The following is a 66,984-nucleotide window of genomic DNA, read 5'->3' as shown; positions in this document are numbered from 1 at the left end:
CCTCACCCGTCTGAGTTACCTCCGACCAACCTTTTGTCAACGCCTTCACCCCTACCTAAGGATTGAAGATTAATTTGAGAACCAACCTATCTGTCACTATTTGTTTTTAACCAGTTTGCTAAACAGTTAATTATGAAATTGTTGGTTAAATTCAATATTACACAAATTGCTAAAAGTCAACTAAATTAAAATCTATATGCATCAAGTTTGTTGGTTGAGTTTGTAGTCTATATGTTCGAAGTTGGGCAATTTGATGATTTTGGTTAGAGACCAAGTGACTATTGTTGGATAAATTGTGGAAGCATGGGTAGAGACGAAGGATTGGTTTGAACCATTTCGCCATCATCGGCTATTCGTTTGTAGAAATATTTTTCAAGTCGGACCGCTCCTGCCACTTCAGTAGTTCCGTTTCACACCTCACTTCAAGCATCGAGGACGATGCTAAATCTTAAAGCTTGGGGAGATTAAAAAGGTATTTTCGTTTCATGCATTGCATTTAAAGTTGTATATAATTTGCATTAGTACCATATTTGTTTAAAAAAATGAAAAATGTTTTAAAAATGTTCCTTGAATATAGTTTTTTGCTTTAAAGTGGGAGATGATGATATTTATCGAAAATTGGTTTTTCAAATTACTAATAATATGAGATAAATAAAAGAAAACACACTTAACTTGGGATGTGTCGGTAGGCTCAGCCTTGAAAATAAAAGGGCAATTTGATTAAATGGGTCGGAAATCTCTTGTGGGTAAAACGTTTTGTCCGTGGAAGATAAGTAATGAAAGGTCAGGCCATACTCAAGCCTCAATTCTTGGTATGAAAAGTGAAAATATTATAAAGTTTTAAAATTTGAATACGTTATCATATGATGCTTGGGTAGGTTTAACGTTAGAGTATGCCGTGTAGCCTGTGATATAAATCTTAAACTGTTTAGCTTTAGTGTTTTACACATCATTGGCGTATGGTTCTATAACTTTAAATCTTGTATTGATGGGATGCCCCGGGTCCGGAGACTATGGGTCTGTATGCCGACTATTCATCTGGGTATTCACAATTCCTAAGTGGGGTTGTGAATATTTAAAATAAAGCTAAAAAAGAGCAAACTCGCAGTTTTCTGCCACATAAGTCTTTAAACATGATCACAAAAAGTACAAAGTAAAAATACATTACAGACTTGATCATCCACGCTGTTAGCCATGCGGGGTCCCCTTGCTCGCGTCTCATTACCATTAAGAAACGGACCACAAGGGACACGCCACATGTAATCCCTACAGATGAAATTTTGCATACTCACCTATGGTAATGGTTCGGTGTATTGCTTGATAACGGGGGTATGTCATGTTGTGGGGAACACTAGCTATTAATTAATTGAACCTTAATCGTATCTAATGGCTGCTTGGTAGACTTTGATGCTTAAGCTTAGGTGGATAAACAATACCCTTGATCGTCTTAACTATTCATTAAAAAATAGAGCAGCAAAAGTTTTAAATTTGCTAATTTTGAGGTTTAAGTCAAGTTGGGGTGGTCTGGTCCGGTGAAAGCTGAAAATAAGCGGGTCTTAATTGTGTAAACCACTGAGTAATGTTAATGTCGGATCATATTTGTCCAGGTAGAGATTAAAACATGGGTTTAAGTGGACAACAATATCGGTGATCGCGGTTTTTGCGTTTTTCTAAGCTTTAAAAATTAACCTATATGTTTTTAAGACTGAATTTTTCGATTCTGATCCAACCGCATCAGACTTTTTCAGGGACACATAATATTAAGAATCGTATAACATGTGTCGGTACTTCCTGGGCTCAAATGAATGAAAAATGACATGCTAGTTATGATCTCATTACAAATCTTTCTGGTACATAAAAGGGTTTAAAAAATAAATAAATAAATATTTGCATATGTTTGTCCGAAAGAAAAATAAAAGAAAAAAATCCCCAGCATTTTTTAATTCCAGATTTATATTCTTGACTTCCTTGAGGGCAAGGAAAGGTTTCAGCTTGGGGAGATTTGTTAGTTGCATTTTCGGCACGTTTTATAACACTTTAAACACTCAATTTTCGCCATATATAATGCATTTATTATACATATATCACATTATTTTGTGAAACATTTGTTTTGTGAAGTGGAATCTACTTTGGATCGTTTTTGTCATTATGTAGGTGGGGAGGGATTGCGAGAGGCGATTATGGGATTGGAGAGATGATTAATCATCAAAGGAACGACCTTGAGCGTTGCGGTTATGCTGAACATGATTTAACGAGATGCTATTGATTGACAAGTCTAAGCCTCAAGCCATTATTTTTATCTATAAGGTGTCCAAGTTAATTTGACTAAAGGCTAAAAAAAAGAATGAAATAATACTAGAAATAAACTTTTGTTCTGCCAATTCTCTCGTGAATATTGTTAAGAAAAATGGGCCATCACATCAAAAGTTCAAACTAATGGATAAGGATGGAAAGAAGATAAATAGAGAAAAAGCAATTAGAGATGAGGAGGATCTCTTTGGACGGCAGAGAGCACAGAGGGCGAAGAGAAGAAGATTACTATTTTTTGGTTTTGTGAGTTTATGTTTTCTATCAGATTTTGGTTGATTGGTTTAGCAACTATGTCCGGCTAAATCAATTTTAGTTTCAACACTATGGTATTTTAATTTTAATTCGAAACTCATGTGAAACAGTTGTGTGATTTGTTTTAATTGGTTTGTTTGTGTGATTCTTGATCTTTAACCCGGTTCCATTCCGGTATGTATTAGATTGTTAATAAACCTGATCAACTTATTAATTTTTCTAATAAAGTTCATTAAGATTTAAAATCCTAATCAGATTTTAAGTTTTGATAAAAGGAACAAATAATGTTTTGAGTTTGTCTATGAACCCAAAATTATTATAGAGTCATATGATCTAGTTAAACCCTCCGAATGGCGTGAGTGTTTGATTATAATCGATACTTCTATCACGCAACCCGCACACCAAGATCCGAACGGCGTGAGATTGGAGTAGCGGGTTGGCTCTAATCACCGAACAACGTGTGGTTAGACATTAGATAGAGTGGATGTCCGAACGGCGTGACGTCTAGTATTGATACAAACCATTTAACTAAAAATCATTGCACCATAATTGTTAATGATCATAAGCTAGAACTAAATCAAGTAATTGCCTTAGTGTTGGAATTAGTTTTTATATATTTGAATTCACTTTTCTTTTCTAAATTTGTTCTCGTTAATTTCAAGTTTAAATCAAAACCCCCCTTTTAAAACAATCGTGTCTGGACCTGAAATATTTTTGGTATACTTTAGTTAATCTGTATCCTTGAGGACACGAACCTTACTTTCGCTTATACTATTTTTAGTGTGTTAAGTTGGTTTATTTTATTTGCTGGATTCGACACCCATCAACTGTGTCTTTGATCTCGGCATCGTGTCTTTTCGTTAAATTTTGAACGGGAATGACGGGGTAAACCTTTCGCATGTGTAAGTTGCGTTTTTGGCAAAGTAGTCGGCTACCAAACGGTCGTGCGTACCTTTACGGTCTCGATTCAACCGAGCTTTTCTTGTGAGACGAGGCGATGTTTGGTCGTCACCAAATAAAATATGTTCGATCGTAAACTCCATTGCATGTAGAAAAAATATGTTTCGTCGCATGAAGATGAAGAAGAATCATTCATTTTGATTTTTTGATTGAAATTATATGGTTTTGGTTAAAATATGTAGGAATGGTTTGAGAATGGTTGAAATGGTTTGAGAATGGTTTAAATGGATTTTAAAATATAATAAAAAAAATATATATATTTTTTTAAATTTGGACCGTTGCCAACATCTAAGAGAGGGCCCACACATGACCGATTTTTGGGCGGGGCGGTGGTCCGGGGAGACCCCTCGCGTGAGGGGAGCCACCTAGGCAGCCACGTTAGACCAGTGAGGTTAATCATTAACCCATACCCCTTAGCCTAAGGATCAAGTTATTCTACGAAGTGAAACGAAAATAAGAAGGATGAAAATGATTTATATCGCCACAAAAAACCTTTATTTTTTTAAAAAAAATTAATAAAAAAATCATAACTAGAAATTTAATAAAAAATGAAAAAAGTAAAACACAAAATGTTTCCAACGTCTTTCTCGTTCTTAAAAAAAGACACAATGGTGAGTGAAAAAAATCAATGTGTTTTGTGTTTATTTTCATCATTGATCGTCTTTTTTTCTTGACATTGTGTTTTTTTCTTGATATTGTGTAATATTACTCAACATTGTGTTATATTTTGTTCAGTATTGTGTTATATTTTGCGATCTATTGTGTCTTTTTTAGTTATAATTGTGTCTTTTGTTCATTTTCGTCACTGTGTCTTTGATCTCGGCATCGTGTCTTTTCGTCAAATGTCTTTGAACGGGAATGATGGGGTAAACCTTTAGTTTTTAAAATTTTTTCGTTTCTTTATTTATATTTTGAGTTATGATTTGTTATTATTATTTTTGAATTTATTTTTAAGGGGTTTTTTGTGTGGTAAAAAATCATTCTCACAATTCTCAGTTTTGTCTTATTTTGTATTTTAACTCTACCCTTCTAGCTAATACATACATCTATGTAACTATAAAATAAAATAACTTAGAATTCATTCATAGCATAAACTTTTTACTCAAACTATTCTTTTACTTTTAATGAAAAAATATTTTCTTTAATCCGTTTCATATATAAACAAAGGCGTGTTATCATTCATTGTCTGCTACATAACTCATTATCCTCACTCTCCTTCACGAATTCAAGGTTTAATCAATTTGTTCTTCACGGGTTGACTTTCAAAAGTCAAAGGGGTCTTTCAATCTTATTTTCATCTACTTTATTATCCAATTCTCGGGTAAGTTTTGGTTTTTATTGTTAGTTATCAACCCTTGAACGAAACCCCTCATCTAATTTCAATAGATTTGAGCGATTTTATGTTCAATTGAATCAGATTCAATTTAGGGCTTATATTATGAACTAGTTTGGGGCTTTTTAATTACACCATGAATTGACCCGAATTAGCTTATTAATTTTGAATGATTTATGTATGTAATTATGTTTTGTACATGTTGGACCTGAATCCGATCTCATATTGACATTCGGACTGACTACGAACCGAACAATTGCTTTAGTTTAAGTTTTGATTTTTTTATTGTTACGTTAAATCTCAGATTTTGTTAGTAATTCTTGTTCGGTTTAGTTTAATTTTGACTTTGGATTATTAATTTAAATTTTAGGGTATTCTCAAGTTCGGGTTGGTCGACTCGCTTAAGTCAATCTTCTTTAATTATTTATTTTTCTCTCGCTCTTTGACATTCTAAGGTGAGTAACCACACCCCATTATATTTTTATTGTTTTGGGGACATGTATATTACAAACCTCATTATTGTTATTATTTATCATCCACGTCCACAATTCTAATACATGTGTTTACATGTAGTGCTCAATTCATTGTTACATGTAATGTGGTTAACTGTTTATTGTTTTTTATTGTTGGTGACCTCATCCTTAGTAAGTTAGTAAGATCTTACGCCCGTCTTAGTAGCTTGACTTAGTGTCAAGATACACAGACTTTATTTGTTATTGTTGCAATTAATTGTTGTGAATACGCATTCGCATGAGAATTAGATTATTATTATTATTATTATTATTATTATTATTATTATATCAAGCTGTGATTTAGCTCACCAACCTTGTGTTGATCAAATATCTATTTTATACATGTTGCAGGTACTTTTATAATATAAGCGAAGACAAATGAGTAGAAATGGACTTTAGGATAATGAAGAAATAAACAATTTATTTTGATGTTTTGTTTGGATAAATAAATTTGTTTTGAATTTGTGATGTACTTTGATTATTTGAATTCAAATAATTGGATATTGTCACGTTAATATTAATAGTATCTTGCGAGCTATTATGCAATCAATTGTGTCCCGACATTTCTGTCGTAGGCTGGGGTGTGACATAATTGGCCAGGAAACTTCATAGCCCAACCAACTTTGACATGCACCACCATAGACTAGCCACGATATTTGTAGCTCGCTTGGAAAGTTGCCTTGATATTTGGCTTGCTTGAGTTAGGAGGGTGCCTCACAAAGTCTGCAATGCACCTTAAATTAAAGATTGGCAGACAAGGTACTATCTTAGCCTTATTATTCACTTTTGGTTATTTCTGTGCCCATCTAGGGCACATTTATACGTGCCCGCTTATTTTGTTTGTAATACCGGAAATACTTCCTTGGCGCTAGTGGAGCCGCCCAAGGAAGCTATGTTGCTTAATATAAGTAGTGGCGCCTAAAATAGTTAGGTTTCAGACGTTTACCTGTTTTGTTTATTTATTTAATTTATTGATCAACTTTTACCTAATTTTAACTATACATACATATTTTAATTAAAATTTCATGTAGCTCGTATTATAAACATGATTAAAGTGATTATACATAACATGATTACTTTAAAGAAGCAATTTCAAATTCCTAAACATAATTAATACTTTGAAAAACACATCAAAGCTCACATAACTCCTTGAATCATGAGTATTGGTAATGACAAAACGTTATTTGCTATATAAGAACATGAATGCCATAGACAATTTCACTATTTAAACAGATAAAGATTAAAAACACATATAGAAATATCATTATGTATTGATGTTTGTTGGAGACTAGTGCAAAATAAAATATTAGATACGGAAGACACTAAAATATTATTAGAGGTTTTTAGTATCATAGATCAATCGTTGCTCATGGTTAATTTGTAGTTCAAGATCAACTACTCATGCAAAGTGGTGACATGTCTTATTTTACGAACTCTCAGCCTATAACACTTGTAAATTGTTAGCAATAAGAGGTTGTTGGTGGGGTTCAATATGCTACACTATAGTTTTGAGCGACGTCTTTATATTCCAATCGTATCAAACGCTACGCTATCCGTATGTAGATAGGTTGAAAATGAGTACTATGTACATTTTGGATGCACACCTTACGTTACTTACGTAAAGTAGTGTTAATTCATAATTTCGTGCCATGAGTCTTATTAAAAGTATCGCCTTACCTCCGCTAGTGACTCACTGCTACTACTTGCATGATGTGACTATATGTTTCACTTCAAGTTATGATATAACGTTATAACACACGAGAAATGGTTGTAATCTATTTCCCCGTGTATTTGGCTATACTTTTTAACAACTTAATTTAAACACATTAAACTGTGTAACTTTATAAAAAATCAAACTATATCAATCTTTTATCAATTTACAATAAACAATAAATAATAAACGCTGTATTTTTTAAATCTTTTACCACCTAAATAAATTAATTAATAAAATAAAAGAAAGGCCTACACCAACACGTTTATTCCATCATAAACTAATAATCACCTAAATTGAAATAAATAAAATATGCAACGTAACTCACATGGAAAATTGAATAAATGTTATTTATGACACATGATATGAAATCTACTGATACTAAAAGCAAGAAACAAAGGTGGTATATTATTATAGCAAGCAACAAGCATATATGTCTTCTAGTTCCAAAGAAAAGACCATGGACCTGTTCCTGTTCCAATCCTGTAAATACAATATCAATAATTACATCATATCAACAGGTTTATTTTTACTAACATCTCTAAAATCATGAAATAATAATAACAATTATAATTCATCAAAGGGTACCTCCATATGCCTGCAATCGCCCGTAAGCCCATGAATATAGATAGAGCCACCCATATCCCCACAAAACCCGCAGCTTTGTATAGAGCAAATAATGTTCCAATGCTCCCAATTGCCACTATGATCTAAAAAACAAACTTGTATAAATAAAATTATATATATACACACTCATACATATATGTATATATACGTGAGGGGCTCGTTACAGAAAACTAAATCATTGTGAGAACAAAACTAGATATAATATAAACAAAAATAATGGTGTTTTGTAGCAAAAGTGTAACCATGGAGTATGCAGAATACGCAAAATCAGATGCCCCAAAGTTAACTCCATCGAATACAAATGCTATTGAATTGATTGGTTGTGTTCCAGCAACAAACTGATTGTAGGAAATATAGGAACAGTGAGAAGACATTACTTAAAGTTAACTTTTTAATAGTTTCAGGTTATAAAAAATGGACACAAACCGGGAGGCCTATGGTGATAATATGTTTAACATTTATATCTTTTGTAAAAACTCCAGATCCAAACTGCAACCCGAGCCCGATAAAAACACCAAGTCCCACACCCATCACACATCCCATCTGCAAATCACAATAATTCATATTAACAAACCGAAGATAGTGACGATATGAATTCATTTGAACGAAAAATGTTAAACCAACGCACGAGTAACACTCGTGATGCAGTTGATGTCGCTCTCTCGTAATTCTTTTCAGCAAATGATGTAGCAATTATTGCCTACAAATGATATTGTTTAGAATTTATAGTTTATTAAGAATATAATAACAAGGCATTGGCATTAATGCATTATTACCTGTCCAGCAACTGCCAGCCCATCAGCAAGAAGTGATGATGTCAGCCAGACCTGTAAGCACACTTGGAATGCAGCCATAGGCGTTGCACCCAGCCTTGTAGCCAAGGATGCAGCCAATGTTACACAACTAGTTGCTGCTAATACCTTAAACAGTAACAGCAAACCTGTAGAGATATTAAGGTTACTTGATAATTTAAAAGTTGATTACATTGATGGTGCGTTCGGTTTGAGCAAAGTAACAGGTTTGGGTACTAACTTTGAAAACTTGCTTGTTTCGGGTTAGTGTACGTTTTAATTTTGTAACAAGTTCAGGTATTAACATTAACTTCTGTTAACTATTCTGTTAAGTGTAGATAAAATGACCAAAATGCCGCAGTGATGGTGATGTCTTATTCAAGGGCATTTTGGTCATTTTATCAACACTTAACAAAAGTTAGTGCTAGCACCCAAACCTGCTACTTTACCCAAAACACGGGGACTATAGGCTTAATTAACTTAAAAAGATATATATAGTGTTGAAAATCGATTACCATTTTTAAGAAACCGACTGAACTGCAGAGCCTTGAGAGTTGGAGGTAGTAGGTCAACTTGTTGCATTAACTTGACTAGCAAGATAATTGATATTAAGTACCTGTGCAAATATATAAGATGTTTATGACTTTAGTTAAGTCACAAGTAACTCAATTCATAAGTTTGAACTTTGCAGTAGTGTATAATATGAAAAAATTACTGGGAAAGAACATGTGCAATGGCTGCACCACTAACTCCCAATTTGCATGCAAAGATAAGAATTGGATCCAAGATTATGTTTGCTACATCTCCTATAACTGCATTACAACAAGAAAATATGTTTGATACTTTGATCATTAAGAAGAAAATATGTTTGACCATATAACGTGACTTACCGGTCGCATATAAAGGAGTTTTAGTATCTTTGAAACCGCGAAAGACACCTTGCATCGCCAATGAAAGAAGAACAGCTGGAGCACCAAGTGCACGTAATGTTAAATATTTGTGTGCGGGTAATAGCATTTTAGAACCCTGTAATCATACCAAAAAAATGATGATTAATAATTAAGTTTGTTTTTTTGTCCCTATGATTTGTTATCTTAAGTTCTTAACCATTTCAGCCAAAGTTGGTGCCAGAGATGAAAACTATACTTAAATCATAACTATTATACTAAACACAAATTAATTAAGAACTACTCATTAAAATTTCAACCAAAAACACGTACAGATTTTATTCCCATCAAACTCAAAAGTGGTTCCGCTAGAAACACTAGCAATAATGTTTCAAGAAGACCAAGAACCGCACCAAACAGAAGTGCGGTTGATGCAGACGGGATGTTTCTCTTTTGTTTCTTTAACTTCAACTTATTTGAAGTACTTTCAGTTACAGTCATATGCTTGCATGGACTCGTATTGAAACCTGATTACACAAAAAAAATTAAAAAGTTAACACGATAAAGACACGTGTAAGATCATGAATACTGAAAACACACCCTCTTTTGGTGGCAACTCCTTTTGCTCATTTGTTATTATAACTGATCCGTTTTCTAAGTTTTCAAGTTTCACATCATCATTATCATCTTTCATAAACTCTTTGGTCTCGTCTTTATTCACAATGCTTTCATCTTTTGCTACTTTATTGTTCAGTCTTTCTATAGTTTCCTCTTCAGCAACAAAAGAAGTTGTGATACTAACAAGTGGGAATATCGCTACTTTTGAAACTTGGTTGAATATAGCAATAGAAACTCCAACAGCAGCAATTTCCACCGGGCCTATGCAATTGCAAATAATATATCAATTGAGAGATTACAATATGCAGAATGTTATATGTTTATAAAGGAAGTAACTTTGCATACATGTATAAGTTATAACATAAGTTTTTATTTTGTTTAGGTACCTATATGACCAATGAACACGGTGTCGATTAAAGAAGCAACAGGATCTGCAGCAAATGCCATGGCTGCGGGTACAGCAACACCAAGTATTTCCTTTCCAAGTGAATCCATTTTGAAGACGAGTCTACAAATATAATAAACAAGTTAACAAATTTGTGCCTCAAAGTATGAGATCTCATGACTAGAAGAATTATCTTTAAAATAACAAAATACGTACCTAATATCTTTGAAAAAAACAAAAACCGGATGTTTCCATTTTCGCTCCATGGGAGCGACACTACCATCCTCAGCCATAATAGCAACAAGGATTAACAGTGGAAGCTTCTAGAAGAACTAAAACCTGTAAAATGCATACATGAGTGTGTGTTAAGCATTTATTTTTACAATGCAGCTATAGATATTGTAGTAGAATGGATTAATAAATCATACAAACGGCTCTAAAACGGACAATCCACAAGAAGTTAAAGTGCTAAAGTTTCATGTAAACGCTTCAAAAAGAAAAAAACACAACAAATGTCAACATAGATCAACTCGCATATGGACTTACTAGAATTATAAGCCTTTATGGAATATTAAAAAGGAATCACAGCAATGACAAACCAGCCAAGAAGTAACAGCGGAAAGAGGGGACACTGCTTAATGACAAACTTTACATGAATTTAAAAAGTTGTAAAAGCACATAATACCTCCCCTAGTCAAAGTACCATTTAAGTTATATAGGTACAACCATAGTCTCCTGTTGACTGGCGGTACCAACGCGAAATTTCCCATGAAGGTTCCTTTATGATCTCCATACATGGCCACATTTCGGTTTTCATACGCTCTCGTGCACATATCATTATGTGAAACTCACATAACTATAATATGAAACTTTAATCATGTTTAACATAAGTTACAAATTCATTACTACCTTAGTTACACTGATAGTGAAAACAATGAAAAACATATGATCGAACAAATGTGAAATTCTAGTAATAAACCACCGCATAAGGATATTGTTTATGGTCACTAAAAAAATTAACATAATGACCAACCTTTATTCACTCCAATGACCATTTGTATTACCGTTGAGTGAATATCAGGGTGCATAGGTGTAATTTTAGAAAGGTGGGAAGCATACGACATGCCGTATGGGGTACTTGTGATAAATTAACTCTATTTTTATTTGTCACTAATACACTGATAACCAATGCTAATACCCTTAAAGGACACACCTTCAATGCAAACTGGATTCAAATTGAGTCATGTGCTTTGTTTGAAAAAGTATGAGACGCTCTGAGTCGTTTAGGTCCTAAAACCTGAGTCGCAAGATGTGTGTACGTGCATCGTGTACATGAGGCGTTACTCTATGTACAATTAATCAAACTTGGTTTATTTACAACCATAAGTCGCGTCTCTCTTATCTGTTTTACACACCAACCTCTCTCTCAAGAAAAAAAATTGAAAAACTTTCATAATATCTTCATCACTTTGGTTGTTTTTACATATCTTCATCACTTTGGTTGTTTTTACATATTAGTCTCCTACAAACCTTAATTTTCTAACCCAAAAACACACGAGGTAGACAAAACCAGACGCTTACTACTACACCGCCTGCTAAAAGATTAGTTAATGAGTAATGTTATATCCCACTAATAAACAATTTGCATAGTTTAAACATGAAATGGCTCACTTATAAAAAGTTAAAACGCAAACACGGTTAAGAAGATTTCTAGAAAGCTATAACAATATTATATATTTAGAGTTAGGAGTGCCTGACATTTGTCTTATATGGGTCTAAATTCACAACATATGCAATTAAAATACTCGTATAAAGACGTGTGATTAATTATGAAAACAGACTGATATGTCACAAGTTCTTAATTAAACTAATAGCCTTAATCAATACACCTCCCTCAGTCAACATTCCCCAAAATACTAACTAATTAACAACTTCTTACAATACAAAACAATGTTTCAATTCATGGATTATGCGAAACTGTCAGAAATGGATGGGCCTGCCTGAAAATCGGACCCTAGTACTCAAATCATAAACAAATGGTCACATGCATATAAATTCTTCCCCAGATAACCCCCGGTTCAAGTAACCCTCAACTTGAATTTAAATAATCAATCAATGTAACTTCAAATGAAAGTAACATAAACATAACATCGGACTCAAACAAAGTTTTTGTTAAACTAATCCTAGAATTCTGTTCATCTTTGAGATTGCCAAGTGTCGATCAATCGTGTAGTTAAAGTAACCATTGCACCTAGAACAACTTTTGTTGCAAAAAGTAATGGAGTAGTACCTTGGGTTTTGAATTCGCATCGACTGGAGTTATTAGTGCATGAATGTGCGATCTTCAGACACGCCACAACGTATTCTTGGTGTCCATCATGCAGCATTGTGATTATGAGAGGAATTGAAGGCGGTAAAGTATAGTGTGTGTGAAACGTTAAAGAAATGTATAAAAATGGTGTTTAAGTGATTTAAGTATGTTTAGCTTAAGATGGTATAAAATGATGTAATTAGCTTAATTTCATATGTTAACTTGTGTAATCATAACACTTCAATTGGGTAAAAGTATAACAAAGAAGTGATATACGTAAGTGTCACCCTCGTAGGCATGTTAAAGTGTATAAAAATGATGTATAAGTGATTTATGTATGTTTAGCTTAAGAAGGTATAAAATTATATAATTGGTTTAATTCCATTAACATACTTGTGTAACTAATAGTACTTAAATTGGGTGAAAGTATAACAAACAAGTGAAGTATGCACGTGTGGTGTCACTCATATGTTTTATAGCAAATTTTCCTATGATAAATTACACACACACACACACTAAATACTAAGTTTGTCTCACATAAAAACATTATTCATAACATAAGCCAGTTATATTTTCACACGTTACAAAGTGATACGAGTTTCAAGGTTGGCAGTTGAACCTTTTCTTCTTTATCTTCTCTGCAAGTGGCTTTCTTAGGGTTATGGATTATTAGATCGTGGCAAATGGCGAAGATACAACTACAAAAAATGGCGGGATGGGACATGTTTGATGGGTTTATAACAAAGTTACTTGATAAGTAAATTATTATGACATTATCTTAAAAGTTAGAGAATATGATGATTCAAGAAGAAGATTTTGAAACAATGATGATCCAACAACATAATAAGCAACTTTATTCCACAATAATAAGGTTAACGAGACACGGCGTGCTGGTGTTTTGAGAACCATGAAGCTGGCACGTGGAGATAGAACAGAGTATCAGGGTAACAAAACCAATCTACGTCAATAGATGGAACTGTCTACCGGATAGAAGATGTGGAAAAACCGAGACCTTGATCAATGGTACCATGAAATGTCGAAGAACATACTTCATTTCATGAAAATGAGATTCAGAAGGATCGCACATGAAAATAAAACACCTTTTTAGAAAACGTAGGATAGTACAAGAAAAGAAAACCTTTTTTGAAAAAATGTAGACAATATCGGAACATTTGAATGTCATGTGTTGTAGTGTGCCAACAAGGTTAGATAAGATAATAGGATCGAAAGAAAAGAGGTTAAAGTTCGGATTTGGTGAAGAGGCAAGTTTAACAGTGTTGCTCGAGTATGTTTCATCACCCACAAGAACGAGTCTTGGGAATAACCATGTAACTCCATCCATTTCATCCAACGGGTCACAAACCATGTGAGTCCATTCTATCCATCGTTGCGTAATAATCATTGGAAGAGAATTTAAGAATCATTGTTAATTGTCTTTCCTTACACTACAATTGCTGAAAGTTGACACAAACCCAATAGTTGTATCCAATGTTTTCATAACTAGACTGAACAACAAACCAAGCACCTTATTGGTTTTTTGTTAAGATCCTTGATTCAATGACCGATGACGTCATTTTAAATAAAAATATTCAAATTACTTAAAATTTGAATATTATATTCAAGAACCGGATGGCGTCATTATTAATTTGGTTGACTAGTCGGGCTGATCCGACCACCGAACGGGGTAATTGGTTCAACCACCTAACCAGTCCCATGCCTGAATCATTCATACACAATTAAGGAACACTTTGTTAAATCAACAGTGCTTCGATGGTCTATAAACGATGCAGCTACGAGAACACCTTTTGAAGTATTGGTTGTATTTATTTGAACTGGTAGTAACAACAATTTTGTAGTCTCTTATGCAAAACTAATGTTTTTGGTAAAATAAATGTACAATTGCAACAATGAATCAAATTCAATTCATACACATAATTCTTAATGGATTATTATATTTACCTTGAACGGTAGACCCCGATCAAATTAGAATTAAAATGGATTGATTGAACCGAACATTTAATGTGTTTAATGAGACCTAAAGGCAGCAGACCAAACTGGGCCCACTACTTTAATGTTTAATTCACACCGCTGTTCGTTTAGGGTGAGAGGGGTGTAATGCGGGTAGTGTTTGAGGGTAACGTACCCTTATCGGGTAACGAGTACCCAAAATAAGGGAGTTTTATGGGGATTTGCAAGTGGACCCTCAACCAGTTATGCATATCTTTATAATTAACTTTAATATCTCATTTCTATAGTCTTAATGTAAATTATCAATAAGTTTTAAAATCTACTCGTATGATGTAACATAATTTATCAAACACTGCTCATATGTTTTTTTGTCATGCCCTAGTGCGCGTATGACACGCGTCAATAGTCTAGTTGGGTTAATAAAGACTTGGTGTGTGATTAATTCACTTCCGGCTTTAAAAACTTAACTTCTTGTATAAACACAAGGCTTTAAAACTCAAGGTTTCCTGGATGTTACCATCATTATTTAACTAATAACACACAATGTCATATATCTTTATTTAATATAACAAACAAAAAGTGGCAAACCAGATTATTCTACCTCAGTTTATAACTTGTTCCTTTATTATCAAAATCCTACAATCACAAACTATCTTTCTACTTCCTAAGAAAAGACCATGGACCTGTTCCTGTTCCCATCCTGCAAACCAAAATATTAATCAATCAATCAATAATAATAATAGTCATAGTCCTAGTCATAGTGTTACCTCCATATGCCTGCTATAGCACGTAACCCCATGAAAATGGACAGCGTGACCCATATTCCAACAAAACCCGCAACTTTGTACAAACCAAATAATGATCCGATGCTCGCCATTGAAACTAGGATCTAACAAAGAAAAGTAATATAATTGAAATCGTGTTATAAGACTCGGGGCATTGTTTTTGAACTAAAAGGACAAGATTTTGAACCATAGAGTACGCAGAATAAGCGAAATCAGATGCTCCAAAATTAACTCCATCAAATATGAATGCTATTGAATTGATTGTTTGTGTGCCAGCAACAAACTAAACAACAAAATCAAATGAACCCCTGATAATCATAATCAAAATAATAGAAACACGAATCGAAAGAATATTTACCGGGACACCTATACTTATGATGTGTTTAACATTTATGTCTTTGGTGAAAACACCTGAACCAAATTGTAGACCAAGTCCTATTAAAAGTGTGACTGCAAGTCCCATAACAACTCCCATCTGCAAAAGCATTTTTTCCGTCAAGAAATAACTAGAATCATCATTGTGGTAGGTAAAAGATGATAACTGTACGTAAACTGGACATGTACTTGCAATACTCGGGTTGCGGCTGATGTCGCCTTTTTGTAGTTCTTTTCAGCAAACGATGAAGCGATTATGGCCTACAGAGTTCGAGCCAGTGAGTGTAGGTTTTTTTTTGGAATTTTTTTTTGTGGAAGTAAGTTGTTTAGGATCAAGATACTTCTAGGGTGTATTTTTTTTTCTTTCTTTTTTATATTATGGTACTTTTAGGTAGTTCGCTAATGAGACAAGCGAACTCCAATACTCCGTGCAGTTTGCTACTGTGGAAATTAATTAAGTTTACAAAAATTAGCTTGCCACAATAGTGAACTTGTTGAGTTCGTTTGCAACCCCAGCGAATTGTCTAGAAGTAGAAGTTCTAAAAAAACACCTACAAGTATCAGTCACATTCCTAATTAGGGGTGTAAACACGAGTTTGGCTCGCTAAAAGCTTGAATCGAACCTAGCCTAAACGAGCCTCTTATTTTTAAAATTTTTACTTATTATATTAAATATATTCTTATATAATAATAATTATAATATAAAGTTATGACAAAAATAACTAAATAGTATGTATTCTGTTAAAATTAAAGTATGTGCAAAAATTATTATAATTGAATATAAGTTTATTAAATCAATACACGAGTTGAGCTAAAGCATGAATAAATTCTCACAAGCCAAGCTCGAGCTTTTGTAAGTTAAATGAGTTGAACTCAAGCCTAGTAAATTCCATGCTCTTACACCCCTAGTCCTAAACAACCTACTTCTGCCAAAAACATCCTTTTAGAAAAGTAACACGTAGGGTGTTAACCTGTCCAGCAACGGCTAAACCGTCTGAAAGAAGCGAAGAGGTCAACCAAACCTGCAAGCAAATTTGGAATGCAGCCATAGTTGTTGCACCCAATCTTGTAGCCAACGATGCAGCGAGTGTCACGGGGATGGTTGCTGCTATGACTCGAAACAACAATAAGGAACCTACAAAGCACAAAAGTATTAGTTAATTTTATGGTGACAACAACTATAAATGTACTGAATCAAGTTTTTGAGTGTACCGCTTTTAAGAAACTTGCTGAACTGCAAAGATTTAAGACTCAGAGGCAGTAGATTAACTTTTTGCATCAGCCTGACTAGCATAATTAATGATATCAAGTATCTGTGAAAGATAAAAGGTGTTTAGACACATGATCAAGGTGTGACACCATATAGTATATGAATCTTATAGAGTGGTTACTGGGAAAGAACATGTGCAATGGCTGCACCGCTAACACCCAATTTGCAAGTGAATATAAGAAGCGGATCCAAGATTACATTCGCAACATCGCCTGCAACTGAAGGATAACACAACGTGTATTGGAATATTAATCAGTAGAGATCAAGCACAACTGAATTTTCAATAAAAAAATTTTTACAAATTTACATGATGACATTATTAAGGTTGCTAACTCAAAAAACGAATTTAACTCGTTTTCTTCTCATTTAAAGTCGCCGCTTATTTAAAATCCAACAAAAAGAAACCACCCTTCTAACTTCAACTCATTTTAAAAGAATCCATTTTTGTAAAAAAAAGGTTTGTCCGTAGTGGTGGCGGCAGAACTAGAACTTTTTAGTCATCATAACTCATATGATTATCTTTTCTGACTATCAGAACTAGGGGTACAACTCATGTTTTTCTTATAAAAACTCATATATATATATATATATATATATATATATATATATCCGACAAAATCATGTGAATGAGGGGCAGACCCTCTTGCCCCCCTTGGTTTTGTCCCTGAAAGAAAGAAAAGGATGTAAGGGTATACCCGTGGCATATAAAGGAGTTCTAGTATCTTTGAAACCGCGAAAGATTCCTTGAGTAGCCAAAGAAATAAGAACCGCGGGAGCTCCAAGTGATCGGAGAGTCAAATACTTGTATGCCGGTTTTAACATTGGAGAACCCTTACAAAATTTGAATGTGGAGGGAAAATAGATTTATATTTCACATTTCCCGTATTTGTAGGAGTGAATAGAATTTACTTACGGGTTTAACGCCTGTCAAACTTAAAAGTGGTTTGGCAAGAAGTGCTAGGAAGAGTGTTTCGAGAACACCAAGCGCCAAACCGAACAACAACGCGGTTGAAGCCGAAGGAATATTTCTTTTCGCTAGCTTGGCGTTTGGTGCGTTTGTGACACCATCCGTATTAGTGGTAGGCTTGGCTGGGCTCGTTTTGGAATCTGATTAATGATAAAAGTAAGTGACTAATGCACACGGATCACAAATTGAAGTTTAATAAACTTCATCTAACTTATATAAAGAGTTTACCACCTCTACTAAAACAAACCAACAATGGGACAATGGTCTAGATCATGCATAATCAACTACAAAGGCGTACCGTCTTCAAGCGTAGCAGACTCTTTTTCTTCGTCCTTTTCTGTCGATCCATTTTCCTCTTTTACAGCTTGCACAATCTCTAGCGTTTCTCCTTTGGTGTCAACTTTATCAACATAACCGTTCTTCATGTCCTCAGCCTCCATTGCCTCTGCGTTGATTTTATCTATCGTCTCCTCCTCAGCAACAAAGGACGTTGTAATACTAACAAGTGGGAATATTGCGACTTTTGAAACTTGATTAAAAAGCGCGACCGATATTCCAACAGCCGCAATCTCCACCGGTCCTGTACGTATATAACCATAAACTTTTAGTTTGTGAACTTTTAATAGGATGGTACCAAAATATGTATATAATGTTATCATTTTTCATAAAGCTGATGGTTCAAGTCTCATATTGAACAATTGTGTACGTTATTAGTTTACCAATAAAAGTAGTGGATGTGTTATAAGAAAATAATAGTTTGTGACAATTTATGGGTCAATTGCATGAGCTACGAAAAAGCATACCTATGCGACCAATGTAAATCGTGTCGATCAAAGAAGCAACAGGATCGGCAGCTAACGCCATGGTCACGGGTATAGCAACCGAAAGTATTTCACGACCGAGTTTGTCCAACTTGAGTGCAATCCTATGAAAACGAGTCATATAGAAAAAGAACATAACTACTTGAATAACATGCATGTTACACTACACAAATGGCTGTTTGGTAAAATGCTAGAACATAATTAGTACCTAGAATCTTTGAAGAAAACAAGGATCGGAAAGTTCCATTTTGCGACTGTCGAAGTTGAAATACCGTCCACTTCCATAGCAGAAAGATAGATTTATCGTACAAACTGTAAAGTTGACATAAATTCATATATATAACAATAATAACAATTGTTTAATACATTAGGAAAGTTTTTATGTAAAAAATAAGAAATTATATATGGTTTACAGTTTTTTTTTTATTTTCTTTGATTTATGGTTCTTTTATAACGAAACAAATTCGCATTCGATCGAATAACTAAACCAAAAATAAAATAAAAATAAAAAATGAAGCAAATTTGAAGTTTAGAAAAAGCAAACAATAACTACTTTTCAGATGAATACTTGTATTTACAAGTGAATATATGTGTTAAACTATTAAAATTACACTAATATTATTTCCTTGTATGCATGGTTGTAAAAATCCTATCTTGACGCTGATTAATCCTAATCAATCGCTAGGATGTGCCCATCGACTAGTGGATGATTAATTGCTATTTGGTCAAAGTCGGTCAAAACTGAAATATATATATATATATATATATATATATATATATATATATATATATATATATATATATATATATATATATATTTGTGTATTTGAAAATTTACATATAAATTTCAATCTGATTAAATCGCGACGAACTGCTAGCCCTGTTTGACCTCTGTCGCTCGACTAGCGCTTAACAATTTCTACGTTGATTACATATTATAGCGCATTCACAAGTGAATATGCGTATTTGTTCGTGAATAAAATAATTATTAAATATTTTTGGTTTTTTAATGTAACTTATTATACATGTAAAAGATAAAAGTACAATTCTTATTCGGCTTGATCAATTACTCGAACTGAAAAAGAAATTCGATTTTGGTTCATAAATTGGAATGGAATATTCTAGCTAGCGTTATAAAATGTCAAAAAGGTATATTCCTGTGTGATTTAGAACACTTGTCATTTTCTGAAGGTCCTAACTCATATATAGGACAAGTGTTTCGAGTTAATGCATGGCCGATACAAGTGCTCCCAGATTTACAATATCATCAAAATTTTCTCTCTTGAAGTTCGACTTCGAGTTTAGTAAATATAAATAATCTATTAAATAAAGTATAATATTTGGGTTTCATGAACTCAAAACAGTAAGTAGTGAATAATGTATAAATATGATTTCTTTTAATTCAGAAACATTGTAAAACAAAACCAACTTAGTATAGAAAAAAATTAGCATTAACATTAGTTTGGAACTATCTTAAATTTTCTAAGATGGAATGTCAACTATTAATAATGATTGATTATTCATACATGACTCACCTGGAATACCATCAAGTAGGGATGAGTGTGGGACGGTACCTGTATCCGTACCCGTTTGCACTCGTACCAAAAATCAATAAAAACACGTATCAATACTCGTACCAAATTTTTTGGTATGGTACGAGTACGGGTACGGGTATTGGTACGGGTATTTTGGTACAATACCCGTTTTTGTACCACTTTACTTTTTTATTTCCAAATTTTCGACAATCTTGAAACCGGTACCGGTACAAGTAACAAACACCCTGAATTAGTCCGGGTATCGGTACTTACGCAGGTACATGACGGGTACCAAATTAGTACAAGTACCAAATTGGCCATTTGTTTAATGATAAGATAGTATTGAAGAACCCTAACTCGGTCGCCGATTTTAAGTGATTTGTTTGTTGGCTCATGTCTTGGATGTTATATTATTTAGTTTTAAAGAAACGTTTGGTACTTGTTCAATAATAATATAGTTGGAGAATTTATTTAATATATTAAATATGAATAATCTCAGTTAAACCCTTATATAATCCAAACAAGTACAAAATACCAAATGTACACGTACCGGACCTGTACCCGATTTTACCCATACCATAATTCAACAAAAATGAGTACCAATACCCGTATCGAATAAGCTAAATCGGTACGGGTACGAGTACGTGTACGGGTACGGTAGAGTATAGGTACGGTAGAGTACAGGTACGGATATTTGGGACAAAATGCTCATCCCTACTATCAAGCAAGACATCCACCACTTATGAAAAAACCAAACCCTCTTAGGTCATGTTTTAAACTTAAACATAGCAATCAAAAGCCTCAAAACAATCACCCATGCCATTATTGAACCAAAAAGCCAATTACGTAACATAAACACAACTATAATGGTCTCTCTAATATTGTAGCCACGTCACATTAGACCATTAGATTTGACTTATTTTGTATATAACAAAGGGAAATTATCCCCTCATTCTAGGAGCCCTTCTCTCCCCATCTTCATATACATTTACATTAGCTTTTACTGATCATGATTTAAGGATGCATATTTAACACATCTCATAAGCATATACTTGCTTGATCACCAAAGTGTCAACTACCCTTTGTCCATAAGACTTTTTATAGAGTTTTCATTGCAATGTTACCAGAATATTGTACATGCAACATGAATCTTTGTAGCAACAAGGAATAGGTGGTGCAACCGAAATCTAACTTAAAACTGTCTACAAGTTATTCACTTGTGCTTTTATGATTTATTTATATTCTTGGAATAAAGCTTTGTTCATGGAATCAAGCTCGATATACGAAGCTTGTTCATTACACGAGCTTCAATTTATGTTTGAGATCGACTTTAAGAAGTCGATCATGAGTATATAAGCGACTTGAGTTTACACCCGTACTCATGAAGTAATTCTATAACGGCAAGTATGTTAAAAAGAAAATAGTAAAAGAGAAGTATCCTTATCAACCAACAAAAAAAAAAGAATGATAAGTTATAATTCCTACATTAGTATGTATCAATGAATCATAGTAAATATCGAAATTTTATAATACCCAGAAGTTTGTTTTTTTATATCATTAAAAAGTTGGAAGAAGTTAAGGAAGAGAAACATACGTGTAAGATGGAGATCTCTAGTCTCTTCCACTTGGTGTGGAACAGCGGTCGATGCTGTAGTGCCTTCACTATCCCATTTACTACTATATATATAGTGTTGTTTTTATGAAAATTGTAATAACTTTTTAAATAATTGTTTCTTTATTATTTCTTCATGAAAGTATTTTTGATAAACTAAAATTAACCTACTATTTTGATTTTTTAGTAAGGTGCTTAGAGAGGGCCAGAGGGGTGCTCCTTTCACGTACATATCCTAAGTTCTATTGATCAAGCATTTTTATGTCATTTATGCTCTTAACTACCTTAAAGCACATTAATCACATGCAACAAAATAGGAAAACATAATTAAAAAAAATACATAGATATAAAACTAAACTACTCCTCGCCCGAGTCGAGGCGCGCCAGATTTAAAGTTGCAAGATGATCCACAAGATCAAATTGACGTCGATAATGTATTTTTTCATCCATCAACTTCGGAAGGAAGGTATCGTCAAGAATGAGCTCGATCGAATGATCTCTTATGTATACGGGTGGTACCTCATATCCTATTCATGTTTTGCAACAAAACGCACACAAAATTCACTCTATACATTCATATCCCGCATGCGTTAGAATACCACATTTTCCATTTAGAACATTGAAAGCTTGCTTCACATCCATTCTTTCCAACTCTTGAGCTTTCTTTAACATCTTTTTATTCGTCTCGACGGGAAATGAAAACGTTTTCATAAACGTCGACCAAGGAGGGTAGATCTCATCGATAAGATAGTATCCCAATTTATGTAATCGTCTATTTACATGAAAATTCGTTTGTAATCAATCATGTATATTTTTCGTAGATGTAACTTACATATATTGCATGTTAATAAAATGTATATGTCGTTAAATAGATATCTTTCAAATTAATTCGCATAATTTTAAATGAGTTTACAAGTGATATATTTTCCTTTATTATAAAAAAATTTGTTATTAGCGGAAACAAATTTCATTTTTGCTCTTCAAGAAGCTTTGAAATGTGTATCAAAACTATTTATGTCGTATAACATTGATATTTTTTTGAAGGGAATTATTATAGGGTATAAAAGACAACTTTGGTGTCATAAGACCCCTATTGGGTTATTTGGTGGCACCTTAGTGGTTGCCGACATTTTTTTTGTTTAGTTATCGTACAATAACGAATATAACGTAAATCGACCGAATACCAATTTTTTAGTTTTAATACTATAACGAACGTGATGCAAGCCGATCAAATTCATGTAAACTCACTGTATTTTGTTTTAGTTCCGGTACTGTAACGACATAGCGAAAATTGGCCGAATATCAATTTTTTTTAGTTTCAATACTATAACGAATGTGATGCAAGCCGATCAAATTCATGTAAACTCACTATATTTTGTTTTAGTTCCGGTATTGTAACGACATAGCGAAAACCGACCGAATGCCAAATTTGTTTTTGTTTTAGTTTCAGTATCGTAACAAACGTGATGAAGACCGACCGAATTTGTGTTGACACAACGCCTGAATGGTCGTGATTGACAACGCTCGGGTTTTACTGATGTGAGTTTTACCGCACGACGCAACCCTATTGGTCCACCTCAATTATTATGTATATTTTTTGTTTTAGTTTTGATCTCATAACGCACATAACTGAAACCAACAAAATTCGAATAGACTTACCGTCTCGATGCTTGGGTTTTACCACTGTCTGTGTTTTACTGACCTGTCCCGCCGATAAAACACTAGTTGTACAACATTAATTTTTGAACGGATGGTACAACATTAATAAATTATCATGCATGTCAGATCTATCATCCTCTTTTCAAGGCTTAAATACATCTAGGTAACATGTATTATGTACAAGAATAACACGTGTTGTTACGGGCACAAATTCCATTGATTCACGGGTTTATTTTTGTTTCCACACTTGTCGCGTGTATAAACTCGTGAAATATAACTATAACGCTTTTATGAAACGAAAAAGGTTATTGTCAAAAGTACGTAATAATGTAATTGGTACCAAGTAGTATTGATCAAACATGAACACGTATATAGGAAAACACCCAAACACGTTTTCATTGAAAAGTTTCACAAACACTCGGTTACAATCAATGGCCTTACCGCAATATTTATAATCTAATCTATACATGTTAGACTACAATTATGATTGATAAATAATATGACATAAGACAAGGTTTAGTGGGGCGCTTTGCCACCCAAAAAGCCCCAAAGCGCCCAGGAACACCACCCCCGAGGCGTTTTGGGCTCTTTGATGGTGGAGATCGCTTCCCACAAAGCGTCAGATGGGGGAAGTTTGGTGGTGAATGATTGGTGGTTGATTTATTTACTTATTTGTTTTTTAAATAAAAAAAATAATTAACTAATGATTAGAGGAGTCTCCATTCACTACACCTATTTTAACCGAAGGTCTCTATAGTGACGGGACGCCACATGATGCAATTAGATCTAATCATATTTAATAATTAATTATCCACTCCTTAAAACCCGTTACTTAACCTTGCATGCCAAGTAACCCACTAAAGCGAAATTCCCAACAATCACCACCGGAATTTCGAACTCGAAACTAACAAGTCTTCAACACTCCAAGTAATTCTCACAACTCGTTAAATTTGATTCTTCCAAGAGCCTTTGCCAATATATTGGCACATTGATTAGCACTGCTAACATGCATGCTTGACAATTACTTCTTCACGTTCAACATATTCTCGAATGTAGCGAAACCGAGATTTAATATGCTTTATCCTTTCATGGAAGACCATATTCTTAACGAGGTCTATTGCCGATGTATTATCGATACTTAACACCACCGCTTGAATTTCCTTGTCAAGCAACTTGCTTATCAATTCCTTTTGCCAAACCGCTTGACACGCGGTTGCACTTGCCGCCATGCACTCAACTCCACACGATGAGAGTGCAACCGTATTCCATTTCTCAGAAAACCAAGTAATTGGTGAAGACCAAATACCAAAATACGTGCCCGTAGTGCTTCTTCCATCATTTTGGTGAATGTTATGGCTACTATCACTATAATTAACTAACATATTCTCCCTACGTGTATAAAAACTACTAAAACCGAGAGTACCAACTTACGACTGCGACCAAATATGCTAAGTCGGGACAAGTGTGTAAAATGTTCCACAGACACACCCGACAATCTTACGGTATCTCTTAATATTAAAGTCTTCTTCATATTCAAACTTAGAAACTTTTATACTCAAATCCAATGGAATCTAATCAAGACTGTAAATTTGTAATTCACCATTCATGCTTTTGTCAATATTTTCTGTGCATATGTTTGTTGCTAAATTTTTATACCGTCTTTACTCTGTAACACTTCCAAGATAATAAGTAAGCTTCCATAGATTCGATATCTCAAAGTTTAAACCCATCTTGTGCTTAAACCCCCTTATTAAATTTAAATTGAAACCTGTCACAATTAAGTCATTAACGTACACACCGACTAGTAAGAGATCCATTCCAATTTTCCTTTGATTTAGCGCCTGTTCTTGCGTGCACATGTGAAATTTCATATTTAACAAAGTACCATTTAGCTTTGAATTTCACTCCCTTAGAGCCTCTTAGTTTTAAGTCGTACAACGTTTTAAATAATATGTATACTTTGTATTCTTCACCTTTAACAAAACCTGTCGGCTGAGTAACAAATACTTTTTCCTTTACTTCTCCATGTAGGAACGCAAATTTGATATCTAGGTGATGCAATTCCTAACCTTCATTTGTTGTGAGAGATAATGATAGATGAACCGTTTCAACTCGAGCTATTGGTGCGAATACCTTGTCAAAATTGTTTCCGGGTTGTTGAACATAACCATTCACAACGAGTCTTGCTTTGTGTTTATTAAGCGAGCCATCCGTGATTCTTTTAATCTTATAAACCCATTTCAAACCATCATCGCGTGGTAACTCGGTCAACGTCAACATATTATTTTTATTTATCAAGTCAATTCAGATACACATTGCTTTCACCCACTCTAGTTTCGGTTTTACAAATAAACAACGAAAACATGATTTGTCGTTGAATAAACGTCGCTGAATTTCCAACAAAATTTCAAAAGAAATACATTTATCAACTAAATTAAATATGGAAAACTTGTCGGCACAACTAATTATTAGCTAAAATATTGTCCTTTTAAATTTAGATTTTTTGTTTGAACATCAAACAAACTTTTATGAAAAAGGGACCAACCTCCGACAGGTAGCTAGAGCAAACCACAACCAAAAACATAACACACAACCAAAGAATACAACACTCCCTAAGTAACTGTTATGACGAGAACATGAATGGGGATTTAACCCAATCAAGCCAAACGATATCCTTATTAATAGATCTATTCAAAACCCATCCAAAAAGATTAGTCATAATTTCATCCACCGTAAAGTGAGCGGACAAGCACCCGTTGTTGAAGATCCTAGCGTTCCGTTGCTTCCAAATGAACCAAATGGATGATCGAACCCAGAAAACCCCTACCCAATTATCTATCACACGGATCTTTCACCACCTCCAACAGTTGCTCAATACTATCAAAACCAGTTAAATCCCAATGTCACCAAAGAGAGACCGCCCTCCAAATTTCTTTCGCTCATATAATAATAGGTGTTGGAGGACCGGTCAAAAATGAGATTAACTAGTGTGCGTGCCTTGTCACCTTAACTAGTTATGGCAAGTAAATGATGTGCACCCACCCTTTTGAATTACACGACTTACTAGCAACCATTATAAAGTCCCTTGGCCTGGACGTCGATAAATTAAGGATAGGATTAGACAGTTACACGAGATTTCATTGTTGGGGAGTTTGTTTCTTTGCACTAAGCTATTGGTTCTCATCAGGCTAGCCCAGTTGAATCAATTCGATCAAGCTATTTCTTTATTATGCCATTTCAACCATTTGTAACTTGCTATTTATAATTTTATCAGAGTCTCGAATCTCAATCTCTAACATAAAAAAAAAGTTTTATCTAATTTATAAATCGTTCAAAATTCTGCCACTGAGAAATGAGAATCCTAGTTTTTCTATTCAAACTTGTATTTTGGAAACAAAAATAAAAATTAAAATAATGAGAGCAGGATATAAACATGGATGTAAATGAGTTTATCCGAACCTAACCTTGTCTATCCTCGAGCTTGACTTGTTAATAACGTTTCAAGCCCAAGCTCATGCCAACACATATTATTTATTAATAACTGTATTAATTTATTTATTCAGGAACAACTCGGCACATTTAAACCCCTGTATATAATATAGAGTAATAGTGTAGACAAACAAGTGCCATCATTCATCAAACTTATACATGAAAAGGCTAGTAATGCAACGAAAATAAAGAAGTAAAAACTAGCGACAAGTGTCTGAAACAAACATAAGAAATCTCCTATATGACCAGCAAACATAGGAGGTGCACACACTACACAAACATCCTATGATGTTGTGTAAACAACCAAGATCTTTTACTTCCTAAGAAATGACCATGGACCTGTACCCGTTCCCATCCTGCAAACAAAGTATTACGTAATCAATAAATAATAATAAAATAATACATAATTTTGTAAAATGTATATCTTGATGCAAGAAATCAATCATGGTTTTTTTTTCTTCATGCAAATATTAAGAAAATGCTAATATTAGTTTGCATACCTCCATATGCCTGCGATTGTGCGTAAGCCCATGAAAATCGATAAAGCAACCCATAATCCTACAAATCCACCGGCTTTGTACAAAACAAGTATTGACCCGATGCTTCCTATCGACACGAGGATCTAACAAGAAAGTCACATAAAAAAAAGTTAATACAAATTTAATGCAGACAAAAACTATTATTACGTTTAGCGCTATTTCTTACCATGGAGTATGCAGAATAAGCAAAATCGGATGCCCCAAAGTTAACTCCATCGAATACGAATGCTATTGAATTGATTGGTTGTGTTCCAGCAACAAACTGATTATAGGAAAATAGAAGTGATATAAAGACATAAACATAAAACTAAAAATGATAAAAATTGATTGTCAAGAAAGATGGATATATATATACCGGGACACCAATGGTTATTATGTGTTTAACATTTATATCTTTTGTAAACACTCCAGAACCAAACTGTAACCCAAGCCCAACAAGCAGAGCCATCCCGAGTCCCATTAGAAAGCTCATCTGCAAATTACAACATTTTAAGAATATTTCCATGTGATCAAGTAAAGATAATATTAATCTGTATTATTTGAATTGTATTTCATGTTACACCATTTATGGCAGATAACATGTGATAATCATCCATACCTGAAGTACTCGAGCTGCCGCAGCTGCAGCCTTCTCATAGTTCTTTTCAGCAAATCGCCTATAAAATTTTATAAACACAAATATCGATCAACACTCGTTCTAAGAACACAATTTTCATAAACACAAATAAGGATCCACAAAACCGTTAGGGAAAACTCACAGGTCCCACCAATATCCTACTATCACACGAAACAAACAACATTTACCTGTCCAGCAACTGCCAACCCATCAGAAAGAAGTGATGATGTCAGCCACACTTGCAAGCATATTTGGAATGCAGCCATAGTTGTTGCACCCAGCCTTGTAGCCAATGATGCAGCCAATGTCACACAAACAGTTACTGCTACTACCTTAAACAACAACAAGAAACCTGCGGAAAACAATAAGTTGGATTGACTTTATTATATATTCACTAGGATTATAAAATGCAGTGTATTTCAAGAAACCAAAAATATCTATACCGTTTTCAAGAAACCGGCCGAACTGCAAAGCTTTGACACTTGGAGGTAGTAGGTCAACTTGTTGAATCAGTTTGACTAACAAAATTAATGCTATTAAGTACCTGCAGAATAATAAACAGATGAGTTTTTAGTTTTTACAGCTGAATGAATAAAACCAAATATAATGCAAAATCTTATGAATAATTACTGGGATAGAACATGTGCGATGGCTGCACGCTGACTCCCAGTTTGCAGGCGAAGATAAGAATTGGATCCAAAATTATATTTGTTAAATCTCCAGCCACTGAAATAGGAAACAAAAATATATGGAATATCATGCATAAAATATTCGCATTATTATTATTTATTAAGTAATGAGGAAATGATATAAATGAACATACCAGTGGCGTATAAAGGAGTTTTAGTATCTTTAAAACCGCGAAAAACACCTTGCATTGCCAAAGAGAGAAGAACTGCAGGAGCCCCGAGCGCGCGCAATGTCAAATATTTGTGTGCAGGTAAAAGCATTGGAGAGCCCTGTCTCATAAATAAGTTGTAGATTATTTAATAAGTGGTACCTTTATACAAAAGTGAAGAAGTTTTTTTAAATGTCTCACAAAATTACTCTAGTTTTTATGTTCTTCTGAAGTCACTCGACTTAACTTATATCTAACAATTATAAAACTTGGCTATTATATAGTAAAATAAACTTCCTCACCGTAACACTGAATATTAATAGATTTAAACGTTTATAATTTTTTATTGATAAGACTGAGACACCTAATGAAAGTTGAGTGAGTTTAGAGAAACAAATACACTTTGAGCGACTTTTGTGCAACACTTGGGAAACTTGGTTACTATTTGGTAAAGTTTCCACATAAATTCGTTACTAGAATGTAGACGCTTACCGATTTCACACCCATTAAACTTAAAAATGGTTTTGCCATAAGTACAAGCAGTAGTGTTTCAAGTATGCCAAGAATTGCACCAAACACCAACGCAGTTGATGCTGAAGGGATGTTTCTCTTTTGTTTTTTGAGATTCGGCGTAGTTGATATAATATCCTTAACAATTGTCTGCTTGCATGGACTAGCTTTGAAACCTGAATAACAAGACCAACGATCCCGAAAATATTATTAATACAAGTTTTTCATTTAATATAAAACACGAATGTAAATCGACTTACCATCTTCCAATGCCAAATCCTTATCTTTCTCGTCCTTCACTGTCAAACCGCTTTCCAAATTTTCAAGCTTGACATCATCTTTTGTCGATTCTTTCGTGTCCCCTTTGTTGACATTACTCTTTTCTGTGTTGTTATGCACTTTAATTTCTTCCATATTCATTCTTTCTATAGTTTCTTCCTCAGCAACAAATGAAGTTGTGATACTAACAAGCGGGAATATTGCTACTTTTGAAACTTGATTGAAAATCGCGATAGCTGCTCCTACAGCAGCAATTTCCACCGGGCCTATACAAAAATCGTTTAAATAAACAAACGTACCCAGTAAAAGAATCCTATACAGAAATCATACCTATATGACCAATAAATGCGGTGTCGATTAAAGAAGCAATGGGATCAGCAGCTAATGCCATGGCTGCAGGCACAGCAATTAAAAGTATTTCTTTTCCAAGTGAGTCCGTTGTCAGGACAAGCCTACAAAACATTTCATACGACAATAATAACTTTAGTAAAGTTAATAATAATAATATTTATTATTATTCATCATGTCAAAGAATTACCTAAGATCTTTGAAGAAAACAAACATTGGAAGCTTCCACTTTCCCTGTGCCGGAACCACAACACCATCTTCCGCCATATCTGCAAAACGAGTACACTAGCTAGTTGATGACAAAGTAACCGCAATTCAAAGAGTTATAACTGTAGTATAAACCTTCCCTAGTTTAGGAACCAAGTTGATATCCTGTTGATACTATGATACTAATCTGGGTGCTTATTAAAAAACTCGCCCTAGACGCAAGGTGACCTTAGGCGCAAGCTTGTTTGCTTCAGATACAGTAAGGCGCATGTTGGCCAAAATTCTCACACGACACACGCGTGGCACATGTAAAATGTGCTTAGCGTGCGCCTCTTCATGGGAAGGTTTTGGGCATGTAGTTTATTTATATACCAAACATTATAAATTTTCAGGGAACACACTAAAAATGCAAGAAAATTATTAAACAAAAATTGATTACATAAATATTTTGCGTAGCACGTAAGAAAACTTGTGCGCTTTAGGATTTGGTCGAAAGGAGGAATCAAAGACGAAACTTGCGAAATTATTTGTTTACACTTACAAAAGACATCAGGTTTCTAGACTAACGAAAGTAAATGGATTTTGTGGTTATACATTGTTTGTTTACAAAAGTTTATTTAGGAAGATGGATAATATAATTATCACTTTTGTTAGTTACATTTAACTCTTTTACGTATATAGTAATCAAACTACTTTTAAATGAAAGAAACTGTAAGATCGCGCGGTATACCTATATATACGTAGTTCTGATAGATATTTATACTTATTTCGGATATAGGTGTAGGTATTTATACGTACTTCTTCTGATAGGTATTGGGAGAAAGCAACAAACACGGTTTAGATTATGCAGAGTGAAGGCGTGTCGTGATTGGACATTGTAAGGTGTCTCCTTCTGAAGAGATCGTGGGTTCTTGTTCCGTCTTGAACAAGTGGTGTGGAATTAGAGTGGCTGTGAGTTTTAACGCGTTCTATAAAGAATCCTTATAAAAAAATTTTCTACTTAGGATACACACTCTATTTTCTTTAAACAATAATACTCGTGTCGTGAAAAATAGATTTGATGTAGAATTCTTTGAAAAGGCTAACTCATTAGTGCATCAAAACATTGATTTTCAACTTGTAAACAATGGAAGTCGTTATTCAACTATGATAATAAAAAAGCAACAAAATCAAAACCTTATATGGAATATCAGTGACATATAAAAAGTCGTTTATTTTTTGATAAATTAGAAAATGAGCAAGAAAGAAAGCGAATACTACCTATGGAAGTTGAGACTTTAGGACTTTCTTCCTCTTTTAAGCAAATGGTCTTCGGTTTTGAGTAACCAAAAACTCTCACTTTAAGGTGGAATGCATTCCTACAAGGTTCACCTCCACTATATATATAGTGTTAATTTTGTACATTTATCACTAATAAGTATAACATACTTTAATTAAAGAAGGCAAATTGAATTTGAATTATTCCATCTTTATATGGTTGGTCGATAATAATCACCTAGGGATGGCTATGAAACTCAAACTTGATGGGAAAACCCGAAACATTTTGGACGGGCAATACCCGTCCCATTAGGGTTTGGGACTATGAGACGGGTTTGGGATTACTTTTAAAATTTTTCACGGGTTTGTGATTTGTAATATACCCGATTACCCGACCCAATTACCCGATTACATAGGCGCGTTTACCCGATTACATATCATAGTAACCCGATATAATTTTATTTAATTATATATATATATATATATAGAGAGAGAGAGAGCAAAGTTATAATAAAAAGTAGATTTTTCATAAAAAGTGTAGAAAGTGTGTTTTCAACATTAGATCTAATAAAACACATCGCACAATAAACACACTTTTCATATCCACCATCAGATCAACATATCTAACGCATCAGATTACTTCTTACACTTCTTAGACACACTTCACTTCTTATTTTAACCCCGTCATATATATATATATATATATATATATATATATATTTATAGAGAGAGAGAGAGAGAGAGAGAGAGAGAGCAATGTTAAAATAAGAAGTATCTTTTTTTCTAAAAAAATATAAGAAGTGATTTTAACTATTAGATCTAATATACCACATAAGGGCAACATTGTAAACAAACATATCATTTTAATTATGGAATTGAATTATTAATTTAATTATATTTCATATGTCTTTGCTCATAATCGGTCAAACACATTAAATACATATTCATTATTAACATAAACACACCAATCTTGTTATACATTAACTACATGACTTTCAAAAACACACCAATTACTAATCTAATAGAAACAACCGATAAATCATCATAACCAAAAACCAAACGAAAGCATCAAATATAACACACACTAACTAAATATATAAACAGTATGAGGGAAATTTAAACACACTAGTCATATGAACCACATATATAAATGGAGCAGAAACACACCAACATCCAATTATATGCATCTACTTTCTCTTGTCATTCTATCCAAAATTAATCCATAATTATCAAAATGAATAGAATTAATTTTAATTCAAATAAAGCAAGAACCCAAAGAAAGATGTGGTCATGGTTTTGGATTGTTTTGTGGTGGGTTATGGAAATGTTTTCTTTCTCACATGTGCCTAATTAATTTGATTGTTTATTTCCAAATTTAATATAACACACTAGACGATATTGTCCATGCAGTGTTATAAAACAAGTACTAAAATAGAACACACCTAGAAAAAATACAACAACGAACACAACCATTGGATCATCAGATCCAATGCTCCATATCTCTTCCTACACTTCCTAGACACACTTTACTTTTTATTATAACCTCACACTATATATATATATATATATATATATATATATATATATATATATGTATGTATATATATATAGGTATTGGATTATTTCAGAAGTTTTTTTACAGCGAGAAGTTAATGTGTAACTCCATTAATCCCTAATTTCACTCACTTTCTTATTGTGTAGGTGCCTATGTACGTGTGTAGGTATGTATGTTTGTATATGTGTATGTATGCTTGTATGTGTGTAGGTACGTAGGTTTGAATGTGGCTCGGTACGTTTGTATGTGTGTAGGTAGGTTTGAATGTGTGTAGGTACGCATATATATGTGTGTATGTAGGTTTGAATGTGTGTAGCTAAGACATAAATACAACCAACCTACATACATGTAGGTAACATCATAAGAAAGAGAGTGAAATTAGAGATTAATGGAGTTACACCTTCACTTCTCGCTGTAGTATCACTTCTCGCAAGATCCATCCCCTATATAGGTGTGTATATATATATATATAGGGAGAGGATCATGAGAGAACTCCATTTTATGAAGAGAACTAGAGAACTAATAATTAAGTATTTTTAATTTAATTAAAAAAAATTAAAATTTTTTTTTCTTTCATCCTTCTTATATGTTGTTATTCTTCACCACAAAAAAGATATAAAAATAAAAAAAATTAACTTTGTAATGCATATATGCAATACATCGACTTTTTTTATAATGCATATGTACAATAGTGTGCATTTTGATATTTGAAATAGTGTTGAATAGCATATATATAGTTGTTTGTATAGTATATTTGCAATAGTGTTATATTATATACAAAAATTAAAAAAAATCGATATACTGCATATGTGCATTAGTGTTGTATTACATATATGCAATAATGTGTTTTGCATACAATTATTAGTGTCGTATTTGCATATATTCAATGGTGTGTATTGGATAATGTATTTGTGTTGTATTATATGCAATAAAACACTATTTTATATATACAATACACATTAATGCACATACGCATTACATCGACGTTTTTTTAGAAACAATATCATCTTATTAGAAGGAAAGAAAAATAAATCACAAAATATTTTTTTAAAATAGTTAAAAATAATTCTATATTAGTTCTCTAGTTCACTCTTTAAAAGGAGTTCTCTCTAGATCTCAACCCTATATATATATATATATATATATATATATATATATATATATATATATATATATATATATATATATATATATGCTAGTATACTTTTAAAGTGTTCTATTCATTGACAATTGTTACACTCTAAAGTTTATCGAATAATGAGAAAAGATAAAATATAATAATACCTTAACGTACAATAGGTACGCGAATACCCTATATTCACGAAATCAATCCATGAAATCAAATCCCAATATCTCGGAATAGTCAATACACATCCAATTAATCATTGGTTTACCCCAAAAACAGTTTTGGATCGTTAATCGATCAATTTTGTAGTTTTTTTTCACGAAAACCGTTTTTGAGCGTTTGCTGAGCGTTTTGGTTTTTTGGCTGAGCGTTTTGGAATTTTTTGCCTTTGAGCATTTTTTTGCCTTTGAGCGTCTCGCGTACCTATCGTACGTTAAGAAGTTATTGTACAGTAACTTCACCCATCGGCTAATCCCATAAAAGCATAAGCATGCACTGACCTTTTACTTTCAACATTCAACTTCAAAAATTAACTTTGTTCTAATTTTAACCCACCGTACACATTAAACCCCGAGTCTGCCCACTAATCTGTGAATATTGTTATCAAAATCCAATAAAAAATCGACGGGTTTTGAGCTGGGTATACCTGACGGGTATGTTTTATAAACTAATGGGATACCCGAAACCCGACGGGTAAATACCCGAGCAATACCCGACGGGTTTGGGATGAGCTTTAATAAACGGGTATGGGTTTGGTAATACCTAAACCCGTTCCAAACCCGGCCCATTTTCATCCCTTTATTCTCACCTGAAAAAATTATTGCCACTATTTTGCGCTTTTTTCTCAATGGACCCTAATTAAAAAAAACTTAACATCGTTAATATTATTTTCCAAATTTCAAACTGATGTTTTAGGGCTTTTAATCGAAAGGATGATCGTAGTCAATTGATGTATAACTTATCTTGAATTTGTGCACCAATGATGAGACGATGCTTCAGTTCAAGTGTTTAAACTTTAAATTAAAAAAAATAAATAAGCCGTTTGGAGCACCGTTTCGAGATAAGTTGTTAATCGACTTGTATCATCTTTCCAATCAAGATTTCCGAAATTTGAAATTCAAAAAAAACTTAGCGAGGTTAACTTTTATTAAACAGGGTCCAGTGAGAAAAAAATATGGCGAAAGCAAAGACTGGTGATAAAAAAAATTTTAATGGATTATTATCAGACAACTACAAAACAGTTGGATTATCAAAATTGAATATACCATTAAAAAATAAGAAATTGTATCAATTGTGTCGTATCTATTAGTAAAAAGACAAAAACACTACACTCCATTGATAGAAGTATTATTTAAATTTTAGAAAGGCATGAGGGGCATTGATTGCATAAAAATACATTAATCAATAAAGTTGGAATCACAAATGAGCAATTTGCAAGACAAATGCAGCTACATGCGTCTTACAGTATTATTTTTGGATTCATTAAATTTATATGGCACCAGTCTGATATGAAAATCACAAGGCATTTAATATATGATGACTTCACGTGACCAAATAGCAAGTCGATTAAAATTGTATTTAAAGTATTAATTTCTATTTGAATTTTGGTATATTTCTATGGATTTGAAGGATTTATGTGCAATTTGGATTTTCTATGATGTTTGTATTTTCCTTTAATAATTATTCATCATTCAAGGTAGTCTTTTGCCACTGTCCCACTGTTGATTCAATAATTATTTGCTCAGAGTTTCATAACCATCTAGACGGGCCTCTTAATCACTTAAGAAATAAAATTAGTTTATGAGTAATGATATATCCCACTAATTAACGATTTGCATAGTTTAAGCATGAAATGACTCGCTTATAAAAAAGTTAAAACAAAACACGATTAAGAAGATTTCTAGAAAGATACAACAACTAAACATAATATTATATTATTATGGTTAGGAGTGCCTGAATGACATTAGTCTCAGGTGGGTCTAAATTTACAACATATCAATTAAAATACTAATAATTAACAACTTACAATAAAGAACAAATTTGCAACCCATGGTTTATGCCAAACTGTTGAAACCTAGTACTAAAAATCATAAACAGTGGGTCACATATTCTCCCCCAGATAACCCCCAATTCAAGTAAGCCTCAGTGTAAGTAATTTAGTCATCAAAATGTTTGTGTAAAAAATAATGGTCAAATTTTGCATCATGGCTTCACTCATGGTAGTGTAAAATATAAGTGAAACTACAGGGTGATCATGTCACCTGGAGCGAAGAGGTACGCGTCATGAAGTCGGTAATGTAATCTCCTTGGTAAAAAATTAATCATAAAACCAAGAATTAGCAATTTCAATTAACATAACCAAATCCTCAAGAATCAAACAAAAATCATCTAAAATTTTGTCACATCCCATTCTAGGGCCTAAGAGTGTGACACAATAGTTGGTACCACCTTTGTAAATAAATCAGAGTTACGTGTTAAAGCGGAAGTATTTTAAAAACATGTGGATTTAAAAGATAATATTTACATTATACAAAAGACGGAACAAAAATTTCCGTTCAAGATTACTTGTTTTAATTTACAAAACCACCATTCATTAATATTTAAGTTTAACAAAAAGGTCCGAGCCATCGGATATTTTGAGCACTTCGTTCTTCAAGCCCTAATCTTGGTTACATGCAAAATGTTAGAAAATACGTCAGCCCTCGAAACTATTTTCTTTTACTTAATCACCCCTCGAAACCACGTAAGTCTCGGCCCATCTTGGCTTAGGAATGATCAAGTTAAAACAACACAATTATAAACTCGAGTCTCTACACTAAATACCTCAGCAAACACCGTAGCGTTCGACTTAGTTAAGTACCCGTATGTATACGCATGGTCATTACTCCCCGCATGTGAGCGTCACTGTAACCAAGTGTGGCGCGATGTGCCCACCGCATTTTGCCACATATGTAAGGATCCAGAAAAACGTATACTACAGCCTGAGGGCTAGGCCTATACTCTTGTTTATAACGTTTTAGAGAAAATTAGTCTCATGTAAACCTTTTCATTTAACACATTGACTCGTTTTAAAACAAATTTATAAAGTTTGAGGCGTATTCACCTTTTTGATTTGGATCGGTTTCAAACACCGTCCGAGGGTCTTTTCCGTTGCTATCTTGCACCTATAGTACGAGTATAACCTTTTGTTAGTCGAATATACAATCCGGCTTAAGACTTTTAGTCTTTATAATCGTCACCTCGATTATTTATTCTTTTACTTTAAAATCGTTGTTAAAAAGTATTTTCTTTCTTTTTACCTTTAGTTTAAAAATATCTTTCTTTATTTCTTTTATAAGACAACCTATTGTTAATCTTATGTTCTTACATTTCTTCTTCTATAAGAAACGTGCATCTATATTTCCTTTATTATTTAATAATAGTTATTTATTACTTAAATAATAATTTATAACAAAGAATTATAATCACATATATATGTATATATGTTTTATTCATATTTTCTTTCTTTTCCTTTCTTTGTTATATTTTCTTTTTATTTTATCGAGGTATCGAGTATAACCTCAACTTAGGGTTTTAAGCCTTTTTTTATATTCTATTATTATTTCATTCGGGCATTATGCCTACCTTTGTTGGCCTATGAACCCTACACACTTGAGCAACATTTCAACGCCGTTTTACCTTCTTTATCTTCTTGATCAAACTCTTATTTCGACACTCTTTCCTTGGCATGCAAAACGATGTACACCAACACTAAACCACTCGTTGGCACGTTTTACGAGACTAGTCGTCATGACGTCGGGGATGGTAACACCTTCTTCGTTGGATCGTCGTTGGATATTGTGGCACGATTATCGAGGAAACGAGCACGGAAATCGAGGGATCGAGGGCACGAACTTCGAGGTAATCGAGGGTGTGTATCTTAGGACTTAGAGAGATGTTAGGAGAGATATGTGTGTGAGATTTGAGGTGTGAGAAGCATGAACCCGTAGCTTACTATTTATAGGCAAAATCAGGGACCCGTCGCGATACGTGATGACCCTTCTGGTTAGCCCATCGCGTATCGCGACGTAGGCTAGACCAGTCACCATGTAGGTCTGCCACGTGGCAGACGGTGTGCCACGTGTGGACACGTGGCGAACGGTGTGCCACGTGTGGCCACACGTCTCGTTGTTAGACAATCCATCGCGATACGCGATGGATTTCCCTTCTAATCCATCGCGTATCGCGATGGGTCAAGAAAACCAGAATTTTCATTTTTAACCCTAAGGTTTGGATTTTGACATTTTTGGTCCTTTGACTTTGGAAACTTGGTATTATTGATCCGATATTTACACGATGTTACAAAATTCGTTGACAAAAACCCAAATATATTAACGAAATTGTAGCACCTAAAGTTAAGGTAGTCTTGAATTCAAAGAGGTCCGTAGTCAGGTCCTATCTACTTCACTTAAAAGTAAACAAAGGAGTGTCATCATTCATCTTGTACATGAAAAAGGCTAGTAATGTCGGGTAGTATGTTCATATATTATTGCGTTAATTGCACAATTTTAGCATTTATTGTACGATGTTTATTGTGTTACATGTCACATGTGATTAACGCAGTTAATTTGGACATGTACGAGCACAAGATGAAGGCCCAGGATGATCGGCACGCAATACGATACAAGATGAAAAAATTCCTGCTGAAGAGTACCGTCGTGCTACGCGACGGGGGTGGGAAGGGTCCATCACTTCCGATTTCAGAAAAACATTGACTTCTGGTCCATCACGTACGCGATGGGCCTATATTAACACCAGTATGATACGCGATCAACATTAAAGAAGGGAAAATTAGGGTTTAGCTTATAACTTCCATTTGACGAGACATCACGTTCTCTGGCAGTTTCCAAGAGACAAAAGACGATTTCCAAACCTTCCAATCACCGAGAGATCATTCCAAATGGAATTTATCATCATAATTGAAGATCTATTGATGGAGATGAGCGGTTAGTCTCCTCAAATCATTTCCGGGATGTAGAGTATGTATCCTTTCAGTATTTCTCATGTTTTAGAACTAAACTATTTGTAATTATTGATTAATGATCTATGAGTGTTGATGTTTGGTATTGTTGACCATTCAGTTTGTTGAGGTTTATTTCAATTAGAACGATTAGTCTGCCAATTGTTGTGATACGTGTCTCATAGGGTGTTACAGATTAGTTTGAGTGTGATAAAACATACATTTGTCCTTAAATGAGTTACACTGGCAATGAACATTTGGTTACCAGTGTCATGTGTTTACATGTGTTGATACCTAAGATTTGTTTAGTCAGTTTACCAAATTCATTTGTTAATAATTAAGTTGTTCAATGACATGACATGAGATTGCTATCAGTTGCATGCTTGAACCCCCGTGTATGATTTATCTTTTAATTAGACTGTTTGCAACTTGTTAAGTGATCATTTATTTTAAACTTAGAAAATTGCTAGTGTGACCAACACTCCAAATTGTCACTTCATAATGTTAGGAATCAGTTGCACTTTACACTGACCTCACAATGCAACCGATGAGAATGCAACCGCATTCTGTTTCTGAGAACTCCAATTGATTGGTGAAAACCCAAGATAAAATATGTGCCTCGTAGTGCTACTCCCATTGTTTTGGTGAGTTTTATGACTACTATCACTATAACCAAGGAAAATGCACTCCCCACGTGTATAAGAAATACCTAAACTTACGACTTCAAGTGAATACGCAAACTAGAGAGAATTTTGTAAAAGGTATCATAGACACTCGGCAATCTTACGGTATCTCTTAATATTAAAATTTTCTTTATATTTAAATTTAGAAACTTTTTTATTCAGATATAATGGAATCTGAGCAAAATTTGCAATTCACCATTCCTGCTTCTGTTAATTTTTTCTTTGCATATCCTTCTTGCTTAATTTGTATCCTGTCTTTACTCTGTAACACTTCAATTCCAAGATAATAAGTAAGCTTACTAGATCGAAATCTTAAAGTTAAAAGTCGTATCGCACTTAAACTCCCTTATTTAAATTTAAATTGAAACCCATCACGATTAAGTCGTCAACGTACACACAAACTAGTAAAGGTCCATTCCATTTTTCCTTTGATATACTACTTGTTCTTGCGTACACCGGTGAAATTTCATATAACAAAATACCGTTCAACGTTGTATTCCACGCATTCGAAGATTCCTTTAAGCAACACAACGCTTTAGATAATTTGTATACTTTGTGCCTTCACCCTAACAAAACAAAGCGGTTGAGTAATACTTCTTCCTTTAATTCGCCATGTATGGACACATATTTGATATTGTTGGGAAAACAATGGTTTTAACTTTAATCAACCTTTAATGTTCTGATAATGACTTAATTAAGACAATGTGACATAAAATAGTTTTAGTTCATCATTGATAACTATATGTCAATCACATGTCCCTTAAAACTTGATTGATCATCACTAGTCATAATTAAGAAAACATAAGACTTAATCAAGACTACGTACACTCAAGATCAAATTATCAAGTTCATGTCTACCAATGATTAAATCAATATCTTTACACTAATATGAAGATGCAAAAATCACAAGATTAATCCATTGAAGATAAATTAACAACTTAGTCAAAGTTAGGTTGTTAGTTTTTTTAAAACTTAGGAAAATTTTAAAAATATATTTAAACACAAATTGTTTAAATATATAATATTTGAAATATAAATAATATTCAAAAGGTTTTTCCTCTTTGAGTATGTCTTTTACTCAAATCTTGCCTAAAAGACACAACCATCATCAAATGAAGAAGTCAAGTCCATGGATGGCAAAGCATGAAGCTTTGGTTAAGTCACGAAAGCATGTTTAACCAAATTGGTGCAAAACTTGATATTCACTGCATGGAGAAGTGGGAAGTGAAAGAGATGGATTCTCACATGTGTTGGTCAACCTAAAAAAATCCAAAACTGAAGACAATTGCCACACACAACGTTCATATTGGCAAGTCCATTGTGAAGTGGACTGGGCATCCACGGTCACTGGAAGCGATGGTCGGGTCACCAGTCCATTAGCCATGTCTCGCACATACTTAGCTATAAGTAGAAGACTAATTCTAACTTAGTCTTCACCTTTGCTCTACAATATTTACACACATACTTCATGGTTAATCTCGACCATTATCTAAGTCCAATTAAACTTCAATTATCTAGAGAAGAGATTAAAAGTGTAGAGCAAAAGTAAGAGCTTTTCTAAGCTATCATCCAACCATCTTACTTGCACTTTGAGGGGTCAACACTAGAGGAATTATCATTAACTGATGATTTGAGAGAGAAACACACTATCTTGACATAATGTTGTTTTGTATTGAGTTGGGAACTCTATCTTGATATAGAGTTAATTGATTTTTAGGTGAAAACTCACTATCTTGACATAGTGAGATTTGAAGAAATTGTAAAACTAAGTACTTGATGAAGAAGGTGATCGCTTCCTTTGAAAGTGAGACTTTTGTATTGGTGATCCCTAACAATTTAGGGAGGCGACTAGTGAAGAACACTCTTGATCGAAGATTTTGGAGAGGACGCAAAGTGAACTAGTTAACGTTCACTCGAACCTCTATAAATATGGTTGTGTTATCTCTATCCCGTAACTCTTTACTTATTTATACATATTGTTATAAGTTGTGAAAAGAGTTTAACAAAATCATTAGCTCATTAAAATTGGATTAAAAGAAAAGAAAAACTATTCACCCCACCCTCCTTTCTAGTTTTCTACAAATAACAAGGTGATGCAATTCACAACCTTCATTCGCTCTGAGAGATAATAACAAATGAACTGGTTCAATTCAAGCTACCGGTGCGAATACGTCGTCACAATCGATTCTAGGTTGTTGAACATAACCCTTCGCAACGAGTCTTGCTTTGTGTTTATTAAATGAGCCATCTGTGTTTCATTTAACATTAATCTCCTTTGCATGACATGGTAACTCAGTCAATGTCCACGTATTATTTATATTTATTGAGTTAATTTGATATGCATTGCTTTCACCCGCTCAGGTTTTAGTTTTGCATCATCAAAATAACCGGCTCATCATCAAGAAGCAATAAAACTCTTTAACAATTGAACTCAAATTTAAAACATAATCATTAAGATTTCTCTGATACCATCATAATTTTCATGATGATATACAATGCAATCATGACTTGAAAGTGATGTGGGTAGGGATGGGCGTGTGACAATATCTGCATCCGTGCCCTTACCTGTACCCGATTGTACTCGTACCAAAAATCAATAAAAACGCGTACCAATACTCGTACCAAATTTTTCGTTATGGTACGGGTACGTGTATTGGCACGGGTATTTCAGTACAATACCCATTTTTGTACGACTTTGCTTTTTATTTCTAAATCTTCGACAATTTTGAAACCGGTACCAATACGAGTAATAAACAAACCGAATTAGTCCTTTCACACCCCAACCTAAGGCGGAAATGTCGGGGCGTGAACTGATTGTCACAGCTCACAAGGTTACTATCATGCAACAATATAAGTTTCAATATCTATTTAATAAATTCAAATAAAAACAATTATTCATTACAATATCTCAAAACAAACACAAATTAAACTCATAAAATTAATTGTCTTATTGAATTTCTTCTAGCATAAGTCCTTAACGATCTTCTAACTTCAATTACATCATACGATGACCTGCATATGCGTTGAAAATAAAATAGTTTTGTCAACACAAGGTTGAGTGAGTAAAACACCAGATTTTCATGATTTTATATAATAATAGATAAGATAGCAAACTGTGTCAAGTGAGATAAGCAATTTAACCATAACATATAAACAAATCAATCAAACCATAAAGAAAGGGCTAAACCGCTGTCATGCGAATGGGCATTGATTACCAAAAAAAATGAGGTGTCGGTGAAACCATTGTCAATGCGTCGGACTCCGTCCACTACGACGGTCGTATGATCATACTATAATGAGATTATGTTGGACCTCTCCGAATGCAATTCACATAAAGCATATAAACACATAACAAGTAAGGTATAAATTGTTAAACACAAGTGACAACAGTTGCAAGTTGAGTAATATATAGTAATAAAATAAATAGAACTCATATGTCCCCAAAACGGTTAAAAATGAGTTAAAAGGGAGAGTGAGATACTCACCTGATCGGATGAACGAAATACAAATGATGATGTGAGAATGATGAACCCCTTCGGGATACACAGACAAGGATTCCTAAATAAATTGGATAATATAAATTAATTATAAATTATTTAACATAATTTAATATTGTGAGTTACAAAAATAGATTTAGGATTTTGATGTTACATTGTAATTAGAATGGTTATTGATTAGACGTTCGATTTCTATTATGATAGATATTGCGGAAACATTATTATTAACTTAAGTAAATAATATGAGTTAAATAGTTATATGATTATTTAAATAATATTTAATTAAATATAATACGATTATAAATGAGTATATATATAATTATAACTTGGAATATATTAATTAGTTTTTAGACAACCGTTAAAATATATATATTTATCATGCATTATATATCTTGAACCATTTAACGAGAATCTAATTATATAAATATAATTGATACGTTTAAAATACGATTGTTACAATTTTAAATAATGATATATATATATAATAAAAACAAATTTATAAAGACGTTTGACGACGAGAAAACACCATTAATGGTGTCGGCTTTTAAATACAAAGAATAAGGTTTAATATTATTAAAATATACTTATAATGCATATATATATACACACACGTAACGAGCCTTTAACGAGATTTTAACAAAAACATAACTTAATGATGTCGGTCTTAATAAACTAATATTTATTTAATAATTAATATTAATTATAAATAGTTAACTAATCCTTTAAACAAAAAAAAAGAAAAGCAAAAATAAAAACCCCCTCTGCCCGGATTCGAACCCGGGAAGATAACCGGTTCATATAAACAATAGATACATATAGCAGCAACCTGCGCTTGTGTGCTTGTTGGTTAACATCCAGAAACTGTTAATCAAATACTTAAAGCAGAAAACCCAAATTCAAACAAGAACCCTAGATTATCAAATTGACCAATCCGATTACTGATCGATGTAATTGATTTGGGGCTTATGATTAATGATTATAAACGACCACAACACATGTATTAATTACCTTAATGACTGACGAATTGATGTTTCACGATACCAAAGAACTGTCGGCGTAAAAACGATTACGTGAGGCTCGTTAGGGACTGATATAATGGAATCTGTGTTAGGGTTATGGTTCGAGAGATGACTAGGAGAGTGTATGTATGTTTAATTGTAAAAATATAAACCCTAGATGGTATCTCCCTAAGATGATGAAGACGGGTTTTGATAATAAGTTAATTCGTATAATTGATGATCGTGTTTTCCATATTACAAACGTCGGTGTGTTCGTTTTAATAATATAAATGATCCGAAATAATCAATTCCCTAATTAGGACGAAGATTAGGGTGCAAGACATTAAACGGGTATTCGGGTTCGAAAACGGATACGAGTTTGGAAAGGGGGGGTAAAGATCTGGGTTAATAATATATTAATATGATTATATTTTTTTTCAGATTTTGCAATTTAGCCTCTGCATTATAAGGATGGTTACAAATGAGGTTAAAAATATAGTTTAAGATTAAAGTTGTAAGACATGTCAAAGTTGTTTATTACGTTAAATAAATATAATAAACAAATTATTAATAAAATAATAAATACTCGATAGAAGTGATAATTTTATTTGTCAAAATAACCCGAACATAAAAAGCGGGTCGGGTATAAAGTATGGGAAAAACCGAGTTGTTACAAGTCCGGGTATCAGTACTTTCACAGCTACGTGACAGGTACCAAATTAGTACAGGTACCAAATTGGTCGTCGATTTAATGATAATATAGTATTAAATAACCCTAATTCGGTCGTCGAATTTAAGTGATTTGTTTGTTGCTTCGAGTCTTGGCTGTTCTATTATTTAACTTTGAAGAAACGTTTGGTACTTGTTCAATAATAACATGATTGTAGAATTTATTTTATATATTAAATATGAAGAATCCCAATTAAACCTTCATATACTCCAAACAAGTACAAAATACCAAATGTACTTTTACATGTACATGTACATGTACCTGATTGTACATGTACCAAAATTCAACAAAAATGAGTACCAATACTCTTACCGAATAAGCTAAATCGGTACGAGTACGAGTATGGGTATTTGGAACAAAATGCTCATCCCTAGATGTGGGCCCAAGTGTAGAAGATCGGACTATGATATTTCTTGAGGCCCAAGATCGCACTTCCAGAGGTACTGCACGAAAATGGGCATAACTTGGGCTACGGGCCTCCGTTTCAAGCGCGCTACCAGTCAAAAAGACCGTTGGAACATGGACCACGTTGTGGTAACCTGCCATAGGCGGGTTATCCCGTTTATTTTTCCAAAATAAGCCTTCTAAATAGATTTTTGGGCCACTTTTATGTTTTTTTTTGTTTAGTTTTTGGGTTTTCTTTTGGGCTGTTGTTTGGTATTTGGTTATTTTTGTTGGCCCAAACCCATTTTGGATGTTTTATTAATATGTTGATAAACCTTGTGACTGATCATTGATCAGATTTGAATAAAAACAACTTGGTTTTTCAAATTCTTGCTTTTTGGGGTTGAATTTGGGGGTTTGTGGAAGGATCTTCACGGGTATTTCAAAAATCAACGTGATTAGCTTTCGTTTACCATTAGTACGCTGCATCAGAAAGTCACAATGAAACACAAAATATGTTTCCTCTATTATGGAATTAAGGTGATGCAAATCAAGGCATGAAGATAGGTGATGAATATGATAGGTTATAATAAGGGAAACTATGATCACGGCTGTGATAATGGAAATAATATATTCTTTCTTTATTATATTCTTTCTTTATTATATTTATGGGTGTAAACAAGTTGAGTCGAACCTGAGTTTACCTAAGCTCGAGATTGATTTGTTAATGTTATTTCAAGCCCAAGCTCAAACATGACGAAGATATTAATTATGAAATACTTTATTCGTTTATTTATTCATGAACACACACCCCTAAATATAATATAGAGTAATGGTATAGATAAATGAGTGTCATCATTCATCAAACTTATATATGAAAAGGCTAGTAATGCAATGAAAATAAAGAAGTAAAAACTAGCAACAAGGATCTGACACAATTCAACAAACATAAGCAAAAGGTGAAAACTCTTTTATGACCAACAAACAGATGAGGTATACACACTACACAAACATCCTATAAGCAACCAACATCTTTTACTTCCTAAGAAAAGACCATGGACCTGTTCCAGTTCCCATCCTGCAAACCAAAATATTAATTAATCAATAATAATAATAATAATTTTAAAATGTATATCTTGATGAAAGAAATCAATCTTGGGCTTTTTTCATCCAGTGATATTAAGAAAATTAATATTAGTTTGCATACCTCCATATGCCTGCGATTGCGCGTAAGCCCATGAAAATCGATAAAGCGACCCATAATCCAACAAATCCACCGGCTTTGTACAGAACAAGTAATGACCCGATGCTCCCTATCGCCACGAGGATCTAACAAGAAGAAAGTCACATAAAACAAAAGTTGATATAAACTTCATGCAGGAAAAATAATATTATGTTTAGCGGTATTTCTTACCATGGAGTATGCAGAATAAGCAAAATCGGATGCTCCAAAGTTAACTCCATCGAATACGAATGCTATTGAATTGATTGGTTGTGTTCCAGCAACAAACTGATTGTAGGAAAATAGAAGTGATATATAAACATAAACATAATTTTAAAAACAATTAAAACTGATTGATAAAAAAGAGTGATAAATACCGGGATGCCAATGGTTATTATGTGCTGAACATTTATATCTTTTGTAAACACTCCAGAACCGAAATGCAACCCGAGTCCAACAAGTAGAGCAAGCCCGAGGCCCATTACAAAGCTCATCTGCAAATTGCAACATTTATCAAAAAACATTTTCATGTGATCAAGAAAAGATATTATTAACCTGTATTATTTGAAGTTTATTTCTTGTTACACCATTAATTGCAGATAAAATGTGATAATCATTCATACCTGAAGTACACGAGCTGCCGCAGCTGTAGCCTTCTCATAATTCTTTTCCGCAAAAGCTGATGCAATTATCGCCTACAAAATTTTATAAACACAAATATCGATCAACACTCGTTCTAAGAACAATATATAGGCTTCCAATATTTTAAACACTTTTGTTGTAATCAACAAAACCGATCATGGAAAACTCACGGGTCCCACCAATACCCTGCTATCACACAAAACAAACAACATTTACCTGTCCAGCAACTGCCAGCCCATCAGCAAGAAGTGATGATGTCAGCCACACCTGCAAGCATATTTGAAATGCAGCCATAGGTGTTGCACCCAGCCTTGTAGCCAATGATGCAGCCAATGTCACACAAACAGTTGCTGCTATTACCTTAAACAACAACAAGAAACCTGTGGAGATATCACCAGAATTTATTATACATTCACTAGGATTATAAAAAGCTGTGTATTTCAAAAAACCAAAGATAAATAAATATACCATTTTCAAGAAATCGACCGAACTGCAGAGCCTTAACACTCGGAGGCAGTAGGTCAACTTGTTGAATCAGCTTGGCTAACAAAATTAATGCTATTAAGTACCTGCAGAATATTAAACAGATGTGTTTTTTAGTTTTTACAGTTGAATGAATAAAACCAAATATAATGCAAAATCTGATGAGTAATTACTGGGATAGAACATGTGCGATGGCTGCTCCGCTGACTCCCAGTTTGCAGGCAAAGATAAGAATTGGATCCAAAATTATATTTGTTAAATCTCCAGCCACTGAAATGGGAAACAAAAATATATTGGAATATTATGCATAAAAAGTTAGCATAAATAATGAAGAAATGATATAAGTGAACATACCAGTGGCATATAAAGGAGTTTTAGTATCTTTAAAGCCGCGAAAGACACCTTGCGTTGCCAAAGAGAGAAGAACCGCTGGAGCCCCGAGCGCGCGCAATGACAAATATTTGTGTGCTGGTAAAAGCATTGGAGAGCCCTGTATCATAAATAATATGCAGATTAATTAATAAGTGGTAACTTTTGTACAATAGTGACTAAGTTTTTTAAGTGGTTCACTAAAATCACTTGAGTTTTTCTGTTCTTCTGAAGTTGCTCGACTAGTCGAGCTAACTTACATTTTTAACAGTTATAAAACTTGGTTATTATATAGTAAAATAAATTTCTTCATTGTAACCTCCTATTTCAGATTTATTGAAAAGAAAAATAATCCTTATTAACTGGTAACCAAGATTTATATGTTTCATTTATCTCACTTAATATTAAAGGATTTGAACATTTATAGAAAAAAACCAAATTTAAGACACCTAAAAAGTTGAGTGGGTTTAGAGAAACAATACACTTTGAGTGACTTTAATGATACACTTGGGAAACTTGGTTACTATTTGGTAGAATGCAGACGCTTACCGATTTCACACCCATTATACTCAATAATGGTTTTGCTAGAAGTACAAGCAGCATTGTTTCAAGTACACCAAGAATTGCACCAAACACTAATGCAGTTGATGCTGAAGGGATTTTTCTCTTTTGTTTTTTGAGACTCGGCGTAGTTGATATAATATCCTTAACAATTGTCTGCTTGCATGGACTAGCTTTGAAACCTGAATAACAAGACCAACGATCCCGAAAATATTATTAATACAAGTTTTTCATTTAATATATAACACGAATGTAAATCGACTTACCATCTTCCAATGCCAATTCCTTTTCTTTCTCGTCCTTCACTGTCGAACCGCTTTCCAAATTTTCAAACTTGACATCATCTTTTGTCGATTCTTTCGTGTCCCCTTTGTTGACATTACTCTTTTCTGTGTTGTTCTGCACTTTAATTTCTTCCATATTCATTCTTTCTAGAGTTTCTTCTTCGGCAACAAATGAAGTTGTGATACTAACAAGTGGGAATATTGCTACTTTTGAAACTTGATTGAAAATCGCGATAGATACTCCTACAGCAGCAATTTCCACTGGGCCTATACAAAAATTGTTTAAAAAAACAAACAAATGTATCCAGTAAAAACTCCTATACAGATATTATTAAATTATAAAGATTTTTGACACTTACCTAAATGACCAATAAATGCGGTGTCGATTAAAGAAGCAATGGGATCAGCAGCTAATGCCATGGCTGCAGGTACAGCAATTAAAAGTATTTCTTTTCCAAGTGAGTCCATTTTCAGGACCAGCCTACAAAACATTTCATATGACAATAACAACTGTAATAAAGGTAACAATCATAATAACAATTATAGTATTATTCATCATGTCAAAGAAGTACCTAATATTTTTGAAGAATACAAGCATTGGAAGGTTCCACTTTCCCTGCGTCGAAACCACAACACCATCTTCCGCCATAGCTGCAAAACGAGTACACTAGTTGATAACAAAGTAACCGCAATTTAATAGTTGTAACAGCAGCATAAAACTCCCACTAAGTAACCATATTGACATCTTGTTGAAATTATGACACTAAGCTGGGTGCATATTAAAAGTCACGCCTGAGACGCACAAGGCGACCTTAGACGCAAGCTTGTTTGCTTCAGACACAGTGACGCGCATGATGTACAAAAGGCTCACTTCACTGGAACAGGAAGCGGACCCCATTGGAAATTTTTGAACACTCTAAAAAGCAGACCCTCATTGAAAAAATAAATCTTGGGTCCTTCATTGCTCACTTTACACACGCAAGACACACGCACAATGTGCTTAGAGTGCGCCTCTTGTACATGGGAAGGTTTTGGGCATGTAGTTTATTTATATACTAAACAATATAAATTTTTAGTGGACACAATATAAATCTATGAAAATTATATAAAAAACTGATTATTATCTAGCGTAAGAAAACTCAGCCGTTTTGGTATATGGTTCTAATTTGGTCCATATCCTACTCTTCTTTCCTCTCTCTTTCTTATAATGCATTATTAAAGAGAAATCAAAGACGAAAGTGGCTAAATTATTGGCCATAATCGATAGATAAAAAGTGGAAACGTGAAGACAACAAAATTCTACACTTTAAAAAATAAATGGATTTGTGGTTTTACATAATTTGTTTACAAAAGTTTCATTTTGGAAGATAATGTAATTATTATTACTTTTGATAACATACAGTTAGCTCTTTTCATATATTTAGTAATCAAACTACCTTTAAATAACAGAAACGATAAGATCGGTATAGCTATTTATACCTAGTTCTAATAGATATTTATATGTAGTTCGGATATAGGTATAGGTATATTTACGTACTTCTGATAGATAACGGGGAATGCAACAACAATTTCGTATTACAGATAAAACAATATTCACAAATTTTTTATACAATTCTCATGGTTTTCTGTTTACATTATATTTATATATTGCCCATAAATTAAACAAAATAAGTATTTGAGAAAAACAATATGATGCCAAACAGTAATAAATTTAATAAAATTTTTGTTAACTCTTTTTTTCCTTTTATAATTCAATCATTCAAATCATGTTATGTCACATAGACCATTAACATGTTTTTTATTATAACTTTAAAATATTATCTTTTATAAAATCCCAAGTAGATGAGTATATTATTACGATGTGTTTATTTGGATCCAATGTATAATTACGAATTTTGTTTAAAACTGTGTTATTAATGATAATGTATAAGTGATATGACATTTAATTACTTCTCACACGGAGTAGTATTATGTAAAGGTTTTGGTTTATTATATACGCCACCGCTTACAGAATCAAATCACAGCTTGTCTTATTTCATCATTTGAAGTTTTTTTAAAACGGTTTCCCTTTTAGAAAAAAAAGGTTCAAAACACTTTAGTTTTAAAAAAATAAAAATGTCTTGTTAAAACTAAATAAAAATGTTTTTTTATTTATAAAGAAGTTAAAATGATTTCTTTAAAAAATTAAAAGTATTTTATGAACATTTCTCTAGCTAGTAATCCATTGTTTATATGTAATTAAAGAATAATGATATTACATATTTATAAAAACGATTAATTTTTTGTTTGTTAGATTCGGATGCATAAGATTAATGTTTATCTTAGAAGAAAACCAAATTCTTTGATCAATACATGTGCTATTTAATTGTTTTATTTATTAAAAACAATCCAATTTTTAATGTAAACTATCTCTACAAAATATCTTTAAAAAACACTATGTAGATAAAGTAAAAAAATTATAGATTTAAATAAAAATAAAAAAAATGTTTTTCAAATATAAAAAAAAACATTTTATAATAAACATATAAAATATAGAAAAAAAAAACCTTTGTTTGAAAAAACAGGAAAAAAATGCTTTTGAAAAGCGATAATGATAATAAAAGATAAAATAGCGGGGAAAGATAAAATAAAAATGTATGAATCGTATTAATGTAAAATTTTAATGATACACATTTGATAAAATGAAAGAAAAATGTACGTTTAGTAACACTTTTAGTTTATAAGCTTTCGATAAAAATTAATTTTTTTTGGCAATTTACCAAGCCCGTGCAGGGGGCATGAACCGTAGGGGTGCAAATGAGTCGAGCTGCTCGCGAGCTACTCGGGATTGGCTCGTTAAAAAGCTCAAACGAGCCGATCTTAATCGAGCCTGAGCCCGAGCTCAAGCCTAAAAGTAAGCTCGTTTAATAAACGAGCCCGAGCCCGAGCTTCACCTATCGAGCTCGAGCCGGCTCGCGAGCCTAAACGAGCCTGCCATTTATATAATTTTTTAAAATATATATTTAATAATTACTAATTAATATATATACATATAGTGTTATAAAAAATAAATAAAAATAACTAATACATATATATATTATTTATACAGAAAATTATAATAGAAAATAATATATAAAAATAATTATATTATTTAAAAAATAACTAATAAATGGTAAATGAGCCGAGCCCGAGCAGAGTTCGAGCTTGAAAATCTACTCACGAGCCGAGCTTGAGCTTTGGAAATAGAGCTCGAAACGAGCCGAGCTCGAGCTCGTGCTCTATGTAAGTTAAACGAGCCGAGCTCGAGCCTGGTCGAGCTCAGGCTTGGCTCGGCTCGTTTGCACCCCTAATGAACCGCCTTAATTATTATTTGGAAACATGAAACCAACGCTTATCAAAATTTAGGAAAAGACCATTAAAATTTACACCTTTTCCGTATACTTTACTAGACTGATTTGGCGGCATTATCATGCCCAAACAAATATTATTGTTTTTACATTCATTTTCATTTCTCTACTTAGTAATGGTGTATGACGTGTTTGCTTTATTGAAAGAAGGCATTCCTTACGTTCACAACTCGCAGTTTTTGCTTTCCTTTTTTCTAATTTTTTATTTTATAGAAATTAAAATATGTCTTTGTATGCTTCCGAGAATATCACATGGTTCCAACAAGCTAACTGCATACTTTTTATATCGAAAGAAAGAATATGCAGATTGAAGGCGTGTCGCGAATGGAAATTGTAAGGTGTCTCTATCTGAAGAGATTGTCGGTTCATGTTCCGTCATGACCAAGTGGTGTAGGTTTATGATTAGATTTAGAGTGTTTATGAGTTTTAACCATTTAAAAAAAGAAAATTGAAAAAACAAACTTCATAAATGAAGAGGTAGGTCCCCGCAAAGCCCAGTTGGACCCGCAAGACACACCTTGAAGAGGTACGTTTGCGCAAAGACTAACTGGTCCCGCAGGACCCACCATGCTCAAAGATGAAGACCTTACACGCAGTAAGCCAGCTGTTCCCGCAGGAAAGCCTCCCTTGGTACAGTACCCTGCCTGTTCCCTCAGCTATGGGTACAAGCCAAGAAGGAAGGCTACCCGCACTAACGGTAAGTCTATACGCATAAGGCACTAACTCTTAACTTCAGCAATGTCACCTGAATGAATGAGCAAGGCGGGAATATTCCCGCCCAAAAGAGCCAGTCAGTACGCTTCTGGAAGATCTTTTGTACTATACCTGCCAAGGTATGGACAAAATAGACAAGATCTGACCAAAGCAGCCCATGAACCAATCACAAGGTGACAGCTCACCGACAATAGTACGAGGAGGAGCACGCTCTAGTACAAAATGTCACTATCAGCCGCTGCCTACCCACCAACTCCCATCGTGGCACGTACATAGCCCATAGTTGGTGGAAAAGGAATATTATACAGCTGGCCGTACCTGCTTGGAAACCTACCTTCGGCTATAAATACTCCAACACCTTGGAACGGTATCGGCATCTCATATAATCTTATCTTTAGCTATTTCTCTCTATATACACTTATATTCAGAGCAATCTAGTCTGATTCTCACGCCGGAGGGTGGTCACAAGGAGGAACCCCCCCCCCCTTCTCAGTGACGAGCTCACGGTGTCTGTTTTGCAGGTCAAGAAGAATAACCATCTTTGCCGGACCTAACCCTCGTGGGAAACATCTACTTAATCCTAAGATTATCCATATTTTCTACTTACGAATACACATTTAATTTTCTTAAAACATTAACACTCGGGTTTTGAAAAATAGATTTGATGTGAAATTCGTTGAAAGGGCTAACAACACATCGATGTATGAAAACATTGATTCGGCTAGTAAACAGTGGAAGTCGTTATTCAACTTTGATTATAAATAGTGACAAAATCATAACCGTTAATCTCAAAAAATTGAAAGGTCATAAGAAAGTTGATACCACAAAATTTTATGGATCAAAATTTAAAGAAAAATCTTCTACACGTGTGAGAGAGAGATGATCAGATGAATCCGTTAAAAATCAATGCACGGATCTAACTGAAGAATACAAATGTAAGTATCAAATTCAAGTAAAACAAAGTTAACGTATACGGAAAATTAGAGGCGTAAAAAGTCATTTTATTTATTTTTATTTTTATTTTTTTTGCAAATAAGAAAATGATCAAGAAAGAAAGAGAATGTTACCTATAGAAGTTGAGGCTTGAGATGAGACCTTTCTTCCTCTTTTTGATAAGCAAATGATGTTTGGTTTTGAGTCACCCAAAACTCTTACTTTCTAATGGCTTATAACTTTAAGCAGGAATGCATTCCTACAAGGTTCACCTCCACTATATATAGTATGATTTTATACTTTTTATCACTAATTAATGTAACACACTTTAATTAAAAAGTAAGAAATAATATCATATTTAGGAGCTTAAATGTCTTGGATCTATTAGAGCATTCTTAGTCCGTCATTTATCTACATTTATATAATTATATTACAAAACACTGTATTTCACTCTCCTGTTCATTTAAATAATATTTTATTATAAATTTATCATTACAGTTTTATCTTCCATTTATTCACAACCAGTTCAACAAATATTAAAAAATAAATATGACAAACAAAGTTTTCTCAAATTCACAAAAATCACTATGTTTTCTTTCTTCACCATATAATTTACACTCACAGTAACTCAAAACTCCACCTTATAATTTATAAACTATCATCACATAAATTTAAAGGATGAGTTAATTGCTTTTAGTAAAAAAACAAAAACACCATACTCCATTGATAGAAGTATTGTTATAACTAATAAACATTAAAGTATATTACTATTTACTAATATGATAATTTACAAATATATTACCATTATTAATAAAAATATAAACAAAATGGACATTTAGTGTGACTATGGTTGGCCAATTAGTTATTGTCAACGATTCTCGGTCCAAAGTCCAAGTGATTGAAGTGATGCATTAAAAGACTTCATTTTAAAAATGGAAAGATGTTTGGTTTAAATTCCATCCGTGACAAAAAAAGATGGGTTTTAGATTAGACTATGGGTTTTTTTCCACCTATATATGATGGATTTCTTTCTTAAGGATAGTCTCCAGGTCCGGACTGATGTGGCGAATGATGTACGAGCTTCCTTTCGAGAATGTTCCAACATCAGTCTAGCACTCTACGGTTTCATACTTGATGAATGGAGATGATTAGGTGGCTAATGACCTATTAGTGATCTAACTTGCACTTAAAGAAAAAAAAGTTTGTAGTTGCAATCATTTTTTGTTTGAAAAACAGAAATAAGGCAAATCTTTTTTTTAAGGACTTTAATTCGAAGTTATGCGGTTGTTTTATGGGGAAAGTACGTTTGTAAGAGTGTTATTATTTCCGTACTATTTTTGGTTACATTTTCTAAAAATATTTTTTTTTTCATTTAATATACTCTCTAACTTCAGTTACAAACCATTACCAATTTGTTTAATATAAAATTAAAATGAATTTTCTGAAATGTATATAATTAATATAATGACAATGATACATGTAAACGGTATGTACTTTTACTACCATATAATGTTGAAAACTTGTTATGTTATTGTTTATAACAAGGTTTGTTGATTATATATACCTTTTGAAAGTGAAAAACCTTTTGAAAAACCTAGGGTACTGCTAAAAGTGAAAAACCTTTTGAAAATTCTTGTGTGTATAACTAGCTAGGTCAGTGTTACGAAAGTCTCTATTTCATTATCAAGCTTCCCATGGCTAGATTATGTTGACCCATCAATAGATGACGAGTTAGAATTTGAAAATGATTAGCAGTATAGAGATCCTTGTGAAAAAAATTCAAGGCTTGTTTTCCCTTGTATATTTAGGCAAATGAATAGAATATTACTCTATGGACTTAAAGGCATGAAGTACTTCTGGTAGAGAAAAGGGCGACGTTACTTTACGTTTTGCTTTACTAGAATGAGATACAGCTAAAATGGCATAAGTGGGACGGGTATTCACAGGTATTGGATGTCAGTTAGATCACTTAGTATTTGTGGTATAGTGCAGTGGGTGGTCGGGTCGGTTTATGCAAGATCATTTCGTTTCGTTCTTTCCATACTTCTTTTTATTTTGACCCATGTCATTTTTCATGTTTATTTTTATCTTTTAGTTTTGTTCATGATTTTGTGAGTTTCTTGTAATGAGCCATGTTTTCTCCTCTCTAGTTCCTTACTAGTTGAGGTCTTTCTAAATATAATTCTTATAGTTCTCTCTCTCTCTCTCTCTCTCTCTCTCTCAAATTAGAAATAACAAAAAAATACAATTTGATTAGATAATTATTCGTCTAATAATAAACACGTTAAGAGTGATTTTTGAGCCCACAGACTAGTATCTCTGCCTTTACTTTATGGTTTTTTCTGTTAAAAAAGGAAAACCAAAAAATCAATGAGACAATTCATGAGAATCACGATGGCAAGCTTGAACATTTGCGTGTGTTTGTATTTTCTTTTCCCAATTATGGTTTGTATTATTTTTAGAGTAAACTATAACTTGAGTCCCTGTGATCAAAAAGCGGAATCAACTTTTAACCCTAGTTTAAAAATATAATGGCTTGACCCCCGATCTCCCTACCTTTACTTTTCCCTTCACTTTGAGTATATCTGTCAAGTAGCCATGCCGTTTCCTCTGGCGCCAGCGATAAGGGCATTTATGTAATCTTGCACACACAAGGATGCAAATTGTAATACATTATTATTTCCTACATGTGTTTTAACTAAAACAGGTAGTCCACGACGCGTTACTAGTTAAAACAAGTAGGTCACGACGCGTTAGTTGTTAAAACGGGTAGGCCACGACGCGTTAGTAGTTAAAACGGGTAAGCCACGATGCGTTATCGTTGGATAATTAACTCAACGACTTGATAATCTAACAGGTCGTCATCGACGAGATAGCTTGAAGACAAACTTATAAACTTGATTAGGAGGAACATAATTAAAATTAGGAGGAACATATTTAATATTTTCTTCAATAAATGAGCCATATTGAAAATTTATCATAGAAAAGAATCATATACATTATGCGTGGTCTTGCATGCCACTTCTAGCCTCTATAGAACTTAATGAGAGGAGTCATCGTGCACTTCCATCCAATCATGATATAATTGTTAAATCATATTCATATTGGTTCATTTAGGATATAAAGGTTGAAAGAAAAGAATCATTTTATGAGGAATTTACTTATTGGTTTATTTTCCCTTATTTTATTTAAATATTACAAATTACAAATATATACAAATAAGAAATCTGGTGCTTCAAAGCACCAATTTGCGGAACCTTATTGGTGCAATGTATTTTGTTTTGTTTTACTTTCATTCGTAACGAAAGTAACAACCGACTGAATTTCAATTTTGTTTTTTGTTCTATTTTGTTTGTTTTAGTTCCGGTACCGTAACGAACGTGACGTGAATTGACCAAATTCGCGTAGACTACCACATGTTTTAGTTCCAACACTATAACGAACGTAACGAAAACCGACCGAATGCATATTTTTTTTGTTTAGTTTCGGTACTGTAATGAACGTGACGGATAACAACCATATTTGCGTAGTTTGATTGCTCAACGTCGGGGATCAACAACGATCAGGTTTTACCACCGCCAGCCCATTGGTCCACCATAATTTTTATACATTTTTTTTTGTTTTTTAGTTCCGGTACAATAACGCACGTAACCGAAACCGACCACATTCGTGTAGACTTACTACCTCAACGCTTAAGACCGACAACACCTGGTTATTACCACCGTCCAAGTTTTACCAACCTGCCCCGACACAACGTGCCCGATAAAACAATACTTTACTTACATTTGTACATTAAACTACGAATTTTAAAACATATTGTACACACAAGGTATCTAGTTGGCAATAATACAATATATTTAAAATAAACAATATATACTATTTTATGCATTGATATAAATATGAACATTTACACATCTATCCCAACTTTTCTATTTTTAGCATTTATATATTTATAACATCTATACCAACTTTTCTATTTTTAGCATTTATATATTTATAGTACGTTTCATAAATTTTAGCATATAATCGTTTATACAAGTTTTCGTATCTATACATCTACACTGATTTCTTTTCATAAATGTTTTATTTATATAAACAAGAATTGTTTACATTAATGATTCGACATTTTTTCTAGCTACCCAATGATCATTCTTTAGCCATCTTCAAGTTTTTACCCTCATAAATTACTTGTCACGGTGCGCCAATCCCCATCATATATCTCTATTGATGCTAGGAAAGAGAGGGAAGAAAAAAAGTAAATTGGATTTAGATAATCAACTTAATACAGTTAGCCGATAATAATCTCAACTTAGAAAATAGTTGACATCGGTCTCAACTTTCACACAGTTTGTTTTCATTGGACCCCCGTTAAATATAACTTAACGACGTTAAGTTTTTTCCAATTTTCAAATTGATATTTTAGAGCTTTCGTTCGGAATGAATATACTAGTCGATTGATGTGAACTTACCTCAAAACGGTGATCCAAGCGACAAAAGGATGCTTCAGTTTCAGTGTGTAAACTTTTAATTAACAAAAATCAAGCTGTTTGGAGCACCGTTTCGAGGTAAATTTTACATCATTCAATTTGTATCCTCATTTCGATCGAATGCCCTAAAACATCAATTTGCAATTTGGAAAAAACTTAACGTCGTTACGTTTTTTTAACAAAGTCCAATGAAAACAAATTGTATGAAAGTTAGAATCAGTGACAGCTATTTTTTAGATTGTGATTATTATCGGTCAACTGCATTAAGTTGGGATTATTAAAATCCAATTCACCAAGAAAGAAGTACAAGGTGATGTCTTGATATCTAATCGGGAAGGCCATGTGAATCTTAATCGGGAAGATGATGTGAGGCGTTGTGTGACTTCATATATTAATCATCAAAGAAATTTTGTGTGATCATTTTATAAAATTGATGTATCTTATCCAGGCTTGAGTTAACATGTTTATAACCCATTAATGTATATTAGGGGGTGTTTGGTACAGAGAATGGAATTGTAGAGAAATGGAATAGAGAAATGGAATTGCAGAGAAAGGGAATTGGTCTGGAGAATGAGAATTGACTGTTCTGTTTGGTAGTACAGAGATTTCAGTAGAGAAATATAGCTGAGAATCATTTCTCTTGTTTGGTACATAGAAAATAAACAGAAAATTATATCAACTTTATCATTAGCACAAGTATTTTTTTCATAACAAATATTTATTAAAAAATAAAAAACATATAAAAAGATGCATAAATTCCAACCAAAATATGCATTGATCAAACCAATTCACATACAAAACTTAGTTTTTAAGCAAAAAACATCAACCATAGTTAAAACCAATTCACATACAAAACATACTTCAACCATACACAACTATCCCATTGAACCATCGGTATACAACTCGACCATCTCAATTTTCTCTTCTATTGTCAACGCAAGAAAAGAACGTCCTAGATCCACATCTTTACCAATCAAATGAGCTGCTTTGAACCGTTTTTTCGTAGTGATACCTGGTAAAGCTTTCAACTCATCACTAACCTTTTCATAGATTTCACGAGCCTCCATGCCTTCTTTGCTAAGTTGTTCACCCACCATCTCCCCAAATCGAAGCAAAACTTCCTTGATATCTTTGCAAGACTCTCGATATATCTCATCTGCATCCGTGCTTCTACCTCTTTTGTGCTTGCTTGTTACACTTCCTGTTTGTCATTCAGATCTATCAACATTTGGAACGGCTTCATCAACAAAATCAAAGTCTTCAATATCAACAGGTGAGCTTTTTTGCGTCTCTTGAACAACATCTTCTTCTCCAAGGTCAACTGCTTTACTACCAGTAGCTCTATCCTTACCGAATATGGTACACAATTTGTCATAGAAAGGAAATGACTTGTCACGAAAATTCACAGCACCTTTGTGAGACTACAAGACAATTACAAATAAATTAGACTAAAATTTTAAATGTTATATAATAGTTTTTGTATACTTTATTTGAAGAATAATATTATTTTTCATCTATATAATATATTTTTAATTTTTTATTTAAGTGCGCTTTTTTTCCTTAGACCCTCGCTTTTTTTGCGCATTGTACATTTGATAACTATGATATATAGCCTTACATATACAACCCATTTACAAATAAACTGGTTGAAACTTCCACCAAATATAAAATCATACAAAACTATATAAAGCAGAAAACTTTCTTACATGAGTATCGCGAGGGTTGCTTGGTTCATGGCTGCTATATGTAACCAGATATTTCTCACCAGGAGAGAAATCAATGAGTTTAACCTGCGGATGAGCATATCGCATCAGACGGTTAAATGTAGTAGCACCGCCCCAAACAGCAGCACCTTGGCGGTGAACCGTGGCTAAGTAGGTCCCTAACGGAGACCACTGCACAAAACTTTCAGTCCAGAACTGCAGACGAATACAATTCAACATAATCAGAATCCTTTCACAGAGTAAAATAAGTTAATTAAGATACCAAGACAAAGTATTTTTATTTACCGGGCGTTTGTAAACAGGATCAGCCTTCACTTGTCTTGCATCATTCCACAGAACCTCCGTATCTGATCCAGCACGGATAACAAACTGATCTCTACCTTTCTTATCAGTAAGCCAGCGTTGCAGATTCTCCTGCATTAATACACAACGACATTATCATCATTATTAAGTTACAAGCTATCTTACTAACATTTTATAATAGCCAAAAAGGCCATAAACAAAAATCAAGTTTCACGCTTCACCCAAAAACCAACCCCTAGTGTATAAGGCTTAATCTCCGGAGGAGCCCACTCATCTGGGACATTCATAAATTTGTCGATTTCATCAATCATGTTGACAGCAAAAATGTGTGCTCTGTCTAGTCTGTATCCATTCGTCTTTTCCTTAGCAAGTTCAGCTTCCTACAAGAAGATACAGCCACAAAGCAATGAAAGAGATTTATTTAAAACTTGATAAAAATATAACTAGATTTTTTATTGTCAATACCTGTGGAGTATTGTACTCAATGAAGCAATAACCTAGGGTTTTACCGGTGTCTTCATCAACAGGCATCCAAAGCCCATTTTCCTTAATAACTCCAATTTGGCTGTAGATTTTACGAACCACACCTTCAAGCTTATCATACTTTTCTCTAGGCACAACTGGCAAATTATCCACAACAATAATACTCCCAAATCCAGCATGAAACTCCAATTGATCCCCCTCATTTAGATCCTCATCATCACTAAAATATTCAAACACACAATAAAGATACAAATTAATAACCAAAACAAAACACTGATATTCAAAACTCATCATACTAATAATCACTTGTGTACACAAGCATCAAACATGCTTACAACGAATACTCAAATTCAAAACAAAAACACACAAAATAAATCATCATTAAGCAATTAAATACTCCATATGCATACATGTAACCACTTAAATTAGGATTTGCAGTTAATAACCTCTAAAAACACCAACAAATCAATTAGCGGCAAACTATTAGGGTTTTAACGGCCGTCATCATCAATTATTACAATTTCAACACAATACGTACATAAATCAGTGTATGTATCAACGGTTGGTTAATTTATAACTACCTAATGATGCCGCAGTCTTCACCGGGCGGGAGGCGGATGGAGTTCCAATCGACTGCAGATAAATCGATGTTCAAACGAGCGGCTTCAGCTCTTATAGCTTCCATTGACATTACTTCCGCCATGATTTCGACAGGTACCGTAGATCGAAGAAAGGTTATAGTCGGCCGTTGTTTTATCTGATTGATTTAGCGAAAAGGTTATTGAAGGAATAGGTGAATGTTGCAACCGATTGGTGAGTGACTGTCGAGATAACAATTAACAGGAGGCAATTGGGTTGCGGTGCTATCCTTGCTGAAGGAGGAAAATGGGAGAAATGAAAAAGGAGGAAAATGGGAGAAATGAAAAGGAGGAAATCAATTCTCCGCTTTTTTTAGAGAAACAAAATCAGAGAAATGGAAATGGTTTGTTTCCATTTCTCACCTCTTTCTTTCATAAACAAACAAGAGAATTTTTTCCAATTCCATTTCTCACCCCTCAATTCCCTCTACCAAACATCCCCTTAGAGTTTGGACGCGTTTGGTCTGCTCATCAATCCGTTCTAAAACTTATAACATTAATAAGAAATTTTGTTTCTAGATAAAGAAATTATGTTGATGTTATATATTTTTAATTAAGAACAAAATAAAACAAGAAATTCAACATAGTGCAATCTACTTCTCTTGTTTGTGGAAGATGACTTCGCAACCCACAACCTGATTACACTGAAAGTCATATACAAAATCATGAATGTTTATATGAGAACTTTAAATTAAGAATATAACTTTAAACTATAAAGAAAAATGCATTTCAGTCCTACAAATTAACTTTTTAAATAAGCTTATTTCTAGCTTAAGATAAAAAAAATATAAAAATAAACATGGTAGCATGGCTATCTAAAGCTTATAATAAAATATTTTTAAATAGGGAGAAGTACATATATTTCTTACTTATTAAATAACCTAATTATATATATCTAATTCAAAACTTAAGTTACATACTTACCCAACTTATAAAACTTAATTGCATATCCCTCCCCCTTCTATCTTTCATATACTAAACAAGGTTGAACTGAATTTTCGTTCATTTAAGGTTTTTCGTAAAATTTATAAAATATGTAATAATTTAATTAATAACAAAAAAATAAGTCAAGCTCAAGCTTGAAAAAAAACTCACGAGCCGAGCTCGAGTTTTCGAAAAAGCGCTCAAATCAAGCCGAATCAACTTTCGAAAAAAAACTTCGGAACGACAAGGTGTAAGTCTTAGGGAGAAAGTGTAACTTGTCTCTATAACACGTTCTAGCCTATACCAGTTGTTGCCTCTGTTATACCTTGATGCATGGACAACTCAGCGGAAGGCATGTGACCACTTAATATAAATACCAACAACAGACTTTTATATAGATTGGTATTAGTCTATGTGCGTTGCGGCAGCTAATTAAAAAAAAAGAATAAAAAAGTGTCAAAATCGTCCTTAAGGCTTGTTAAATTATGAGACCATGTGTAGTCATAAAGCTCCACTACCAGACATTATGCGCCACGTGGTGCCCAGTCAGAGTTATGGTTTTTTACAAAAACAGGCTGTAGTCATAACTCTCCACATCCAGGCATTATGCGCCACGTGGCGCCCAGTCATTATTAATTTTATTTGTTTTTTTAAATACTAAATCAATTAAATAAATTAACATAAAATTAAAAATTACATTAAACTTCCAAATAAAAATTACATTAAACTTCCAAATAAAAAATACATTAAACTAAATTAAAAAAATACATCAAATTAAAAAAAAACATAACTAATACTAATAAAACTAAAACTCATTTATATTTTTCTAAAATTTTCGCTCGTCAAGTGGCTTTTAGAGATTGGACTATCGGGTCGTCTTCGGATAGCTCGTTTGATAAAACCTCGATGTCTTTGTCCATTTCATTCCTTCTAAGTAGGTCGACGACGTCCAAATTTACTTGAAGTCGTTGGGTTCCAAGTTCGTGTAAATCTTTGAGTCGAGAGTTCATTAATTTGAATTGGCTTTTCAATTCGGGATTCGAACCTGTTGCCGACGACGAAGCGGCCCCTTTCCCCCTTCCTTTGGCTTTGGTTCTTCTACCCCCCGACCGAGGCATCTCGGTAGTATTCACGGGGTCATTATCGCTTAAGTTGAAGTTTCGAGCGTCGGAACGGGGCGTGTCTGGATCAACCGAAGACGATATTTTAGACTTTTTTTTACTCGGGCCACTGTCGGCTTCGGCCTTGGCATCCAACACCAAGCCCCATTTTGGGTGAAACCTCAATAGGTCTTTCCAAATGCCAAAGTAGTTGAAGGTCCCGCCAACCTTATGTTGAAACTCAACCAACGCGTTTTCCATGACTTTCGCGTCCGAGACACCGCTACTCCTAGTTCGATTCATCCGAGAGAAAACCGTATGGAAAGACATGCATTTGATGTTTATGTCGCCCCATTTCGACAGTAACGAATCTTTTTCTCGACGCGAGTCCCCGCCAAGGTTGTGAAACCTCTCTATAATTTTGTGCCAAAATACCCCCGCTTTTTGATAGTTTGCTAAAAAAAACATTACAAGTTTAATGTTTGTTATAAGAAATTTAAAAAAATATATATGCATTTTAAAAACCTACCGCATTTGGCATCTTCCGATACTGGCACCAAGCACGAGCACATAGTACGCACTCGTCGATACTCCACGCTATCACCGCCTTTTTAACCCGAGGTTCGCCGGCGGGCTTCTTTGCATGTTTTTTCGAATGTCCGCGTTGGTTCGAACCGCCTACGGTCTCTGGGACGGGTTGTGTCTCCGGCACGAACTCGACCTCGGGTTGGGTCTCCGGGGCGGGTTGGGAACCCGAACCGACAAAAATGTTCGCCGTCGGGTTTTGGAAACCCGCCAACACATTTGGCATAGAGTTTTGTAAAAGCGCAAAGTACGCGGCCATTTGCGGGTCATACATTTGCGGGACGGGTACGGTTGGCGTCGGGGCGGTAGATTGGTTCGGTTGTGGATTTTGGTTGTCTTGACGGGCATATTGACCGAAACCAAGAATATTTTGGTTGTTGTTTGGAAACATGATGGTATATATTTGTGTAAAAGATATAAATTGGTATAGAAGTGGAAGGAATGTGTTAAAAAATATGAGTTTGGTTTATTTATATAGTATAAATATAATTAATATAATTTTTTTTTAAAAAAAGCCCACCGGCTCCAAGACCAACGGTTCTTTTTTTGGATATGTGTGCCATGTGTCGCGTTTTGGATATAACGTTTGAAAAAAAAGCATAACGCAGGGGGGGGTGTACCCCCCCGCGTTTTCACCCACAACGTAACTAGTACACATGGTCTGAGACTTTCGTCTAAAAGGTATTTTTTGTGTGCAATTGGGCCATTAAGGTTTTCACTTCTTTCCAATTACATCCAAATTGATACCGCCATTATATTTTTAACAGTAGTTAAGTCGTGATTTTATTTGTCTTTATATATATATATATATATATATATATATATAAACGAAAGCATAAAAATCTTACGTGTCACGATGTGGTTGCTCCCCATTTTTTTGGAGTCACCAGATTTGCTTGATTTTTAAATGGAGGCTTCTCATGCATTTGACCCGAATTCATGGGTATGGGTCTTACCAAACCCATATATTCCTTAAACGGGTTATAACATATCATTAAATAAAAAATTATTCTCATCAAATTATTGATATAAAAATCCTATAAAGTAGGATATACTAAAAATTAATATCTTATTTATTTTAAAAAAGATATATATATATATATAATTTAAATTAAAAAACCAATTTTATAGTAAAAAAAATAAACGGATCTTGAGTCTCATCAAACCATAAGTAGATTATTAACTTTCATAAATATTATTTATAATTAAAAAAACCAATTTTATAGTAAAAAAATAAACGGGTCTTGGGTCTCATCAAAACCATATAGATTTTAAACCGGGTTATAACATCTCATTTATTTGTAAAACAATTTCAAAGTATAAGTATATTATTAATTTTCATACAATAAAAAAATATAAATTCAAAAAATAAATAAATATTAGAACAAACAATATAAAACAACCCCCGTAATACATGGGATAAAAACTAGTATATATATAGGGGAGAGATATTTTGAGAACTTGATGAATTGTAAGAACTTTAAAAACTCAAGTTTTGACCACACATTTAATTAAATGATGTGAAATATGTGGCTGAGATTAAATATAATTAAAAAATAAATCAGGAGAAAAAATAAATATTTTTTTATGATTACATAAGTTTAAATGTTAGTTACACATGTGTAAAAAGTCGATTCGGTGTGTTAAAAAATACTGTAATTTTTTTTACGTTACTTAGACTTACGTATTACACATGTGTAATATATATATATATATATATATATAAGTTCTAGAAAGAAGGCAAGTTATTGCGAGAAGTGTGAGAAGTCAATCCAGCCAATCAGAATTTTTCTTTTGTTTTTTCTTTTTAATTAAATATAGGGGTATGATGGTAAAATTTCAAAACAGGTTTATATGGAAACTGTTAAACTTGTTTTGGAAATTTTATATATGGTAAGTATTTAAGTTTTAGAGTTTCACTATAATTCTTTTATTAATTATATATGTGTATATATTATAAAAGTAGATCGATTATTGTTTCTATGTGCACTGTGCAAATCAATTCTAAGGTCACCCTTTAATCTTTTTTTTCCTGATTTATTTAGTTTTAACTAAATTAAAAATATAAAGGTATTAGGTATCTCATCATATTTTTTTAATCCAGGTCTTGTATTTTTTTAATTGTTATCTATATCGTATCCGTATTTGGAAATCATGTTTTTCATTTTATTATAGTAGTTTTTTTATTGTTTTTTATTATTAAGAAGTTACGAATCATTTTTTATGTTTAAATTATTTTCTTATTTTATTTTAATTGTTAATCGATTTCTTATTGAAAAGCTACAAACCGATGTTTTTTATATATTTTATTAATTTTTTTAATCAATCTCTAATGTGTTGTTAAATACGTGTTGTGTGTAGGTGTATATTAATTATGTGTAGGTGAAAGTAAAATGTACTAA

The 66,984-nt window shown here is 33.4% G+C and overlaps 4 protein-coding genes and 1 pseudogene across 5 annotated transcripts; all 5 read right to left on the bottom strand.

The window, feature by feature from the left end:
- Positions 1–7,430: 7,430 nt before the first annotated feature.
- LOC143581576 (protein DETOXIFICATION 43-like) lies at positions 7,431–11,179 on the bottom strand. Its single transcript, XM_077064336.1, has 13 exons — positions 10,603–11,179; positions 10,388–10,509; positions 9,984–10,262; positions 9,717–9,910; positions 9,387–9,522; positions 9,212–9,308; positions 9,012–9,112; positions 8,482–8,645; positions 8,334–8,405; positions 8,132–8,248; positions 7,948–8,043; positions 7,667–7,788; positions 7,431–7,561 (listed from the first exon to the last, which is right to left on the bottom strand). Exons 1-13 carry the CDS (start codon positions 10,677–10,679, stop codon positions 7,519–7,521), a joined length of 1,620 nt encoding a protein of 539 aa, XP_076920451.1. The 5' UTR covers positions 10,680–11,179; the 3' UTR covers positions 7,431–7,518.
- A 4,026-nt stretch (positions 11,180–15,205) lies between these two features.
- On the bottom strand, positions 15,206–19,226 carry LOC143581584 (protein DETOXIFICATION 42-like). Its single transcript, XM_077064343.1, has 13 exons — positions 19,092–19,226; positions 18,866–18,987; positions 18,361–18,642; positions 18,009–18,202; positions 17,791–17,926; positions 17,217–17,313; positions 17,038–17,138; positions 16,797–16,960; positions 16,015–16,086; positions 15,809–15,925; positions 15,638–15,733; positions 15,433–15,554; positions 15,206–15,365 (listed from the first exon to the last, which is right to left on the bottom strand). The coding sequence occupies exons 1-13, from the start codon at positions 19,166–19,168 to the stop codon at positions 15,323–15,325; spliced, it is 1,623 nt and encodes a 540-aa protein (XP_076920458.1). The 5' UTR covers positions 19,169–19,226; the 3' UTR covers positions 15,206–15,322.
- An 8,265-nt stretch (positions 19,227–27,491) lies between these two features.
- Positions 27,492–54,678, bottom strand: LOC143581587 (protein DETOXIFICATION 43-like; annotated as a pseudogene). The gene is made up of 14 exons (XR_013143856.1): positions 54,473–54,678; positions 30,499–30,577; positions 30,291–30,412; positions 29,942–30,226; positions 29,664–29,857; positions 29,157–29,292; positions 28,964–29,059; positions 28,777–28,877; positions 28,502–28,685; positions 28,316–28,373; positions 28,073–28,189; positions 27,884–27,979; positions 27,679–27,800; positions 27,492–27,534 (listed from the first exon to the last, which is right to left on the bottom strand). The product of XR_013143856.1 is annotated as a protein DETOXIFICATION 43-like (transcript).
- LOC143581578 (protein DETOXIFICATION 42-like) lies at positions 46,667–49,993 on the bottom strand. The gene is made up of 13 exons (XM_077064337.1): positions 49,878–49,993; positions 49,665–49,786; positions 49,288–49,572; positions 49,010–49,203; positions 48,446–48,581; positions 48,265–48,361; positions 48,077–48,177; positions 47,825–47,988; positions 47,590–47,661; positions 47,344–47,460; positions 47,159–47,254; positions 46,952–47,073; positions 46,667–46,822 (listed from the first exon to the last, which is right to left on the bottom strand). The coding sequence occupies exons 1-13, from the start codon at positions 49,952–49,954 to the stop codon at positions 46,780–46,782; spliced, it is 1,626 nt and encodes a 541-aa protein (XP_076920452.1). The 5' UTR covers positions 49,955–49,993; the 3' UTR covers positions 46,667–46,779.
- Positions 54,679–60,444: 5,766 nt separating the features above from the next.
- LOC143581583 (eukaryotic translation initiation factor 3 subunit B-like) lies at positions 60,445–62,110 on the bottom strand. Its single transcript, XM_077064342.1, has 5 exons — positions 61,917–62,110; positions 61,318–61,555; positions 61,086–61,232; positions 60,835–60,963; positions 60,445–60,744 (listed from the first exon to the last, which is right to left on the bottom strand). The coding sequence occupies exons 1-5, from the start codon at positions 62,036–62,038 to the stop codon at positions 60,496–60,498; spliced, it is 885 nt and encodes a 294-aa protein (XP_076920457.1). The 5' UTR covers positions 62,039–62,110; the 3' UTR covers positions 60,445–60,495.
- Positions 62,111–66,984: the final 4,874 nt, after the last annotated feature.

This window comes from Bidens hawaiensis, unplaced genomic scaffold, assembly GCF_021521415.1.
Source record: "Bidens hawaiensis isolate Kalapana, Puna unplaced genomic scaffold, B.hawaiensis_p1.1 tig00031104_1, whole genome shotgun sequence".
Taxonomy (NCBI): Eukaryota; Viridiplantae; Streptophyta; class Magnoliopsida; order Asterales; family Asteraceae; genus Bidens; species Bidens hawaiensis.
The sequence above is the reverse complement of the archived record's forward strand: the minus strand, read 5'-3'. Positions and strand labels throughout refer to the sequence as shown.

Excerpts from the sequence above, each read along its gene's own strand:
- LOC143581584 (XM_077064343.1), bottom strand. The coding sequence starts at position 19,168 with ATGGAAGTGGACGGTATTTCAACTTCGACAGTCGCAAAATGGAACTTT. Across the intron at positions 17,927-18,008 it reads GTTTGACAGGCGTTAAACCC|GGTTCTCCAATGTTAAAACC; the intron begins GTAAGTAAATTC and ends AAATTTTGTAAG. Across the intron at positions 17,139-17,216 it reads ATTGCACATGTTCTTTCCCA|ATACTTGATATCATTAATTA; the intron begins GTAACCACTCTA and ends TATCTTTCACAG.
- LOC143581578 (XM_077064337.1), bottom strand. The coding sequence starts at position 49,954 with ATGGCGGAAGATGGTGTTGTGGTTTCGACGCAGGGAAAGTGGAACCTT. Across the intron at positions 49,573-49,664 it reads CGCATTTATTGGTCATTTAG|GCCCAGTGGAAATTGCTGCT; the intron begins GTAAGTGTCAAA and ends ATTTTTGTATAG. Across the intron at positions 47,074-47,158 it reads CTTATTCTGCATACTCCATG|ATCCTCGTGGCGATAGGGAG; the intron begins GTAAGAAATACC and ends TCTTCTTGTTAG.
- LOC143581583 (XM_077064342.1), bottom strand. The coding sequence starts at position 62,038 with ATGGCGGAAGTAATGTCAATGGAAGCTATAAGAGCTGAAGCCGCTCGT. Across the intron at positions 61,233-61,317 it reads TTGAGTACAATACTCCACAG|GAAGCTGAACTTGCTAAGGA; the intron begins GTATTGACAATA and ends ATCTTCTTGTAG. Across the intron at positions 60,964-61,085 it reads TTAAGCCTTATACACTAGGG|GAGAATCTGCAACGCTGGCT; the intron begins GTTGGTTTTTGG and ends GTATTAATGCAG.
- LOC143581576 (XM_077064336.1), bottom strand. The coding sequence starts at position 10,679 with ATGGCTGAGGATGGTAGTGTCGCTCCCATGGAGCGAAAATGGAAACAT. Across the intron at positions 9,523-9,716 it reads GTTTGATGGGAATAAAATCT|GGTTCTAAAATGCTATTACC; the intron begins GTACGTGTTTTT and ends GTATGATTACAG. Across the intron at positions 7,789-7,947 it reads CGTATTCTGCATACTCCATG|ATCATAGTGGCAATTGGGAG; the intron begins GTTACACTTTTG and ends TTTGTTTTTTAG.